Source organism: Enoplosus armatus, chromosome 19 (assembly GCF_043641665.1).
Source record: "Enoplosus armatus isolate fEnoArm2 chromosome 19, fEnoArm2.hap1, whole genome shotgun sequence".
Classification (NCBI taxonomy): Eukaryota; Metazoa; Chordata; class Actinopteri; order Centrarchiformes; family Enoplosidae; genus Enoplosus; species Enoplosus armatus.
Window position 1 is genome coordinate 20,958,392 of NC_092198.1, and position 72,089 is coordinate 21,030,480.

General features: G+C 43.5%; 1 protein-coding gene and 1 non-coding gene across 3 annotated transcripts; one reads left to right on the top strand and one right to left on the bottom strand.

The window, feature by feature from the left end:
- Positions 1 to 5,711: 5,711 nt before the first annotated feature.
- Positions 5,712 to 9,599, top strand: gja1b (gap junction protein alpha 1b). Of its 2 annotated transcripts, XM_070925338.1 has the most exons (2): positions 5,712 to 6,403; positions 8,986 to 9,599. In XM_070925338.1, the coding sequence occupies exons 1-2, from the start codon at positions 5,712 to 5,714 to the stop codon at positions 9,032 to 9,034; spliced, it is 741 nt and encodes a 246-aa protein (XP_070781439.1). In that variant the 3' UTR covers positions 9,035 to 9,599. The 2 variants fall into 2 exon arrangements, with proteins under 2 accessions (XP_070781439.1, XP_070781438.1); XM_070925337.1 differs by lacking the exon at positions 8,986 to 9,599 and having other exon boundaries at positions 5,712 to 7,023.
- A 51,912-nt stretch (positions 9,600 to 61,511) lies between these two features.
- trnar-ccu (transfer RNA arginine (anticodon CCU)) lies at positions 61,512 to 61,584 on the bottom strand. The gene has a single exon. It is a non-coding gene; the product is annotated as a tRNA-Arg (tRNA).
- Positions 61,585 to 72,089: the final 10,505 nt, after the last annotated feature.

Below are 72,089 nucleotides of genomic sequence, written 5' to 3' on the forward strand. Positions count from 1 at the left end.
GTTAAATGTATACGTGCTATGTGTATTACTTCTCATTGCTGTATGGTGTCATAGTTTTTGTTTCTGTGTGTTTGCACTGTAAAAACAAAAAAAAGATCTTGATTAAAAAAAAAAAAAAAAAGTCGAGAGTCTCATACCACTCTGCAGGCTGTACTGAGGTAGAATAGTGACTGCATCTACAGTGTACGTAGTACACGTAATAGAAATACGATACTAAACGTGTGAGTATAATAAACCGAAAATACAGCTGGCTTTTGCTGTTGTCACAGATCCGGTGTGTATAAGTCCAGCCCTGTGTATTTAATTGTTGGGCAAATGGATTTATTGACATAATTTAATTGTATTGTATTTATTCCTGTGTAACATTTTGCATTTATCGAGTTTTCTTTTTTTTTTTGTCCAAATTATAAATTCTCAACCCTCAAGATCATTATGGTTGAACTTTTCAAAAGTCTGATGTATGTAAATAAACCTTGCTTTAAGATAACTGCTGTTTCATCATCATCATTTATTATTATTATTATTATTATTATTATTATTATTATTATTATTATTATCAATATTTTCATTACTACAGCAGAACTTCTAAAGGTTCCTCAAGTAACCCTCAGAACGGGTTCTTCCAAATACCTTTTCTTGAGGGCTTCCTCAAAGCACCTCGAGCGGTTCCTCCGCCACTTTCAAACTGAACCACCAAAAAGTTCCTTGTTTAATGAGACACGGTGAAAACACTTTGCTGAGTGCCCATAACAAAAAATAAAGTAGTATTTGAGAAAGATGCATTGATTTGGTCTCTGTAATCGTTTCTCACTCACACTGGAAGCACAAAGGTGGGGTGTCATCCTAAAAGCATCGCTACTTCGGGTGATGCCCACTTTATTTTGTCCCACCTCGATGTTGTTATTGTCATTGTTCCTATGAATGTTTTCCAAAAGCTGGAAATGCGAGGAACTTGTTTTAGCTGCTCCAGTGCCCGGCCGTGCTCCATTTTGCTTACCCGCGCAGACTGACTCCTGTCGTGACCTCACCTGTGATCTACGACCTGTCTCGAATTCGCAAACTTCAGTGGCGCCCGCTATCGACCGATGTCTATACTCATTAATCGAATGGGTATGGACGTTTGTAGCCCGCACAAGCTTCTCTTTCTCGAAAAATGACGACCATAGGCTTAGCAATATTAGATCTGCAATAAATAGGGCGTCCCCTGATTTTTGGGCCCCTACAAACTATTCAAAATATATTGGAACTTGTATGCGCCGGTTTCTCAAAGTAGAGGCATTGAGGAATAGAATGTGCCTATTTGCATTCATTGTAATCAGTGCAATGTGCAGGTTGGTTGGCTATTATAATTCAATTCAATTCAATTTTATTCATATAGTGCCAAAAAGTCATCTCATGACACTTGTACAAATAGAGCAGGCCTAGACTGTACTCTTTATAATGATATGGATAATTTATTATGAATAATATTAGACTACTACTACTACTATTATTATTATTATTATTATTATTAGAAGAATAATAAGAAGAGAGCCTTTGCAGAGCAAAGGTTTATTTCAGTGACATGAATTCAAGACGTTCCTCGCAGTATAGCATATCCAAATAAATTAGCCTAAAGACCTTCTAGGAACCTTAATTCAAGTGGGTTCTTTGATGAACCAGTTTGTCATACTGACGAATCCCAAAGGTTCTCGCAGGCACCTCTACGAGCATAGAGGAACGTCTGGAGTTCTTGGAGGAGCCCCCCCAGGTTCTCGGTGGCCCTTCGAGGAACTTGGGCACAGGCATCGCTTGTGGGGTCTTTTTGTGGCGGGAGGAACAACTACAGTGAGCGCTGATCTTTTTTTTTTTTCAATTTCCAAGCGATTATCAAACTGCACCTCATGCAGCAATTACACTCTAACCAAAGTATGGTACGTTCATTATCACATACTGCCACGTGAACATGACCTGAACTCTTACTGTCCGATCTGCCTCAAGCAACGGCTTCCTAACAGTGTGTGTGTGTGTGTGTGTGTGAGGCTTGTCAAACCAGTGACCCCTCCCCACCCCCACCCCGTTGAACCCTGAAACATGCGCAGTCTATGTCACACCACGTTCCAATACGTGCGCCTGCACTGCATCGTTCCCGCCACTAGGTGGTGCCGCGCGCTGCTCAGTGCACCCAAGCGCTTTCATGGAAAGTTACAAAAGGCTCAAGAACGGTTGACTGTCAACAGCATTCAGAGTATTTCAACTCCACTACTAATAATACCTTTTATTACTATTATTATTATTTTTTTTTTTTTACAATCATTATAGACTCCATAACCACACCAGACTTCTTCTCATGAGCCGAAGCAGAGGAGCATCAGGAGAAAGAAATAATCACAATAAGCTTTCTAAAATATTACAGAATAATAAAATAACACTGAAGTAGAGACGAGACCATTTTAGCCATTATATATATATATATTATGTTATGAATATATATATATATACTGTTATTATATAGCAGCACTCATTATAATATAATATATAACACTTTCGTCTGGAAAAGTCTTTTTCAGACTCAGTAACTGGTTTGAATGAGTCCAATCAAAGGCAATGTGATTAACGTCAATCAAAGACACTCCTGCGTTTTAACGTTTCACTGTGTCGTCGGCTGAATGTGGTTGTCGTCAGTTATCATCACAGTTATTACTGTGACGGGCGGGTTCAGCTGGTTGAACTATTGTCCGGTTGCATGGTGCGTTAGAGGTCGAGCCTAAGCAGGAAAGTGAAGTAAAAGTGAAGTTTTTAGACTCCTATTGAGCGTTTTGGTGTGTGTGTGTGTGGGGGGGGGGGGTTGACAGTCTGCGGGCCTGTCCCCGCACTCCGTGTCTTTGTGATCTCTCGTTCTGTTCCCTCGTCCCGTATGAAGTCCCGGTCTCTTTGTCCTCCTCCCAGCAGCAACAGCACCAGCAGACTGGGGCTTCGCTCCTGACGTAGAGATCAGGTGACCACCGCCTCTGACTCTTATAAGGGAAGTTTGACAAGTTTCGGCTCAGTCTTCCCCCCCGGTCCTGGTCCCAAACTTGGATTTCAACTTCTCCAGAGAGTGGCTTCTATCAAGTGGCGGAGACAACAACTACAACAACAACAACAACAACAACAACAGAAAGTCCCATTTGGGCCCCCCCCCCCCTCCCTTCTTCCTTCTCTCTAACCTCCAGGTAAGTTAGAGACTCTTTGCCTTTTGATAAAGTTTAAGAAGAAACTTTGCCAGTAACGGTAACGTCGCTCCCCGTTTAGACACCGCACCGCACCGCACCGCACCGCAGTGGCGTTAAACGCTCCCCGCACCGTTTTTGTCCGCTTCGCTCGCGTTTCCTTTTGAATGAAGCCGTCAGAAAGAGCACATCTCCAGGGAGCAATATGTCATGAAGAGAGTTTTTTTTTCTCCATTCATTTATGATCCTGAACGCATCACGTTTATACCGTTTTTAAAATTTAATTAAATTTTTTTTTAAATCCCCATCCTGAAGCTTCCTGTTGCTGGTGGCGCTCGCAGTGGTGGGCCCCACTGGACTTGAACTTAACCAAGGTTCAAAAAGGTCCCTGCTTCTCTCACAGCTCAGAGACCACTTTTGCTCAACAAAAAACAAACAAACAAACAAACAAACGAACAAACAAAAAAAAATGGGATGCTTTTCATTCACGTCCTGTGACTTTTCTCATAGAGAAAAGCACCGGAGAGTTTTCCTCCTCAGTGCGGTTGCAAGGGCTCTGCTCAGGAGGAGGAGGCATTGTGTTGGAGCCCCCATTGTTCTTGTCTGTCGTGGTCATTTTGTGTCTTTCGCCAGACAAACTCGGTCATGTAGAAAAGTGGCGGGATGTTCTCCTGTCTGATAACAATAGTGAGAACAACTTCTTCCCCCCCCAGACTCCCCCAGTCTTAACTCTGACGGGCTGAAGATCGACACTCTGAAGGTGACTCCTGTGTTTTCCAGGTGTGAGATAAGTGAGAGCAACTGTTGGGGCATCATGTTGGATCTGACTGGAGCTTCCTACTTAAAACCACATTAACGTCCTTATGAAGGCCAAGGAACCCCCCCCCCCCACCTCCAAACCCATGCTCTCTGTAGTAACATGTCTCTATCTTTACCTCGTCAGATCCGCTCCGACCTTTAACAGCACTTCTTTGCCGTTTTCATTTCCGACTAGGGTTGGGGCGGGCAGGGGGCGAGACCCACTTTGGAACCTCCATCAGATTCCTGACAAGATTATAGAATTACCGTGGAACGGTTGAGCTGGGAAGATTAAAACTGATTAAAACCGTTTTACATTTTGTGGGTTATCATTAAATTATTGTAAAAACTGCCAGTTCTGCTGAGGACCCACTGGCGACCACTTAAATACCCCCACCCCCCCCTTTCTTTGGTATTTGTGCTGATTATTACAAATGTATTTAACTTACGATCCGTTGCGCAGTGTGTGTTCTGTTAATTCACATTAATGACCACCTAGCCAGAGCAGCTTCGAGACTCTTCGACACTGCGTCCTATAGCAGACCAGTCATGGGGTTCATTTTGATTAAGGGCTGGGGGGGGTTGGCAGTTTCAGGGGATGAGCCCAGACGAGCACCAGCTTGGAACTGTGAAAGTTTGGTTTTGGAAGGCCGGCCCTTGGGAGCTCTGGACTGCACCGTGTCACGTAAACTGTCAACAGGAAATCCGCTGATGCCATGCTTCTGCAGTGGGCTGATGTTCCCAGAAGAAACGTTGTGTGCATCCGCAGGGCGTCTCCATGAGCACCGGGCTTCCTACCACACACACTTATCAGGCACACAGTCAGGCAGCATAGTGCACCCCCCCGAACAGCTTGGCAGCAGCGGCGCTCAGTAGCCTTTCTGCCTTTCTCTGAAGCCCTGTTGCGTTCACTACCCAGCAGAGATCAGCTCTCGTTAAGGGGGGGGGGGGGGGGCTTTGCTCTCTCCTTCACAGACAGGAGCAGCTATAGAGGAGTTGCGGGACCGGGGAAGGAAAAAAAAAAAAAAAAAAACTCTTGGTATTTGAGGCAGATCATTTTGTTACTGCTCAGTAAGAACAGTGAGTGTGCGCACACACACACACACACACACTTTTGAAAGTGCAGGTATTGTCACTCGGCGTGGCATGAAGCCCCGAGGACGAGGTTTAAGAGCAGCAGAAACAGTACCGGTGGAATCCTCTCATGTGACTGAAATATGGGTGTCATTTTTTGGGGGGGGGGTTTCCCAGCAGCACTGAGCAGGTTGATGACCGAGAGAAGTCACGCCGGTTACATGCTTCGATCGCCGGGGTTGGTTTTCTCAAACGCGCCCCATCATTTTTTAATGTTTTACTTCTGAAGAACCCTTAAAGGTTCCATTCACTTAATGAGTCACATTGTGTTTCATACTTTCACCGTCCTTGCCTGGGGGGTTTTAAAGGCCAGTGTTGCGTAAACCGACCAGACTTTTCCATGTTTTCTGTCCTGCGCTCAGTAATTGGATTAACTTGTGTTTTTTTTTTTGCGCCAGGAAACACCTACTTTTGTCTCCTTCAACAATAATGCTGCTGCTTAATCGCATTATGCTGCCAAAATGCCGAACGCCGAGGATGTTGATCCTCCCTAGAAATCGGAACTCCATGTGTGAACACTGTATCTGTGTAAGCCTGAAAACAAGTCTCAACAATGTCCTCTTTTTCACCAGCTAACGCTCCCCAAGAATGGGCGACTGGAGTGCTCTGGGTCGTCTGTTGGACAAGGTCCAGGCCTACTCTACTGCCGGGGGGAAGGTCTGGCTGTCGGTCCTCTTCATCTTCAGGATCCTGGTCCTAGGTACTGCAGTGGAATCCGCCTGGGGAGACGAGCAGTCTGCCTTTAAATGTAACACGCAGCAGCCTGGTTGCGAGAACGTCTGCTATGACAAGTCCTTCCCCATCTCCCATGTTCGCTTCTGGGTCCTCCAGATCATCTTCGTGTCAACGCCCACGCTCCTGTACCTGGCTCACGTCTTCTATCTGAACCGGAAGGAGCAGAAATTCAACAGGAAGGAGGAGGAGCTGAAAGCCGTGCAAAACGACGGAGGCGATGTTGACATCCCGCTGAAGAAAATTGAGATGAAAAAGCTAAAGTATGGCATCGAGGAGCACGGCAAAGTGAAGATGAAGGGGGCCCTGCTCAGAACCTACATTGTCAGCATTTTCTTCAAGTCCATGTTTGAGGTGGGCTTCCTGGTTATCCAGTGGTACATATATGGCTTCAGCCTGGCCGCAGTCTACACCTGTGAAAGGTCCCCATGCCCTCACAGGGTGGACTGTTTCCTGTCCCGTCCCACAGAGAAGACCGTCTTCATCATCTTCATGCTGGTGGTCTCGCTGGTGTCCCTGCTGCTCAACGTCATTGAGCTTTTCTATGTGTTTTTTAAGAGGATCAAGGATCGCGTGAAGAGCAAACAGCCGCCCACACTCTACCCCAGCGGCGGCACCTTGAGCCCCACCCCTAAAGACCTGTCCACCACCAAGTACGCCTACTATAACGGTTGTTCCTCCCCGACTGCCCCGCTCTCACCCATGTCCCCACCGGGCTACAAGCTGGCCACAGGGGAGCGGGGAACCGGCTCGTGCCGTAATTATAATAAGCAGGCCAATGAGCAGAACTGGGCCAACTACTCCACAGAGCAGAACCGGCTCGGCCAGAACGGTGGAGGAAGCACTATTTCAAACTCCCACGCGCAGGCCTTTGACTTCCCCGACGACACCCACGAGCATAAGAAACTGTCCTCATCGGCAGGGCATGAGCTGCAGCCGCTGGCGCTGATGGACGCCAGGCCCTGTAGCCGGGCCAGCAGCCGGATGAGCAGCCGGGCCAGGCCTGACGACCTGGATGTGTAAGCCCCAGGGTCCCCCCCCCCCCCCCCCCCCCCCCACCTATGCCTGGCTGACGGTGATATGTGGCTGCAGCCAGAGAATCAGGCAGGAAACACTCGACCGCATAGGTTCACGCGAGAGGCGGGGCTAACCTCAATCACTGTCTTCAGCATAGAGACTCTTAGTCAATCAAAGAGACATTTAAACTTGTTATGTAACACTGTCAAAAGGTACAAGTTTCAAATGTGTTTTCAATGACTTTCACCGTAACTTTTTAGCGGCGCTAACCCGGCTTTAGGAGAACAGAACAGCCACAGGAATGCTGCGAGAGTCCCAACAGAGGCGCTCCTTAAAACCAGTCAGCGGTCAGTTCAAGAGCAGAGGTCCACGCTGGTCAAAATGACTGGTTTTGGTTTTAACTTGCCAAGGTTACATTAAAGGACCATTCGGTTCTCGTCTCGTTTCCCTCCTCCTGTTGGCGATCTGAAGGCTTGGCGACAGCTTTACAACAGGATGCCTTCCTGGTCGTGTCTTTTTTTCTTTTTTTTTCGACCAGGTGAAAAAAAAACAAAAAAAAGTGCCTTCTCTCTAACTCTGGTTCATATAAAGTGCTTTTCTTCTGTTAATTCAATGAGCACAGTCCCTGTCCAAATAAACTGAGAAACAGGTCTGGTAAGGGGGCAAGAAACAAATGTCCACATGTCCCAAATCCCTTCATTTAGCCAAGTGATCTAAACCACATCATTTGAAAGCTGAATTTGAACACACATCCAGAATGTCCGTTCAGATGGCAGACGATAATTCTTAACACCTGCAGCCACGAACAGTTTTCTACCCGTGTGACCCTTCCAAAATAGACTCGTATGAAAGTGTAACGTAAGGGAACTAAATCTGTTTAGTTAAGGTTAGGAAAATATCTCCTTTATGGTTAACAAAAAAAAAAAAAGTTTTGGTAGGAGAGAGGAAGTAAACTGTCCGGTGTTGAGGTCACTCCCTGTCCTCGTCCCTAATAAGGTATAACTGCAGACTGCTGCCACCGTAGCTCCTGAGAGAGGACAGTCGGTCCCCCGTCCCTGGCTTTAATATAAAGCGTGTCTAGAAGACCAACAGTAATGATGAAATAGGGAAAGAAAACCCAGGTGGTAGTAAAGCCTCACTGAGACACACACACACACACGCACAGTCGTGTTCCCATCACTTCAGAGGATATTGCATTGACTTACGTTCATTTCCTGGAGACTTACCCTAAAATGTAAGGATTTACGTACATGAGGACTTGTGTTTTGTCGAGTCAACACAATGTGGCTGGTGTGCGTCCCCACAACATCAGTAATACACACACACACACACACACGGGCACACGCTTGCGTCGGAGGATAGCTTGGTTTCGTAACAAAAGCTTGATTTATGCGCGAATCAACATCATTAATACACCTTCTTCTGTTCTCACCAGTTCTCAGTTCAGTTCAGCTCATTCACACTCAGTGACAACGGAGACAGGAGTCGCTGTGACGGCGCCGTCTCGTAGACAAAGAAAAGCAAGAGCATGTAAGGTGTCGACCACTCTGCGCATCCTTCGCGTGGGACCTGCATCCTGCAGCAAGGGTTTTGGGGAGAACGCTTAATACCAGTTGTAGTGAATATTTATTGCTTGGCATCTGTAGGACACCTACCACTAAGAGGACAAATTGACTACTATCCAGTATCTCTTACTCGCGGAAAACATCTGACATAAACTCCCCACAAACAGTATATTTATTGACAGCAAAACACTTTTTCTTTCAGTAACTTTGTCGGTCAGCGTGGACTGTTGTTTCCTGATAAACTTTGAATTTATGTGGTGTTATGTTTTCATTTTGAGCTTTTATTTGTCTTCTTTTTTTTGGTGCGGGGGGGGGGGGGGGGTTGGGTGTATGTGAGAGTGGCAGGGCTGAGGGTTCAGGCTTCGTTTATGTGGGTTCCATAAAGAAAAGGCGTCTTGTCACTGATTCGACAGGTGTTCTTGTTTTTCATCCTTTTGTTGGCAGTAGAGAAAGACAGTAGAATGATTATCTGTGTTTTACATATTTGAGTGAATGCTTTTTTTTTTCTTTTTTTTTTCCTGTTCTGTAGGTATTGTTTTGTTTTTCAGACTCTTATGTAATCGTTGCTGCTTGAGAAATAGATATTTAGTACTGTAAATCAAGCTAACTGTGTCACAATAAAAATGTGAGTTTTTAGAAGACTGCTTATAGATCTGGACTAATATTTAGTCAGTTATATTAAAACGTATGCCAATGTAGCTCCACAACTACCAAAATAAATCTCAATTTGGGCTTACTTTCTTTTTATTGTAATTTTTTTTTCTTTTAATTTGTCATTCGTGCATCATTTTGTCGGTACTTACATGTTACATGGATCTTTCAGCTACAATGGCGTTTGCACTGAGATCTTGGTGAGAGTTTTCTGATATACATGTTACTAATTTATTTTATAACACAGAAATCACTTCAGTGCATAATATCAGACATCTGGCCACTGGTTTCATCGACTAGTTCTGTGAGAAGATGTCTTCCATTGACAGAACAGGAGCAATAGTCATTTGTTGCAGTTATTCGGACAATGCTAATCCATGGGGATCCACTGTTGTACAGTGTACATGCATGATAGCAAGACAAAAAAAAACAACAAAAAAAAACAAACTCATTAATTGTGTCTGTGAAAAGCTATTTTAACCAATAAATATTTTTCTGTTTTAACCACTGATTGATTGGTTTCATTGCAGGCCATTCTCTTCGTCATCGCTGTGGTTTGAATGCACCACCGATCGGTTTGAATTTTGACAAAAAAAATGTGTATTAGTTTCAGGAACACTTTCACGTCATTTGTCACTCTGTTGCATTTTTTTTTCAATATTTATGTCTCCTAGTCATTCAGGTTACAGCTGTTTGAATGTCATCAAAGATGCATTTACAGTTACAGGTGTTGTGTCTCGCCTATTGCAAGCACTGCTTTCCTGTTTGTAGTGGACTGTAATGGTTCGGACAGGCAGTGGTCATGTCACTCTGCTATAGTGTTTGCAACACACCCCAGCTGTCAATCCGAAACTCTGGCAGTTGCCTCTTATACTGTCCGTCGGGTGGGTTTAGCTTTAGCGGGCTAACTAGAGCGTCAGATAACGCTAACAGAGATGCTTTTATTCCTTCAGCAAAACATCTGGGGGAAGAATTTGACTTCTTGGTTTCTCCAAGAAGAAGTGTTGATTAACACTGCAGTAAAAATGGACAGAACTGTGGCCTCACCTTTTTTTTTTTGACATCACATGAATTATGAAAAATCTATGACAGCATTATTATGGTCTCTTCCAGTTTATGTTGTGTTCCCGCCTCCCATAAAATACTGACATGGGATTTCTGATCAGTTAAAGAATACAGTATAACGGTTCATTGACGCAGAAAACCCCCTACCACTTTACATGCTCAGTTTAGCAGCGCTTTAGCATATTACTATACTACCCACTAAAGAGAATAAAGCATGTTAGTTCTGGCAGGACACTTAAACTGACGGTCAACTGATCTAAACAATATCCAATCCAGTCTGATGTCTCCACAGGCTGGTGTTTTTAGGCTGGGAGCACCACATTCTAGGCGAGCCAGCTGCCACACGCCACTGCTGACTGCTGTGCTGGTTACCTGCCACTCACTGCTGCCTGCTGTGCTGGTTACCTGCCACACACTGGTTACCTGCCACACACTGCTGACTGCTGTGCTGGTTACCTGCCACACACTGCTGAAGAATTACATGCTTCTCGTGGTTGGAAAAACACTCCAACCAGTAATAAAACCATATCAAGAGCTGCTGGCTTGTGTTAATAACACATTTTCATCAAACTGAAAACAAGATTGAAGTTGGATATATGAGGTTTTCACTGACATCAGCATTACATTGCTTACTCTCACTGCCACAAGTTGTGCTGACTTCTCCCTCCGCCATGCTAGCTTCACTTGCCGCAAATGTTATAATGAATCAAATGTGGTGCACTGTATGCTATTCAAATATGGAAAATACATTAGATACAGTTAAATGGTCCCACTTACATAGTGCTTTTCATACTTCACGGGTAATTCACGCACTCACTCACACCGATGGCAACCAAGCGGCCATGCAAGGTGCTGGCCTCCATCAGGAGCAACTTAGGGTTCAGTGTCTTGCGCAGGGACACTTTGACATACCAGGAGGAACTGGAGCTCAAACCCCGAGCCCGCCCTACCCTGCTCTACCTCCCGTGCTAACCACTGCGCTATCATGCCACCCGCAGTTGAGTGAGATGTGACTTTATGTATATTCCTCTGTGCTCTCGGATACATACGTGGATCACCCTGCACAGCTTTACCTGTACTGCCAAACATAACCATGGCATTCATACATGATCTTTTAACTTTACGATGAGAGTTTTTCAGACTTAACTATTGTAACATTTCTGGAGGATTGCATCATGTGCTTAAAACTGTTCAGTTGTTCAGAAGGCCTTGGCGGCTTATACTGGCAGGGCCTGCTGAACACCACATAAACCAAGTCATAATCCAGATAAAGGAGAGTGATAGGGCTCAGGAGGTATTCAGTGCCGTAGTGTACTGTAGCTTTGATAAAGGCTTCCGAGAGATGCAGTTAAATTTCATAATATGTAAGGACGCGGCTCTTTTTCGCTTCTCCAAGTTTCCTATTTAATCTTTCCACAGCACTAAACCAAACCACATGTGCGCCGAGAGCCGGGCTGCAGCTTGAAGACCACATGTGGCTCAGAGTTAGAGAGGGAGAGGAGTGTGTGTGGGAGGGGGTGGGGGGGCGTCAAACTTTCATTAATGATTTATTCATTATAATTTCAGTTAGCTGACGGTATACAGACCAGCGCTAGAGATGTCAAATGATTCCTTTATTCAATTGATGCGTGGGAAGTGCAGACAGGGCATGTTGTTTGGTTTATTGACAGTATTCAAATACATTTATAAAATACAACATATCAGACTGGCTACAGTCCTTGACTTATTTACATTGTTGTCTGTGGTGTTTTCACCAGAATGAAGACGGACATCCAACTTTTGACCAAAGAAATATTCTAAACTTAAAATACTAAAAACTGGGAAGTGGAATCATAAAATCAGACAATCACCGTCTTTTTAAAAACAGGTCGGAGCCAGTTAGCTCAGCTTAGCATAACGCCTCGAAAGAGGGGGAAACTGCTAGCCTGGCTCTGTACAAAGGTTAAAAAATAATCTGCCTACGTGCACATCGAAAGCTCACTAATTAAGATATCATATGTTGTTGTTGTTTAATTGTCATCACTTTGAGGTTGCCAGGCAAACAGCGGATAACCCCCTTTTAAAACTATTACCTGTATTAAGCAAATGAAAATCCTGGTAGCTCAGTGGTCAAAGGTGCCCACGCTGTAACTCTGGGTTTCATATCCAGCTTTCAGCGGGTGATTGCATGATATCATATAGTTTTACTACATTAAGATGCTAGAAACTAAGACATTTCACATGCTGTACAATAGGGGTGTCCATAGTATGGCGCAGAAGCCATGTGCGGCCCGACACCTTAATTTATATTTATTATTATATTATTATTATATTTGGCTTGTTGACTGTTTAAAAATGCAGTTCCCATTGTGAAGGCTAGGTGTCACTGTCAACATATGGGAATACCAGTCACAGGAAGTACTTTGCGCCAGTGCCGCCCTGCCAGGTGACGCCAAAGATACTCTGTAACAGAAGATGACGCATTACAAGCTGCGCCAATGGTTTGAAATGGTATATACTTCCTGTCTCCTAAGTGGGCGTGGTCGCCTCCCCGCCGCCGTTTCATCCGTCTAATAATATTCTTCTTTATAATAGTAACGATAATAGTGTTATTAAGCAAAGAAACACACGTTTGATTTCAGTTTTTATTTTTAACCGGCAGCGAGAAGTGAAATCTGTGATGCCAGGTCTCGAACAAAGTAAATTTTCTCCGGATTTGTCAGGTCTGAAAAATGGCATTTTAGTGTTCGGAAGATATGTGGCTTGTGAAGAATTGGTCCAATATTTACTTCTGCCAACATATCTGAAAATGGCTCATCATCAGTGATCACCAGCACTTTCAAGATTTACATTAACTCGTTCTCAAAGCCTTTACCTTCTTTTTACCTCTTTCTTCACTTTCTTCAACTAAGGCAAGCAGCCTAGCTCGCTGCTACAGAGAACATGCCCACAATATAATTTCCCATTTTCTGTCTTACATTTCCAAAAGGGATTGTTATTTTACTGGGTAAGACCAAGTGCGTGTTATGGTTGCTGGGCTTATTTTTAGCGTGTAAATGAACATTGAGGGTGGCAGCTGTTTTGCCGCTCTCAGACATCCAAAGACGTCACTGACTGACTTATAACCACACGCCACAGAGCTTGGGTGGAACTATGGCTTACTTGGCAAAAATGCATAGGTAGTGTGTGTGTGTGTGTGTGTGTGTGTGTGTGTTTGTGAGCGTGCCCTCTAAAAATGGCCCTCGACTAGCTCTTTGAGTTGTGACGTCATGTTCAAACCAGAACCAGCTGGCAGCAAAAAGAACGGCCCCGTTTTATTTCATTTCATTTATGTATTTTCATTCATCGGCATCACTGTAAATGTGCCAGTGTTAACCAAAAGGCTCATTTTCAACTGTTGTCCCTCGGGCCAGATGTTAAATTACCCATTAAAACAACGATTAAACACACCTTTGATTTTTACACAAGGCAGTAATCCATCTGAGATAGATGTTATGTGGTTTATTCCTTTAAAATTCCCAGAATGCCATTCAGAGAAACCGAGAGAGGGGGAGATGTGGTTGATAGCACAGTGGACAGCTAGTAAGTGGACCTCGAGTTGAAGATTCCTGTCAAATCCTTATTCTTGAGTCTTTTCTGGTTGAACTGTGTTTGTAATGCTCTTTGCATTACAGTTGACACACTCCAGGTCTGGACTAGGTATGAAACAGCGGCAGCAGTCTGGTATGATCGGGTCAAACGCAGGCTGAAGAGTGTAATCCTGTGTCAAACATGGGGTCTGTGTGTGTGTGTGTGTGTGTGAACGTTGCCTCACACTCTTTCCTGCCTACATATCGCTGTGTGTTGTGGCTTGGAGAATGATTGTTCGGACTGTTTGCACGGCGGCCAGCCTGAGCTCCTTATCACCTCCAACCGCTGGAAGGTTGCATTTCTGCATGTCTGACAAATGCATAGCCACAATAGCCACCGCATGTACCATTTGAATACGCGGCGACCATACAATGGCCACCTTGTGTGCAGCTGTGAAGGAGCGTTTGCCATGTTAGCATTGCTCATGAGCGAAAACTGTTACATGGTGGCATTTCAGAGCAGTTTCCCACCTACGATGAACTGCGTGTTATTTTGCTCTGCTCACAACTCGTTGAGGAAAAGTAAGCAGAAGGAGGTAAAACAGCATGACTGTCATTTTTGGAAAATTATCTCCTCTATTAAATGTCTTTATCAACACCCCAGCTCTCCTCAGCTAATGAAATTCAATTTGTAATTCAGTGCATATTGTTGACAGGCAACAGCTCAAACTTTAGTCTAGTGTGTGCTGATCAGTGGTGACGCTTCCAGCATCTCAGTCCACATAAAAAACAAACAAAACAATAAACTTTATTTCTACAACACAATTCAAGGGCTCATAACATTCATAATAAAATAAAATGAGTTCAATTTGCCATGTGTGATGGTCCCTAGAACAAAACTGGATATTTTCAAACGTCAGTGTTACCACAGAAAAGGTAGGTTGGTCTCCAGTAAGTGATGTTGCCTTTTTTGAGCAGTTTTGAGCAAGGCACCTACGAACAAGGAGCAAACATGCATTTGCAACAATGTCTGTAATCAATACAGCACTGAAAGCGTGTGGCATTTTACTGAAAAAAAAAAAAGAAGAGAGAAGCATTGAAAGTGCCCGCACATATTTTGGCCTGAATCACGACCACAATGAACGTGAAGCATTTTAACAGCATTCTATTTTGGATTTCAACAGATCTTTCTCAAAGTGACCTCTCTGTGCGAGAACTGCGGGCTCACAAACTCCCTGAGAAAATGCAAAAACCTGAGCCTGAAGTTCCCTGCAGGACTCGCGCCTCTGATCCAGCAGTCTTTTTCGGTGACTGGGCGCAGGCTCGCTTTGTGCTGCAGCGGGGCGGCTCGTAGCTGTCGGTTCATTTTCCGATGTCTGGCTTTGACCCGTATTTTGTCTCGTTTGAGGCAACTACAGAAAAATCTCACACAGGTCACAGGACAGGGATCTGGTAAAAACGAGTATAACCAGGGCCGTCTGGCCTCGCAAGTAGGTCGCCCTTTCCACTCCAATCCAAAGGCCCAGCCAAGCTCTTGGACTGAAACTGCAGCCTCATTGTTCAAGTTCAAGTCCTTTGTTGTCATATGCACAAGCAGTCGTTGGCATTGAAGTCCTTAGTTCTCAGGCTCCTGCCAACAATCATACAGTATGTATGAAAAAGAAAAGTACCATTGTTGAATCAGAGGTTCCTCTTCTGCAGTGCTGAAGTCAGCAGCTGGTGTTGCACTAAAGGGGTCTCAGATCGGTATGCAAGCTTCATGTGGAAGCTCTTATCATTAAACTTGTAGGCGAGTTCATTCCAAAGAGATTCTAATCTCGCCCCACTAATCAAACACCCTGGACAGCACAGGTCCCAGATCCCGTTTCCTCGCACAGTGTTGTTGTTTTGATGCAACGTCATGTAGCTTACCGTGGACGTCTGTCCTTGCAGCTCGGGGCTCAGCGAGTTTGGATGCCAGCCCCTCTCGCCGTGTGTCCGCTGCCCTTTGGGGGGAAAACGCGCTTTGCGTTTGCAGCCCCCCCCCCCGAATTACATAGTTTTCCGTGGTTACAACAACCGCAAGACAAATGCAAAAACTGAACTAAAACACGGAACAAATTAAAAAACAAAACAAGAACATAAAGCCTCCTCTGGATGTCATAAAGAACACCAAAAAAATGAATAAAGGATCAAAATGCAAAACTGCCATCTCCACACTTCGGAGACAGGTCTGGCTCAACCCATTATTATTATGGGATAGGAGGGGGGAAAAAACGCTCTGGCTTGTTTGTATTCCTTTAAACCAATCACAATCGTCTTGGGTGACGCTAAGCCCAGGATACAGCGATGGTGCCCTAGCAAAAAACGGTAACACGCAGATAGCGGAAGGGGAGGAGAATTCCGACTGACATAGTCGGCCAATGGCAGACTACATCCGGTGAGTCAGACTAGTAGCCGGTATAGAGGCTCAGTGGCAATTGAATGCCCTAGAGACCTAAGAACAAACCATTTTACTGGTACTATCTGTGCCATGACTACGGAGTTTTCAGGTGGGCTGTTTGATTGCACAAGATTTAAAGGTGTACCTAATAAACTGGTAACTCGGAATCTTCTCTCTGTTCTTGGTTTGTTTTTCTTCCTGTAGGTGTTTCGTGGTGTTGATTCAGCTATGGCTGTTTCATTTTGTCAGACCACCCAGATGTTGTATTTTACCCCATTTTACCCCACCAAAAATGTTGGAATCGGGGGCAGCGCTGAAACTAGAGGTGAAACTAACTACCCAGGGCCCCCAACATGGGTTTTCATCTACAATTTTACATTTTTTAGTGAAAAAAAAAAGGTGAATAAACAGTATTGCAGTAGGATTGGAGCAAAATAGCCAGTGATTCGATAATTGTGAAAATCATTTCCTTCAAGTCAGGCTACTAAGTGAGGAGCATGGTAGGAAGCAATCTGAGGAAACTGTACGTGAACGCAACTTGGGCTGTATTAGAAAGGTTTAATATTGGTATATAGATTAAAAGTGCGGCACTGGCCTCATGAGTTTTCATCAGAGGCACATCTGTCACCGTCTTATGATGTTACTGAGAATTTAAAGGCTACTGAAAGTCTCAAGGCATAATTTCCACGGTTAGGGTTAGGGTTCACAGTTCAGAGAGAGAAAGACACTGCATATTCACAGGGCCCGGGTCTTTTATACTGCACGGCTGATTTGAGTACTGCCATGTAAATGTCGGAGATAGGAATACATCTGATGAGGCAGCACATGTGAACACGTCGCCTTACTCCCCGCCTGAAAGCTGCATTAATTATACAGAGGCTACGTATGTGAAAGCACAATAACAAACTGTGCAAACTAAGTGACTCATCGCTCATCGTGTGTGTTAGAAAATGTGCTCCATACATTGGTTTGCAACCTATGAAACATACATGAAAACCCAAGACAGTAGAAGCTGTGCAAACGACTAGAAGCTTCACAAATCTGAGCAGTGCCTTTAAATGTGGCCACTTGAACCGGAGCGTCCCACCAACACAGCCAGTGCGTTTGCGCTGGGAGTGAAAACGCTGAGCCATCTGGAAAGTGTGACTCATGATATCTCAACTCGTACTCTCAAAACAAACAAAAACCTGCGTTTGGGAGTTTTAATTCGCAAAGCTGTTCTCCGCCTTTATCATCCTTTACCTCGTCCTCTCCAGGATCACCCATCTCTCGCCGTGACTCCTTCACAGCCTCCTCACTCTGCCTCTTCATACATCCATCCCCTGTTCCCAGTCTGCCTCTCCTCACGCAGCCCCAGTAAGCCCACTTCAGGAATGTAAACCCGCCTAATAGACCATTTAAAGCTCCATTTAAAGGACATGTAAGATTAGCTTTGCTCTGTGCTCCTTTGACTGCGAATTCCGAACTCGAGGCGAGGTCAGGTTTGGGTTAAAAAAAAAAATGACACTGTGCAAATGTTCGCGCTGTGGTTTTAATTGAATCTGCTGTGGTGCTCGGCACCTGATTTACCGAGACAGCAGCTCATTACTCAGTCAGCTCCTGGACTGCTCCTGGTGCTGAACCTCCAGGATGTGTACATGGCGAGTGAGGGAGGGCTCAGAGGGCACAGTTCAGCTGGGTGGGCCTACAAAGCACGTTTTTCTGACATGACAAATAATTTGGAAGCCGATCCTGGTCCAATATTCAACTTTTATTCACAGTTTATTGCAATTTATGTACACGTTTAGTCGCAGCATGTTGTGATTTTACGGCGCAAACACCACGAGCCTCGCCGACCATGCTTTGCATTACAGTAATCTGATATTGTGCTCATTAATTAAACAGCCCCATTGCTTAATTTTTGTTTCCAATAATCAGTTTTGGTTATACACAGGTCTACGTTCCTTCCTTGTGGCTTTTCGCGAGTTCTTTATTGTAATGTGCACAACGATTACGGTGAAGCAATCTTTGGCAATGGAATTCTTAGCTCTCAAAAATAAGATATAATACTGTGGCCGACAGGTGTACAGTAATGGCACAATATATAAACTGCTCGGCCAAAACACAGCATCACGCGTGCCCTCCATTGTCACCAGTCAGAACACTGATATTGGATCATTTTCATAACATGTCGATGCCAATGTCAAATGATTTATTCAAACAATGGTTAGGCAACTACACTTGCTTACAGTTGAGAAGAGCTCTTAGGTATGACCTCAACAGCCGTGCCACTAAGCATACTGGACACAAAACATGTGCTGCCTGAATATGAATGAATGAATGGACTGTAGAATGTAATTTCCAGAGATGCTGGGCCGCATTATACACACCTAAAAAGACAGCGATATGTGTGCATTGTGTCATTGCGTACTTGCTGATTTTTAAAGTCAAAGTCAAGAACAACTCCAATGACAGTCGGCTCCTGACGCCACTATGTTGTCGCGTAGCGGCGCTATAACGGCGAAGACCCGCTGGAAAGTGAACCAATTGAACCCCGTCCACCACTGCTTGTTGCTGTGGGCGTTTCGGTGCTCGCAAGCTGCAAATAAAGCAACTCCTCCCACCCCCCCACCCCTCAGACAATTTACATGACTTTGTGCCAAGCATCACTCCATCTTGCTTTGTTATCTGTGTACACGCAGAAGAGAACTTGCTGGAACTACAGCAACGATCTTCTCCTCTGCAGACATTCATTATTTGGGATATTAAAAGCATGTAAATATTTTCCAGGTTTCCAGTGGCCCTCATTGAGTGAGTTCATCATTTGTGTTCTTTCCATTCCCTGTTATTTTCTTCAGGTGACTTTCCGTCTACCCTCGACACGCGGGATCAGGACTTCAGTCAGTCCCCATCACCTGCACCTTAAGGCTGTCCAACTGACAGTTGCTGGTCGTACAGCCTTAATGAAACACATGCTGTTTGTTAGTACACAGTGCAACATCTACAAGGTGTGTGTACGCACATGTGTGTATGTGCTGTGTCGGAAAATGGCTTAAAGTGCATTAGGAGGCTAAACCAAACGATTATGACATTTAAGTCCAAACACAAGACCGTTTGTAAAAGAGGGGAAAAGAGGCAGATGGAAACAGGCACGGCTGTAGTTCGATGAGGTTCAACCCCCGGTTTCAGGGTCACCAAACCAGCTCATGCACATACAAAACAACTGCCCTGTTGTTTGTGTGGACAACTGTCCCACAAGGACTGTGTTCCTTTACAATATCCTGCAAACAAAATAACTTGACCCCTCACCTGTCATTGGCTTACTCACGACTGGTAAAGTCTTAGCGGTACGATCTCATCGTGGGTTTACTGGCTCTTTTGACAAAGTGACCATGATTTATGAGCGGGGGCTTGTGAGTTTCTAGTCCCTCCTTTGGTTCTGCTATGGCTGCAGAGCCGGCCCCGTTGTTTTTGTGTTTAATGTTCTAATCTCTCAGGCCTGCAGAACTGCCCGTGGTGTGCAACGTTGCTTTGTTTTTTCCACAACTCAAGTGAGCATCAGCGCAGCATTTGGACAGCATGTGGAGGGAGCTCTGCAACGGAACAAATGAATACAGATGCATGTATGTGGTCATCATTATAGTGTACGTTGTTGATGCAGCATTGTGAGCCTCAGCTTGTCACAGTATTGTACGCGGTTGCGAATTTACAAACACTTGTCCTCAGACAAACTGTCTTTAGCCACACCAGAAGGGCGACTCCAGGGGGATGGATGGGATGGATTGAAATGTGGTTCACACATTCTTGATGAATTGTAATAACTTTGGTGATCCTCCGACTTTTCATCTAGCGCCATCATAGGATAAACATTTTATGTTGTTATGACGGGACAGTAGAGAGACATGAAAGGCAGGGGAGAGAGAGAGAGAGAGAGAGAGAGAGAGAGAGAGAGAGAGAGGATCCTTTATTAATCCCTCAGCGGGGACATTTGCATTGTCCCAGCAGCATACAGGATAGTGCAATAGAGACGTAAGTAGAAAATCAAGATATGATAAACAAAAACAATAAAGAAAAGTTATAAAAAAAGCTATTAAAACTAAAAATACAAAAAACTCCATAAAAGATGGCTGATGCCACCACAGAGTCAAAGAAGGTCTTCAAGAGTGCCCCCTGCACCCCGAAACACCTGCAGCAAAGATCCTGGGCCGGACTCGAACCTGGACCGGACCCGAACCCGAGCCGCTACTGTAAGGACTCAGCCTGATATGTGGTTACGGGCTCTAATCTGTGAGCAGAATGGTTACTTTTAATCATTAATCCATGTTTGTATAATCTATTTAACTCCTGTGGGCTCTAGGCTGCTAGCATAACATACCTGAGGTGCCTGAGGTGGATGGGGACATGAGAGATGAACCATGACCTAGACTGTGCATTTCTCCGCCTGGATGTGACGCACCTTCACTAGGAGTTTCCAAAGATGGTTCGTGTTTTTCCGCCCTCACGTGCAAAGGACTTGTCAGCATCGACTTGTGTAACCGGACTTTTGAGTGTTTTGTTCAACATTGTTGCTAAGAGGGTCTCTCGCACATAAGACGGATGTCTTACCTTATTGCAAATTAGAAACAGAGTTGTTGAGATAAAAAGTGCAAGATAACGTTATGTAGGCTATATAAACAGGAAATGTATTTTCTTAATGTCTCCAGCGCAGACAGTAGAACCGATTTCATAATTCAGCCCTGGGGCCCGTTTGATACCAGGTTTCGGTACCCATCCCTAGGCCTCCCTGTGGAGGTTCTCCAGACATGTCCAACTGTGAGGCGATGTTGGCAGACCCAGAGCACCCTGAAGGGATTGTATATTCCAGTGCTGGAAGTGCTGGAAGGAAAGACGGAAGGAAGGTCTGGGTGACCTAGATTGACCCAGCCTCAAGATTAGTTGTAGAAAATTGACTAATGTGTACAACATACCCTTGTATCTGGAATTCATTAATCTCACTTACTCAGTACCCTGTTCATTTTTTGCAGTGGTTTAGGACTTGTTAAATCCACATGTGCACTTATTCCTATTTTGGGTCGGGTTAGCACTGTGTACTTCTTATTCAGTAGTGTTCAGTGACATAGCAAGGTTTAAGATAGATACTCCTTACATCTCCGGTCTTCCTCCTTGTCCTCCGTTCCTCCACCCTCCTTCTGGCCTTCTGGCCTCTGTGTTTGAAACAACAAAGACTTTGACACATACTTAAACTGCATGCCAAACGCTGGATGCTTTTATGGAGGTTCTAAAACAAACACCCTCCCAGCCCAGAAGTACGTATTCCATTTGCTTTGTTGTTTCCTATTAATACAGCAATTACGGTTCATTATTAATGTTCCTCATTATGAAGCAGCCTGTTAGTGTGCACATGGTGTGCACACAAGAAGCCAATGAGCTCACACTGTTAAAGAGGGTGATATAATTCATGAGCTCCTCATGGCTCCATGATTTCTGAGTGTCCAACTGTTTATGCGTTTGACTGTAGCCTTACCTTTCTGCAATGCTGGAAGAAGTATCCACATCCTTTACTTAAGCTTACGCTGTAAAAGTACTCTACAATACTACATGTAAAAGTCCTAGGGACCAACTTGGGTCACACCAGCTGCGACGCCTGTCAACATGTTGATGTCCAGACCACACCCACATACTAGTCTTGCCAGACCAATCTCCTCACTTTGGAGAAAGGTCTGGCTTTCCCATCATCGTTCCGGGATGCTCTGGCTTATTTGTTTTTCTTTCAAACCAATCATAATCATCTTGGGGCGGCGCTGAGCCCAGGATGCAGCGACGGTGCAAGATAGTGTCTTGGGGAGAACTTGCTTTGGTGGAACATTTGCGCGTGGGGGGGGCGAGCCCTGGCATTAAAATGGCTAAAGCCCTGCTAAAGAAAACGTCACATAAAATAGTAAACTACGTATGTAGACGTATGTGATTTTATAACTTTTACTGTTAAATAAGACAAACATAACTTGATCATCGGTGTCCTAGAAAGTCTAAGCTCACGGGACCTTTTAAAACCACAGACTTTGAAAACAGTAACGCTCAGTTAGCGGAAGGGGAGGAGAGTGGCGCCTGAAATAGTCACCAGACTTGTCCCATACATCTGGTGAGTCAGACTACCCACATACTAACATACTGGGATACAGTGATTATGTAGTTTGTTACTGTCCACCACATCCTTTCATCTCTGCGCTTCCAATATTGGAAACTTCACATTCAAAACGTCTCATATAAATCGCGGTCATTTTTTAGTCGTAATGGCTGACTAATGCAAGCGAGTCATCAGTTATTCCTGAAGTCAGTTCGTTTGAGCTTTTTTTTTGCATTTTGCTGTTCTAAACATCGGAGTTGAGTTCCACCAGCTGTTCATGAAATGCATTGCTTCGAAAAGTCCTAAAACTGATCTGAGTAGTTTAGATTAGTTTCAAACGGTACTAATATTTACGGTACCAAATAGGGTTACACAGTTGAAGCGTAACCTTAAGTGAAAATCTTTTACATCAGGATATGAACCTGACCTGCCTATATCTTAGTATAGGTGGTGCTGCTTTTGCTTTGTGCTTGTTGATACAGTACATGAGACTTTCCTCAAAAAGCAAAGCAACACCAACACTTAGCTTAGCAGCAGCCATTCGACTTGTGACGTCTGCGCGACGTTGGTGTTAAGAGGTACATGTGGAATGACCGCTCAACAAAGTGCACAACTGCCGTTTGTTTCCCTGAAGTCGACAGCAGTCAACTTCTGACATCTTTTTAAAGGATGAGCACATTCTTTCTCTCGCCTCAACAACATAGCCTTTGAATCCTAAGCAAAGCTTCACCATAGAGGTGGCAAATCAGAAAAAAATGGCCATATGAGGGCTGTTGAATCAGGATACAGACAGCAGACATATCCTGTCAGAAAGCAATGACAAAAGTATTTTGTTGTTAGTTGGTTAGGCCTTCATGGCGATCTACGTGTTTTACTTTTTTTTTGTGTGTTTTCGAAATCAACTGGTTGCGTTTTTTTGCCTTCACAAAGAAAACGAAAAGGCCTGAGAGCTTCTGAGGTCAGGTGGCAGGGACATGTCCCACGACGGGAAGTCCGTTTCTGCCCTGATTTGTTTACACCAGCCAGGCCTGGCTTTGAACTCGGTTATGATTGTGTTCGGCTCTGTGGCACTTTGTGAAGATTTCAGCTCCAGTGCGGAAACCCAGAGACTTTGACTGCTCACCAGTGCTGATGGAGATGAAAGTGTGAGAGCAGCAAAGAGACGCTTCAACCATCATCATGTCTTTGTGTAAACAATTATGAGACCTTGGAATAAACCTTAACTAATGGGAGAATGTCCGGACATCACTTGTATTTCTCTCACACACCAGTGATTTTTAAATTAACACCACATGTGAGTGTTTCCTTTGTTTTTTTTGTTTTTTACAAAAAACAAAAGTGAAAGTTTTCATGCTCCTTTTCGTACCTTCTGCTATTGGAGACTGAGGCCTTTCCCAGAGACTCTGACAGTATTTGTACCATTGTGCTGGCCTTGTATTACTCATGTTGTGGGGACATAAATATGTGTGTGTCCACACACAGACACACTTCTGATTAGTTTACACTTCTAAACTTTCTGTCATTCTTGTAATCTCTCCTCCAAATCTAACCTGACAGTGTACATGAAATTATTTTGTTTTGTTTGAGTTTTTTGTTCTAGACGGCTACCCATTGTTCAGACAACTGGATGGCAGCTGTTCTGGAGCTTCTAGCCGGCGAGGATGTCCAACAGCCCTGCTAGAGAGCATGCTGGAAAACTCTAAATCCCTCTCTGGGTGTAAAGAACAGACAGAGAGACCTCCAACCTTGTCTTGTGTTTTGAAGCTGAGGTTTATTAAGTCTCTGGTGAAATATTTATGTGGCTTTAAATCAGCAGAGTTGCTGCTGTTTCAATAAAGCAAACTTCCCTGCTCCTCATGAAATACGGAGCTGCACTCAGCAAGAGGCTCAAACATCTATCAGAGACAGAGCGGCGGGCAGTAGGAGGCCTGGAGGCTTCCTGCATATTGCCTCCCCAGTTACCATCTCCAACATTCAGTGGTATCAGCTGTGGTGCTGTTTTCGTCCGGTCCATTTTCTTGCGCCTGATTGGTATTTTTCATGGCTTCTAATAAACACCCATTTGTGCCAAGCTGGGTATAGTGGTTTTGCTGAGGTTGTGTTTATGCAGATCAGGCAGCACAGTGCAATTTTGGTATGACATGACTTCTGTCTGCTCAGACACACAGCACACCGCAAACACAAGCACAAAGCCCATTTCTTTGTGGTTTCAGTTGGCCGCGGCACACACGCTGACCGTTACAAGATCCCATAAACCCTTTTTTTAAAAATGCATGTTGGAGTTTAAGCTGAACGCCATCCACGACTGCCCGGAGAATTCGCACAATGCCATCACGCAGCAGCAGGCATGACGCGTGCATTTCACTCGCAGTCTCTAATTTGGAACTTGGAACCTTAATGAATTATTTAAAATATCCAATGCAGCACCGGGAGGGAGTCTAGACACTGGTGGTGGTGAAGGGGGTGATCTGGATCTGGATGTGGTGAGAAGTAGACTTCTGATGAGCTAGACTGGGCGCTGATGTGATAAGCTGGAGGTGAATGGTGTGGAGGCGGGTCGCAGCAATGCTGCGACACAACAGCAGTGGAGAACAGATTTAACTTTTGACGGCTGCTCTAAGATTGGTTTATAGAGATCAGGCAAGATCTGGTTGGATGAGAGAGAGTAACTCCCAGTCAGCTGTGTGTGTATATATATACATATATATATATATATATATATATATAGAGAGAGAGAGAGAATAAGAAAATGAGGCATAAAGATAGTCTTACTGACTGAACTTGAGGTGAGCTTCATTTAACAGCTACCAGCCATAAAGACATTCTGTCAGCACACACATAGAACTGCTATTAGTTATACTTTGCATGTGTAACATGGCCTGCCATGAGCAACTGTAACCCGCACCTCGGGTTGCAAAAACTTCCAAATCCACAGAAGAAAAAAAAAGCTCAGAGGACATGACCTCAGAGTTCTCAATGGAACCTACGGCCCTGGAAACAATTAATGCAGCAGCACTGGCACGGGGAAAGAACAAGATATGTTTCCATTTAACGCAGCTGTTAGCTTCTCATATGTAAAGAATAATCTGTGATCAGCAGCATGCCTATCAGAAAAATAATGCCCAGTGCAGAGGCTTATTTAAATATACGAATAGTTTATTCTGAATTTGGAACAATAAAATGTAAGTCTCATTTTCAGGCCCGTGGGGGATGACGCCTATCCCAGCTGGCATTGGGCCAGAGGTGGGGTTCACCTTGGACAGGTTGCCACACATGCTGACACATGTAGATAGACATTTAGGGTCTCCAGTTAACCAAACTGGCATGCCTTTGGAATGTGGGATGACGTCTGGCGCAGCCCGAAAGAACTACATGGAGCCAACGCCCTGTGGGCCCGCCACCTGCAGGGACAGACTGCTCTGGCTGGTGCCCACCACTGCGCATAGCACTGGGTCTGGAACCAAACTCCTGAAGAGGGGCTTGGGTTATACGTTGCATATTACATCACTATACATTTAAATTGGAGCATTAGGTGATGATCGACAGGTGGGTTGGGTGGGGGGCGTTGCACTGGACCGCTGTGGTGAAGAGGGAGCCATAGGTCACCTATAGTGGATACAAGCGGCCAAAATGAGTTTCTGAGGGAGCTCGGAGTAGAGCCGCTGGCATCTGATCAGGATCCTCCTGGGCGCCTTCCTTTGGAGGTTTTCTGTGCACGTCCAAAGAGTAGGAGACCCAGGGATAGACCCAGAACACGCTGGGGAACAGGGACACCGCGACCTGGTCCCCGGATAAGTGGCAGAAATGACAGTCACTATTAATTTTTTTGCAACTTTGCGGATTCGAGCACCAGAAAGGTTTCCTCACTGTGTTCATGACAAACGTAAATCCGGAATGGCTTCGAAGTTGCAAATTGTACAGTGTACAAACTGCAGTTGCTATGTTACAGCCATATAGTTCACTCTCCAGCCAATCAGAATGAAGTACTGTTCATACAGTGTAAGCCGTCATATGAAAACGTTTAGCAAACAATAAGTCTTGTATATTTTACAAATGCGCAGCTACATATATAATTATATTTACTTATATATACTAAATGAATGAATGTTTGTTCACTGTATGTGAGGTGTTGATTCACTTTGGTGGAGAGCAGGCAACTGGTAACACTTGTGTGCTGATCAACTGAATGTTCCCTGAATTGTTGGTGAGATCATCCATGTGTCTGGGATCAATGACCGTCAGCTGGCTCCGAGCCTTTTCATAAGTTATGAAGTCAGTCCCGTGGAATGAATTATCATTAATTAGAGAGGAGACATGAAAAGACACACAAAGACACGAGACACACGGAACCTGCTGCAATCAGTCTCCCGTCCCACAATTGCAGCCCCTCTCGAGGGCGGTCTTTAGGCAATGTTGCTCGCGTTTGAACTTTGCAAGACGGGAAAACATGGTCGTGCTCCCATGATACATTTTTATGGGAAAATGAAACAAAAGGAGACAAGAGATGTGGACAAAGGGTGGTAAGTTGTGTTCATCATGGGGAAAATGATTACAGTTTTTAAGCTGTTACACAACTAATATCAAATATCCCAAGGAAAACAACATTTATCATTGAGTGGAAAACTCGCTGAGGGACTGTTTCCCCGCACATTCTAATCTTCTAATCTTTTTGTGACAGACATAAAGGAGAGTGTTCCCTGCACCTGCATAGACAGGGTGGGTCCTCAACTTCAATGCACAGCAGGAGTGATTAGAGAGCGGCTGATGAACTGAATGAGGTGCCAGGGGGTGCGCTCCAGTATCGGACCCCTAGTCCGCACGCAATGATCACATATAGGCGTCCAACACAGCAGCACGCGAAGCCATGGTAACGCCCCCCCACCCCCCCACCCCCCCTTAACTCAAACACTGGCTGTCACACTGTGAGTGGCTTCTGTCTGCAGAGGAAATGAACTGCCAGCCGAACACTTTACGTGAGAGGGGGGTAGGAACACTTCACCAGCCCTCCGTAAGTGCTGTTATCCTGTTATCCCCTCGAGTAAATCGGAACATTTGTGTCCTGGAACACGACGGAGAGAATGAATGTTGATGGAACCCCCCCCCCCGATGCTAATGTGTTTAATCTTTCTCAAGGATTTATTCCAGTCACTTCAGTAACACCACTAGTGTCCTACAGACCTACCCATCTATGAGAAGAGACACAGATGCAACCTTGTTGAGGCGAATTTCTAAAGTTCTTTGAAAATGACGCATGTGATCCTCTGATTTCTAGGGGGAGTTTCACATCCATCCAAGACTTGAAGCGCTTGCTTATTAGGAAACGCTGAAAGAACTAGAGTCTACATAAGCTAAGTCTAGACGCCACATCGTCCCACGCAATTACAAACCGTTCTGGATTCTGCCCCCCCCCCCCCTGCCCCTTTTCTCGAGGAAAGAAATGAGTATGATGTATTTGTTTTTCGTTTATACTCTGACACTCCTGACAAGTGCATTGGAATGCGCCAACAAAGATGGTGGTGACCAACCACTGTTCCCCAGGCTGGAGGTGCTAAATGTATTGCGTCGAAAGATTCAACGTTCTTTCAGTGATTGTGGCCATTTTCCAAAAAAAACGTCATAAAAAGCATCCCGAGTACAACGCACAGCAGAGTACGCAACTGAAACCTCCTTCTTCACTCTAGCCCACAGCGCTTTATAATGTGAGGGGACTCTGGAAAGTTCCTTTCATCCTTTATTGCGATGATCGCCAGTAGTAGAGTGGAGTAGGAACACCCCGCTCACATCACAAAATAACCTGCTGAATTGACACTGCATTGTGCGGCAGCAAAAGTTGAACCAGGTTCCCACTGAAATGAACGAGGGGGCTGCAACTTTTTTTTCCTTGCAGCACTGATGTCTGAACACGGCCTTACACACAGTGGCCACATTACGAGACACCATGCTGGAGGGTCAGCTGTGAGTTTGCTACTTTTTTTTTTTTAACGTGAACATGCTTAAAACAGCTCTGTTATCCGTGATGGCTGCGTAGTCCTTTTGAAATGGGCACCTTTAAACCTTGAAAGCTCTCTCCGCTTTAACAATAGCAGCAGCTAGACACAGTAGCAGCGCTATCACTAGTAGTCGCGAGAGGCCGAAAAAATGGGCGCAGGATAATAATAAGGACGGAATTCACTATAGAAAACGTGTGTGATTTGAAAAGGTTGAGAGGTGAAGTCATTAGAAAGTCTGAAAGTCTTGAAAAGCGATTGTTTGGAGCTGAGGCAATTTATTTGGTTTTCTAGTTATCATGTTCCTGGGTCTTAAATGCCTTGTGAAATTCTTTGGGGTTTCCAGGCAGTGCAGTCAGCATGAAGCAGAAACAAAGAAATTATCCCTTTTATAGCTAAGTGTTTTTGGCTGTTGTCCCCCCCCCCCCCCCCCCCCGAAACACACACACACACACACACACACACACATTTTATGTGCCTCTCCCTTTCTCTCTCTCTCTCTCGTTCAAAGGACTCTCTCCCACTGCAGCGCGAGCCTTCAGACAAAGTTTTAAGCGTCCAGCCTCAGCAGTTTATCTAAACTACTGATTATGAGGCCAAAACTGAGGCAGGCATTAAAATGATTACCCCACATATTTGCTCTAATCTAATCTAACCTAAACGTCACGCAGTAATCTAATTACTTGCTTGAAGTTTAACCTACTGCTCTTAAGGCGCTTTCGGACATTTTGAACGGGCGGTAGGCCGCGACGGCACCGCTGCGGGCTCCCAGCGCCCTCCGCACCCATGCTTGACCTCCTGTACCATGCAAGAAGGGGAAATGGTTCAGTTAATCACGATTAATATGGCAAGTTTTTGCTAATATAAATGTTGTTTATTGGTCCTGACTAGATCATCAGACTTTTCTCTTCATTGATGTGTCTGTCATTATATTATTATCATTACCCTTGCATTAATGTGTAAGCAGCATTTAACTGTTGTAGTTGGTTGGAGCTAATTTATAACTATGTATATAACTCACTAAACTACTACTACTGTCGGTAATACTATGGAATTATCATTTTGGATGAAATAACGAATTCTGACCATTGCATGTAATTAGCAATATCTAATTAAAGGGCTCCTTTAAAAAAAATGTGTCTGTGAGCACCTGCCCCCTTTGTATTTAGCCTTTTAAAAAACTGGTCCAGGTCTGGGTCCAGCAACCAATCAACCAAGGGTTAGCTAGCATGTAACTGGCAACCAAGCAGAGGTAATTAGGGCTTCTGTGTCTTGATTCCTCTCTTCCAACCTTTCTGATTCACACTCCAATCTGCAGAAGCCCTGTGTTTGTACAGAGTTGATGTGATTGGCCAGTTACATGCTAGCTAACCCTGATTGGTTGTTTGATTCAGACCTGGTCCAGTTTTTTAAAAGACTAAATACAAAGGGGACGTGTGCTTACAGACACATTTTTTTAAAGTAGCCCTTCAATTAGATATTGTTGGTGACATGCAATAGACAAAATAAGTTATTTCTACTGAAATTATAATTCAATAATATTGCCTATTGTAGCTTTAATATAACCAATAACTAATTAACTAATTGATAAGCTAGCTCCTAGAATGACTATGAAGTTGCTGAATATGTAGGGGCCACTAATGGCCCCAGCCCTCCATATTGCCACAGCTCTTCTTAAAAGAAACATCATCATGTCATTGGCCTCACCCAAAACCCCAAACAACACACAGGATTAGCAGACTCCCAGGACCCCTGTGAACCTGTGTCGGTGTATTTGTTTTTTTTCACCTTCTTTGCGTTCTCACAGTGTGTTTGTGTCTGTTTGCAGGTCCTGTAAAAAGCCTGTAAAAGCACATAATAATATACTCAGTGAGAAATCTGTTGATGTGTGTTCTATAAACAACCACACACACACACACACACACACACACACACACACACACACACACTGTAATGCAGTTTTAAGTGCATGTGAGGATGCGCTTTATGCATTTATTCCAGATAATTGTCGACTTCTGCTCTGAAGCACCGTACCTGGTGTATAACCATTTCATGCATGCTTGATAATACATTCTAACCTAGTTCCAGGTTCCCCTCACAGGCCCGAAGACATGCAGGTTCGGTCTGGCCTACCCAGGGTGCACCCAGCCTCTCACGCAATGCATGCTGGGACAGGCTCCAGCCTTCACTCACCCTGAATAGTATATGTGGTTTACAAAATAGATGGACAGATGTGTAAAAATCGTTTTGTTTATTTCTTATATGCATAAACTAAATGCTTCAATCTATATTGTGACATTTTAAGTATTCGTGCATTTCAATCCTACCTATAAAGGACTTGTACATTTGTATAAACAGTTCATAAATATATTAGCAATTGTTAACAACAAATAAAACAATGCCTCACTATTTGTACAACTGCATAAACATGTAAACTTTCTTCTGTTGTTTATGAGAGAAATGAGCTGTTGAACAGAACATACCTCGACATTAAGTGTATATAAAGTTTAGCTGAATTGAACAAGATTGAATTAAAGCTGCAGTAGGCAATATTATTGAGTTATAATTTCGGTTGAAATAACACATTTTGACCATTGCATGCCATGAACAATATCTAATTGAGGGGCTCCTTTAAAAAAAACATGTAAATGGTAATTGATCTCACTTATATAGCGCCTTTCAACCTTCACGGTTCCCAAAGCGCTTTACAGCTAAGTCTCATTCACCCATTCACACACCAATGGTGACCAAGCTGCCATGCAAGGTGCTGGTCTCCATCGGGAGCAACTTAGGGTTCAGTGTCTTGCTCAAGGACACTTCAACATGACGGGGGCAGCCGGGGATCGAACCCCCAACCCACTCTAACCAGCTTTACCTCCCGTGCGACAGTGCTAACCACTGCGCCACCATGCCGCCACCATGTGTCTGTGAGCACCCGTCCCCTTTGTATTTAGTCTTTTAAAAAGCTGGACCAGGTCTGAATCAAACAACCAATCAGGGTTAGCTAGCAACGTAACTGGCCAATCACATCGACTCTGTACAAACAAGGGCTTCTACAGGAGGTTCCACCTTGATTAAATATTGTTAGTGACATGCAATGGTCAAAATGAGTTATTTCAACCGAAATTATTATTCAGTAATATTGCCTACTGTGCCAGTGTGTTATAAAGTATTTAGCAGCTTTTTATACAATCTGTTGGTTTGAATGTGCTTTTAAATGTGTTATAAACTACCTGCTGGGTCTTCATGTAATGTGGTACCCCCCACATAACAACCACCTATTGTCATGTGACCAGAGTTCCATACTTAGGCCATGTGTTGACAACTGAGTCAACTCCATTTGTTGATGAAGACTGTGAGATGCGGTTGAAAGCTCGGGAAAAGCTAGGGAGCGGACCTTTGCGGCCTTTACTGCAATGTCACTTTTTGTTAAAGCAGCTGGCGGTCATGGAGTTGGACTTGGACAACGACAGTAGCTGAGTGAGAAGATGGCTTATATCCCGTATATTAACCAAACTAAGAAAACCGGCCAACAAACAAACAAACACGTAACATTTAACACTGCTGCCTGTCCCTGTTGAAGACGACCGGTTTTATTTATTCTACACACATGACTAATAAGAAAGCAGCTCAGAGATTCTCACCCCCCTCTATTCAGTTCTTTGACAAATGAGATATCTGTGTGATGATTTGATCAAATGTGAGACGTTCTTCGATCCGTTACTTTACTTCAACCTTTGCATGGACATCGAAAATGGAACCACACCCGAAAACAGGCCGCCAGCCCTCCTGTTCCTCCTTATGGTGAAAGGAAAGCTCCAAGGCTGACAGAGGAGAGAAGATACCTCGCTCCAAACCTCAGCCTGTGATTACAGTTTCTGATGATTATAGTTTTCAATAGAGCTACTGCAGGGCTTCATCTCAGCCACCTCACCACACAATGACTGCAGGGGCGTTGTCCAGAGCATAACCAGGATCTTGTCCCGAGCGCTGGAGGACGGGCTCTCTCGTCACCTTTGCTCTGGAGAAGACGGGCACGAGGCTGAAAACGACTTTCCGTTGTGACGGCGGTTGCTGTACCCTCCAGCAGACCGAATCATGAACGCTGCACACTCAGGGAAGACGCCTCCGTCTGGTATTAGTCGCTCAACCGCTGCATTCTAAAACTCAGTTGAATTTGGAGCTTGCTTCAGCGCTTCCTGGCCTACAGTGCTTTAATAAAAGGGCAGTTTTGAAACAAATTAGGACAAAGACAGAAAAAAAAGAAGAGAAACTATTCATGCTTGTTTAGCCTTTTTTATACCAGAGGGGGGGAGAAAAAAAAAGACATGAGACCACATCAGACAAGAAAACAATGCCCACAGCTTGTAATTATGTTTGAAATGTGGTAACTAGAATATCGAGATTTCCAATTATTTTCAAAGAAGACAAGAACGCAAGCAGCCTTCAGGAGATATAAGTCTCTGCTTCACATGGTTCCACTTTACAGGCTTGAAGAGAAACAAACAAATTGCACCTCATTTGGTTGGGCTGGGTATTTTTAACTGCTTTTGGCTGGCAAAGCCGCAGCACAATCAATTGCATGCTCGAGAACAGCACTGACTCTGCAGAAAAAAGCTATGCCATATGTACAACCTCTCTCTCTCTCTCTCACACACACACACACACACACACACCGTGTACAGTATCCAGTCGTTTTACATGAGAAAGTTGCAGCTCTCTCTGTTTGTGGCCTGGCTTGACTCTCCCTAACAAGACTGAGTCAGCAAGTCACAATGGCAGTAAAATGACTGGCTGGACTGGATGGAGGCTGCGTCTGGGGAGTAATACTGACCACTACAACTCACTGACACAACTTACAGGCGAGATTAATGTGCAAGACGACAGGCCCGCCCGCACAAATACAGTGCAGCTGAAGCCCACACCCCTCAAAAGGCAGCTGAAACATCCAGTGCGCGCTGAGAGACATCTAAAGTCTTCCCACCTTTTGATTCCTTCCACTCTGAGAGTGTGTGGGCTTTCAGGGAGGTGCCATTCTCTCTCTCTCTCTCTCCCTGTGTGTGTGTGTTGGTAAAATAAGGTATCTTTGAAAGTACAGAACAGACTGGCATTTGTTCTTGTTGGTCCTCTCAAGCACGGCCAAGAGTCTCTGTCTGATCTCTGTGGACGTGCGGTTTCCATGTTACCGCGTGCTGCTCTAAGAAAGGATAACTGTACCACCATATCACCAACTCAGCACTTTAACATGCAAAATGATGGAGTGTCCCTTTAAGTTCAGAGACCGTTTCGGTGATTTGTCTAACCGTAAAGCTTACTTCGTTGTGTGCGCACGCATAAACAAAAAAAAAGACCGATAATTAAACCTTAAGATCTTAATTTCACATGTTGATGTGGAAACATTGTGCTCTGAGTCTCTGGAGGATCTGAGAAAATAACCCTGATCATGTCAAAAACAATGCTTAACAGATTGGGGGTGTGGGCATTCACCAGGCCTTGAGTGTCTGATGAAAGATTCTATAAATTTTCTTTATTTCTTCTTGCAAGTTCCCCAATTACTGGGGCCCCGCTTGATGGAAAATGTAAATATGAAAAGCGCAAATTCACTTGAATCCATGTGACAAAAAATGAAGAGAGAAATGGCCGATGAGTGTGTCGTCCACAGATCTGTCCCTGTGCTGAGCCAAGCTGATATTATTGTTTCAGAGCGTTGCCATTCCAGAGGGGCAGTTTTTGTAGTAAATTTTACACTTTATGGCTCTTACACAATAAATGGCTCAGTTATGCATACAGCCAGTCTCTCTCTCTCTCTCTCCCTCTCTCTCCCTCTCTCACACACACACACACACACACACACGGTGGTGGGGGGAATGAGAGAGAGACACATTCATCTGGGAGAAACTCTTAATCAGTGATATATTATCTGCTTAATAACACGTCTTACTTGTAAATACTCGTCTTTTTTTGACCAAAGAAAGCACTGAGGCGTATCTGATATGACAGAAAGAGCCCTGACAGCCAACGCAACGGGCCGCGCAAGTCGTTTGTTTCACAGACAAGAACAAAAAACGCTTCAACCCTCTCGGTGTAGTTTCATGTGGTTCACAGGATTTTAGTAGTTTAGTAGATAGTTGCAGTCTGCCTGTGCGTCACAGTTGCGCTGATTTTGCAACCCCCAAATCCCCAAACGTCTTCTTCTGCTTTTGGAAAAGTGGAGATCTCTTGTCAGGAGGTTATTTCAAACAGTTTGAACTATCAGCTGGTGGTGGTGGTTTAGTTAAACTACCAATACAACAATAAAATACATTTTATATACTGTATATATAATCCATTACAAGAAAAAGGCCTGCATTCACCAGTAAACACCACTCCTAATGGGGGCAGCGATGCTGGGCCTTGGGTCCGGTCAGGTGCAAGTCCTCGACTTGTCATGTTGGACCTCAGTCTGCTCTTGTTCAGAGGAAATATTTGCTCCCATGTGTATGCAGGGCCAATCGTACAGTGGCAACATAGACAAAAAGGGCACCTCATTTGAACACGTCGAACTCCTGAACACAAACTGAACTGAAAGAAATGATTCCTTCATTTCTCCTGCACCCCTTTTTGCTTTCTCGGTACAGCCACCATGTTTAGTTGCATGTGGCTAACATTTCAATGTAGTCATTTGATTTTGATTTTGAATTATTATGCAAATATTTGATTCTTGCTTTCCAGCGTATATGATTGGTTTGTCATCGCCGACGCGGTGATTTGTAAGCAGCATTGTAACGTTCAAACCAATCTATGATGACGATGATGTTGGGCAGTTCAATCCGTGACTATGCATCATATTTATGCGTGGAAATGCCACCTTTAGTTGAAACCTAGTCCGACCCACCTGATGTATAGGAGACGATTTCAGTCGGAATTCTCCTCCCCTTTCAATATCTGCATGTTACCGCTTGCTCTAAGGCACCGTCGCTGCGTCCTGGGCTTCAGCGCCCTCTATCCCCCCTATATATGACGATTGAGCCTGACCTTTCTCCAAAGTGTGGAGATGCGAGACTATGCTATGTGAGACTAGTTGAAACCCAAAGCTTCATTTGATCATCGCTTGTAAAATCTTATTTTCAAAGTAGCTATGGCTGTTAAAGAAGCAGAAAGTGGGAGCGTAATGACATGTAAAGTAGCAGGGAATAGAAATGCTAGAAAAGTAAAATAAAAAAAAAGTAACCTCAAAATTGCACTTTTGTACAATAATTGAGTAAATGTACTGAATAGCTTCTTGTTGTTTTCCTGGCGGAGACAGTTTCCAAAATATACGTCACATCTCTCTGATTAGAGGCATGCGGACTCGACATGCGTGTTCCGCTTCCGCCCGCTATTTTGGACTCGAGTCAAGCTCAATCACAAACATTTTTCTGTGAAAGAACCTAAAAAGATTTGGATTTGATTGAAAAACACCACTGACTTGTAACTTCCACTGGGCTACGTAACGTTCCCAAGGCCACGGATTCAAAGTATCAAAGATTGTGCAGGTCTTGGTGTCATTCAGATGGACCGTGCAGAGGAAGCGGATTATTATTTCGGGAGGGGATTGAACAGTTTCTCAGGATGTTCTCAGACTCTCTGTCGTCTGAACCATTAGAATACATTGTAAAAGACATATGAATGCACAGTGACTCATGGCATGGGATGTGTGGTCCATCCATAGTTCAACTTGCGGTGTGTGATTGCGTGTGTTCTAGTTTTACAATAACTGTTACTTACCCATGACAAAAAGATTGGCACCACAGATGTAATCACTCACATTACATGCAAAACCGGTATTGCATTATTTGATTAAATGCGTTATTAAGTTGTGACATTATGAGTTTTGTTACATCATGCAGACTCATTACGTCGAACTGCTGCACAGGATGCAGCATTAGAAAATACTACCAGGGGCAGGGAAAGTCTGGTCTGAGGGACAAGTTATGAAAGCCCGAGAGCAAGAACTGAAACACTAGATCAAGTGCCGCAGAGGTCTACATGAGTATCACAGCAGGGAAAAGCCGTGGGGAATGTGCTGTGGTGAGTTTGGTCTGGATCATCCCTGTACAGTCCAGGGGAAGAGAGGCTGTGGAGATTCTTGAGGGTGAAAGAGGAATGAGTAGGTAGGACGTTTCAATCAGAAGTGGCTGTAGGAGCGTTCTGGGCTCTGATCGCCAAGAGCAGAACCAACAGATTTCAGGACTGCCGAGGCTTCTCCAGAGAAACACAGCTCTGACGTGACCCCCCCCCCCCTGCGCGAGTGTGAGGTGAAAATGTATACAATCACGTGTGCAATGAAATCCGCATCTGCCATGCAGAGCGACGTGCTGCGAGCTCTGCTACCAGCGTGACCTCCGCTCACCTCGGGAATGTCTGAAACACGGAGAGGGCCAATGAAATTCCTCCATTCAGCAGCACTCAGCTGAATACACAAACAGGGCAGAGGAGGCCATGGGACGCACGTTTACATAGTAAATAAACTGCGCCCATCACATTCATCCCTGCCTGTTATCGCATTTCTGAAACAACGTCGCAAGGTTTAACAAACAGCATTTGGTGAAGTCAAATTTATTTCACAGTTTTACCAAAGCACTTTGCAAGATGTAAACAAAAAGGCAACAGTACAGCAAACTGTCGAAACACACTTTTTACCTAATAAATTAGATAAAGCACTGATTTTTTTAAATTCCTTAATAGTCTCAGTACGAGCAGCGTCACACACCCTGATTGCACTGTATCATGCACTCTCTAATCAAAGGAGGAGCAATCGCACAACTCACACATGTAACAGTCATGCACAGACACAAGTCAACAGCCGCAGTAGATGTTTACTGCTATACTTTGTTTTCGTGTGTGAGACTGGGAGTTAATTGCTGGGAAGGCGGTAATGCGCGCCCGGGGCTGGCTGCTCGGGCTGCAGGACATTTTGGAACAAACACAGTCCCTTCTAATCCCTCGGCGCTCTGGCTGCATTAACAAGCCTTATGTAATGATACTGTGAGGTGCTGACTGTGAGACTAAGGCCTTATCCTGCCAGAACTGATATTAGAAGTAGACCTCTTGCCTCCAGAATATGTGTTTGTGTATACAAGGTAGTGAACGGCGCGCAGACAGTTGAGTAAAGTCAGGCCAAGATTGCACAATTTGTCCCTTCTATTCCTGCGTCCTTTGTCTTTTCCCTGGAAATACTTCCAGACACTGGCTGCTCAGGATAAATGTGAAGTCATACTGAAGTATGTAGGTGGAATTAAATCCCTTTAACAGTCAGGTATGATAGAAATAGTAAAAATGTATTACTTTGATTAAACACGCATGCAGAGGTTTAAATGCCAATTGTCCGTCCTTCTGATTGTCATACCAAATGTGAATTTTATATCGCAAGTCGGGATAAACCAACAAGTCCTTATACCTAGCTGAAAAAAAACCAAAACAGGTTTCCACGCATGACCACTAGAGGGGGTGTGTCGAGAAAATGTAAATAAAAGTGGTTTAATGGTACCGTTCATCAGAATGTGCTTCAGCGGTTTGGTTTGTTATAATACAAAATCTAAATCACAGTTGCACAGAAGTCTTCTGCTTTGTTGTTGGCTTTTAAGTGGGATGAAGAGATGAGACGGGAAAAAAAAAATCCCTTTTAAATCACACCTATCTAACAATACATGCCAAAATAATTGCAAAAAAAAATAATATCAAAATCCAATCACGTTTTCTTCCTGTAAAACAAAATGCGACGCGTGCTCACATGAGCGTGAACCGACCGATTTCAGCCAATAATATCATGAACATCCACTCCGTCAATCAATCTTTAAAACGTTTAACTGGCACCGAGCTAACATTCATTAGTTAGCTAGCTAGCAACGGCACGGTACGTCGGTTATGACACACCCACTTTTCAACGTTCAAATCAAACCGCTCGGAGCACTACTGTTGAGCCCTAATAAAATGAGGAGAAATAAATACGAGCAGTGGCGATCCTTTTCTCAGCGATAACTTCGCCGTAATGAGGAAAAGGCTGTGACTTCCCCAGGTATGTGGGTGGAGACCAAACCAATCGGTTTTAGGATCTCAGATTGAGACTAGCTAGCCGATCACAGATCAACAGTTTGACAGCTTATTGAAATAAAGTGAATGAGGCAATATAAACAACTTCTTTAACATTTTAACAATTTAAAAAAAAGGAACAGATTTTAAATATATTATGCAATATTACACTTTTTAGCCAATCCTCCATCATGAATGTATGATCTTTTTAACATTACAGATTTTAACATTAAAGACCATGAACTTAATATGTTTTGAACCTACAACACAGGCCATAAAGTGCTGTATTTATTATATTTCAACTTGTCACACTACGTCCCCGCCTGCCGATCCTGTTTAACTTGGAAATGCGTCACGGTATGGACGTGAGGTACTCTCAAAATGCCGTTTCATCTCCACTTTAAATATATAGAATTCAAGGTCTCCACACACACACACACGGGACATCCATTGCACACACCTAAACATCATCCCTCTGACGTCTGCAGAGGTCTCGATTTCTTTTCATTGGCTTCGGCTAGTTATGAGCCAAGAAGAAGCATTGTTTCCCTCTGTTTCTGACACTGTATGTCCATGCAGCATACGTGTCTGGGAATCATCTCTGCTACACACCTATGGTCCCTCTGTATTCATCAGATGTCAAGAATAACACACTTAAAGCAAGAATCCTAAAGTAGTGTAAGCCCTGCTGCATTACCACAACACTGAGGGAGCCCTTCCTGTTGTTCGCCGGACGCACTTGGCCGAGGTCTTTTGAGTGCACGTGTATGTTTCCTCTGTTGACATGATTGCATCCACATCCCCCGCCCACATTCGAACAGCTCCCTGCCTTCGCTGCACGGACTTATTTCGTCCTGCTGACTAATCAAGAGTGAGCAAACCGAGGGGTGGTGAGGGGTGATGACTTTGTGATGGAAAGTTACTGCACATTGTAAGGGGAAATCATCCGGGCCCCACGAGTGTAAAAACCTCTTCACCCTGGCCATATTTCGCTCTTGCGTACATGTTGTAGTTCAGGGTGTAAACGCCATGTTTCAGTTTTGCATCTCGCAGCGCCCTAAAGTGCCCAGACTTCCTCCCAGCTCACTGCTGATATCTTCACACTCAATCAGGTCTTGTGTTGTTTTCAAAATATCATTAGTGAGCATGGGAGAGCTGTTTGGTGCTACAAAAATCCTGTAGTGTCTCCCTTTAAGGAAGTCTTTAGACGTTAAAAATGCACAGAGGTGAAACTACTAAAGAAAACGTACAGTGCTTAAAGACCCATGCGAATTGTCAGCACCTTAGACTGGAACAAGGAGGCAGCAAGTCTGGGTTCTAGTTAACTGTAGTCCAGCTTTTGATTGTGGTTGAGGACCGTCGGTGGAATGTCTTGATAATCAGTGCAGGCATTTAGACCGATACTGTCATCAGAGTGTAGGAGGATATCATAGCCATGTCACACTAACATGTAGACATGAACCATTCCTGTTACAGGAATGAGCGGGCCACAGGGAGTTGACGGGTCATTAGGAGGAACTACTCCTCGGCAGCCTCATTGGGTGTTGTTGTACAAAGCTTTTAAGTGGAGAGGTGGTTGTAGTAGCATAACCAGAGGTAGCAGTAGTAGTGAAGTAAAAATCCTACATTTATTGTCAATTTTACAATTGCTAGTAACAACAGCAGCAGCAGCAGCAGTCAACGTGACCAAACCGTGGATCTCTTTTCATTGTTTTTACACAAAACACGTTCAATGACCACGTCTTTCTCACTCCAACAACCGCACACAACCAAACCTCTGTGTATTTTCACTCCATTTTGCACGTGTTTACATACTGTCGTCAAAACTGTTCCATTTAAGTTCAAAAACCAAACACGCCTAAAAAGAAATCTAAATGCAAGTAAAAATACATTATGAAAGTGGGGGCAGGTGAGGGGAGGGGGCAGGTGAATCCAGAAGGTTTTGTCATTGCATGTGACGGTCACAGGCTGGTTTACTGGAGTCACTTTTCCCTTCCACCTTACTCTCCAATCCCTCAACCCCACAGAGGACATCTCATCCTCATGGAGGTGGGTAGTTTATGACCAGATGTCCCCCCCTGTGACGCAGTGAATGCTGGATGTATGGACACACCTGCAGCAGATTGCCAGGATGCTTCAGACATCAGAAGGACTCTTTCCAAGGTGGATTTACACGAGAGGATGGAAGGTGTGATGTGGATCGGACTTTCTTCATTTGTAGCTCTCCCATACACGCATGATGAATATGTAGAGTTTTGTATTACATCAGTGGAACTACTTTATTTCATTTTGTGCACTTTCATTTTGAACTGAAACAAGCGGAATCATGGTTTATGCTACATAAATAAATAAAATATGTTGAAGACTGTTGTGCTGAGCTGCATGTCGAGGAACGAGAACTGTAGACATGAACCAACGGAGAGTCTTGAAACAGTGAACTCGTACAGAGAAATGTGACTTAGCAATTATAAAGAAAGTTGTAATCAGTTTATGTTCTCCAAAATATGGAGAAAAACACACACACACACAAACACACACACACACACACACACACACACACACGCACACACACAGTGGTTATTTTTGCTCTCTGGAGCACTAAACAGCTGAGTCGTGACTCGAAAAATTTATGATGAGAAAAAAAAGCTGTCGTAAAAAACATTGGTCACTTTCATTTCACTCCAAGGCACCAAAACAAATGTTTTAATTGCATCTCCATCTCTTGTTATAGACAAACCAACAAGCCAGATACGAAAACAATATGGTGCCTGGGTACAGCAACACTATAAAAAGCCCTTCACTGGTGCAGCTCTGACTACCTACATTCAAAAATGTGTCAGTGTGAACAAGTGTCAAGATTTCAACAGCTCATTATTTCCTTAAACTTAAATTGCGTTTTCTGAAACGTTGGAATCAAGTCGAGATCACCAAACTGCGCCGACACGACCGGTTTGAACTTGTTTTGCCGTCAGTGCGGTCTCTTTGCTGTGGTCAGTTGTGCCTTGAGTGCCTCTCATGGAGGAATCCTATTCCGCTTAAGCCACGTAAGAACATTTGCGCTGGTTTAATCCAAGTTGCAGAGGCAGGGTGAGGTGCAGGCTGGACGTGGCTAACGTTAGCCAACCCACGTGCACACAGTTGACGTCAGCAGAGCGCAAACTTGATTAACATTAACATCGGCTAATGGGGATTGATAGCAGCAGGTCGGGACTTATTGTTAATACTGCACCTATTCGATGCAGTTGGAAAAGGTTGTGATGGGTGCAGACCATAGACTCAGTCATGTCAGGTCGTTCTTATCGCGCTGACGTTTGTTCAAGTGTTCTGATAAGTTTGGTTTTAAGTCGTTATTTGACTCTTTAAAAATGGGTCGAAATGTCACGATTGACAGCGGTGATTGACTGTGGCGTGCTTGCTATTGGGTCGGGCAGGTGTATGGGCGGGACCTCGATACTGCAGCAGGCTCCAAATGACGTCACCGGGGCAAGACGGCAGATACATTTTGGCTTCATTTTTGCACAGTGGGAGGGAGCTGATTTTTAGTGCAAGACTAAATGAATGACGCATCTGAATTCAATCACCTGTCACCCCCTTCATTTATATTTGCGCTTTTATCAACACATGTGACAGTGTGAAGTGAGAATAATTTCTAATAAGTCATTTTCTTGACTTTTTCATGTAGGCTCTACTTTACAGTCGCTGTACATTATTGACTTTTCCCTCCAACTCAAAGTACCAGAGTTCGATCTAAGCAACAGTTTTTACAGCGCAGACTTCTGCAGTTGTGCAGTTTTTTGTTGGTCTAAAAAAAGTGTTATATATAGTTATATACAATACTGACTATCAGACTATTAAAACGTGTTGTTCTGAGAAAAAATGTTCTCAGACAAAATAAGACATGACCCCGCTGTCCCCCAGTGGTAGCTATCCACGGTTTCTGCGAGTCTGAACATGAAAATGATTCTCAATATTGAAATTGATTCTGGCCAAGATACATTTATGTCGAAACAGTAAAAGTATAAAAAATAGTGGCGAGCGTTATGTGTGTGTCTCTAGGGTGTTTAGTGCATTTAGTTCTCATTATTGCAGCTGGTGGCCAGTGCTGCTCGCTCTTCAGAGGCCTACACACATACGCGCACACACACACACACACACACACACACACATAAAATAAACATTTTGTACATAGAGTGTATCCCCAGAAGACATACACAGGTCATCCATGTCAGCCTTAAGCAGGGAGGCAGGAAATGACCGCCATTCCACGTGTGCTGTGTGTTTACACTGATGTTACAGCCACACACACACACACACACACACACACACAGCCATTCATCTGTCCTACAACACACCGACTATCATTACAAGGTTGCTGTTCAACAATGCATGGCCGATCAACTTCATGAAGACATTTAGGAGAATGGAAAAGCTGTTGGTGACTTATACTAAAGGAAAGACATTGTCATATATGGTGAATATTAACTTTGCAGAAGAAGCTGAGCAGCGGATTTTGGCGATGATGCAGCATGTTAAGAGTCCAACAGGTGACGAATGATGGTGCCAAAGAAACAAGTGTTATTATGACCCCTACAACTCTTGGACCTAATGAACCAAATTTCACAAAAAAAAAAGAGAATTTGGTTCAATTGGCTGCAATAAGTTCTGATCAGCACAAGGACAGAAAGAAAGAATTCATAAAAACGGATGTCAGAGATTAGCCCACTGTGTGACTGTACGGCAGTTTCTGGAAAGTGCAGTCACCTCGTTTAAATAACTGTAGTGTGTGTCAGGCTTCAACAACACTGGATCCTACATTTCCATCCCCATCATGCAGTCTTTCCATTAGCCCCACCCCGCGCGGTAAACGCCCACGTCTTTCAAACTCCACACCTTTTGTGACACAGGTTTTTCCGTCATCATGTCTCAGACTTGACTCACAGGAGGAGTGGGACTGGCCCATGACTAGAAAAAGGCTGTAACACCAGGCCTCGTGGTCCCTACATGGCACTGCGCGTCATGTAAAAAGAGCTGAAGGATAATTATCAGCAATTCCGACGAAAAGACCCAAACCAAAACAATGAACCTATCAAGTATTGTCTGTGTATCGACTGTGGATCTCTGGACAAAGCAGCTCAGTGTCAGGCGGATCACCCTGAGCGTGCTCAATGGATGCACGGTTCTGTGTTTACGCAGCTTTGACAGCTTGAGACAGAAGAAACCACACTGGCCGTGGGTCATCGCCATGAAAAAAAAAAAAAAAATCTCGTCACCCGCTGCAACCAATGTGGCTCTCATAGGTAGAAGCTGGCTCGCTTGGACTGAAATAATGAGACTTCTGTGACTGCGAGTACTTTCAGTATGAGAATCACATGAACCAGACCGAAAAAGCCCTTTAACTGTGTACACGCAGTCGGTAAACTCTGTAACGCGTGTTATTAGATTAAAATAAACACTCATGTGCTAACAGCACTCAAAACCCCTCCTGACAGAGGCCTCTTCGGGGGGGGGGACCAGATACAGACAATTACACGCAGAGACAAGTTTGCACTTTGTTAACGTTGACTAGATTACTGTCTTTAACCCTTATACTTAACTTTAACCCTGATCCGCTTAACCTAAAAGTAATACCTCAAGGTTTGGCTTTGTTACCACTTAAGTCTCATTTGGCATCTGCACACCTTAATGTATATATAATGTATATTATCCCACATTTATTATATATCATACTCTACCGCACACACGCTATTACTTTATTATATTTTATATTCAATGCTACTTTGCCGCGCTACACTATATGTTACTACATTTCACCGTATATTATGTTAATATGTTATACTATTTGGGCGGCAAGCTGGTCAGTCCCCCCCCCCCGTCATGTGTCCTTGAGCAAGACATTGAACCCTAAGTTGCTCCCGATGGAGACCAGCACCTATAAGTGAGATCATTTACCATTTACTTATTCATGACATTACATAGTACATTTTATTTCTATACTAACACAGAGAAACACTACGTATTTTTACTTAATCATATTAAATATTTGTTGGGAAAACCTGTTCCCTTAGCGCAGCTTTTTTGTTGCACAATCTGTTCTTCTATCTTCCTGCAACCTTGACATATTATCATCACAACTGCTTTTTTGTTTCCAGGCGTTTCGCCTTATCTGTTCCACTGAAATGTATCCGCTCCAGCCTCGTGCGAGGTGTGTGCCTCCGCTTATGAATACTGCTGCGTGATTCGTTGAACGCTCTTGACTGAACTCTGCGTCCGTTCTCCACGAGCTCATCGCCGCTCCCAGAAAACCAACTCTGGAGGAGTCACCGCAATATCGTTCTGATACACGCTGTTATAGTCATAGTACTCTCCCACATTCTATATTTTGTTGCTACTAATCACACCACCGTCACTTGACTTGATACAGAATTTCAGTGTTAGTTTAAGTACGACACTGGTCTAGCCTACTGTGTACAGTTTCTATTTTTTATCTGTGTTCTTCTTTATTTTATATGCTTCCAATCATTCATCTTTTACTTCCTCTTCACCTGAATTTCAATTCGACAGGCTCATAACAGTTAAAGCTACAGTAGTCAATGTTATTGATTTATAATTTCAGGTGAAATAACTCATTTTAATCATTGCATGTCACTAATAATATTTGATTGAAGTGTTCCTTTAAAAAAAATGTGTGTCTGCGAGCATCCGCCCCCTTTGTATTTTGTCTTTTAAAAAACTGGACCAGGTCCGAATCAAACAACCAATCAGGGTTAGCTAGCATGTAGCTGGCCAATCATATCGTCTCTGTACAATCAAGGGCTTCTACAGATTGGAGTGTGAAACGGAAGAGAGGAATCAAGACACAGAACCCCCTGATTATCCCTGATAGGTTGTTTGAGTCAGACTGGGTCCAGTTTTTTAAAAGAGTAAATATAAATGGGCGGGTGCTCACAGACACACATTTCTTTAAAGGAACCCTTCAATTAAATATTGTTACTGACATGCAATGGTCAAAACGAACCATGGAACCACCATAACACATCTGCATCAATCTTCATCAGTAATGGCAAGTTTGAGCCTGAAGTTTGATCCATGACTTCTGATAGAGACCCTGTGACAGGGTCGAAAGCTCTGGACCAGGTGAGTGAGTGGGCATGTGAGCAGTTAGGTAAGGGAAGGAGGGGAAACCATGCCTGTGTCCTTCGAAGGGCATTTGGCGAAACTGGGGAAGAAGTAAAGGGACACAAACACACAACTGTAATGCAGTCAGACACACACACCCTCAGACGTAAGGCCGGACCAACAGCTCCACAACATGATCGTTCGGGAACGGTTAATCATCCCTTGGGCTGAGCATGAAGCTTTTTGCGACATTACAACATTTCATGGAGGGGGGCAGTTATCAGTGAAACCGCAGTGTTGTCACATAGCTGCGAACACGTCACGAGCTAACATAACAGATGACATGTTGTTTTTGTCAATTTTAATTTTTAAAGACAATATCTAATTATTGCCTGGACATCGGGTCACATCTCAGGCTGCCAAAAATGATTTTAGAGGGTCTGCATGAACGCGCTGAACTGACCTGATCTGTTTGCTTTGCGTTTCTCTGGAATGCTTTTGCTTTTCTCAAAACACTGTGAGTGTCAGCAAATGCAGCTGAATAAACAAATTAATAATTGAGTAAACTATGCTCAATCACTTTAACGCCGCCCTGGTCGAGATGAAAATAGCTCGGCATCGCGTGCACTGTAACTGGCTGTCTCCGGATTGTTTCGGCCCCCGATTCTTCAGAGACACGATCTCATTACCAGGACAACAACATGTCGGGACGTTTACATCTAATTAGCTTCCAAAAAAACTACACGACTGTCCACTGAGAGTCCATCCAAGGCCAGGGACACGTCAGACCTGCTATTTGAACTATGGATGAAGGTGACGGAGCCTTGCTCCCGACCCTCATTAACTAGGTGTAATGCAATATAATGAAGTTGTACATTTTCAGTACATCAACTTATTTGACACTATTTATGGTTCCCCCTAGTGGAGGACAGCGGAGTTGTCGCTGACGGTCCTCGTCTTTATTGAGGACGGTATGAATGTTAGTGGCGGTAGGGGAGGAGGTGTTGATTTACTTTGTGAATCTATATGATTTCAGCCTTCCCTTTATCATATTAAAGAAAAAAAAAAGAAATCAAATAGTTACATCAGTGTGCCACGGCTCATAGAGGCGAGGTGTTGTCAAATGCAGAAGACAACAATCAAACAGCAACACGCATGTACAGTGGTCAGAAAGCTAACCGACAGCGAAGTCAGATAAAGTGAAAGAAATGGCTGATGAAGTTAAGAGCATGACGTGACGCGTGTTCAGCCTCTCGCATTTCCGGGCAGTCCACAAGCTGATCCGGAGATACACTTTATCGTCCGTTCTCTCACAGTTAGCCGGACCGTGACCAAAACACAGAGGGCTTCGTCGACACATTGTGGTCGTTAAAAAAAAAACATGCCTCACGCAGCTGATTCCCTCTCTCTTTTGTGTTGGCGAGCAGAGGACTTTGACCTTGTACTTACTAGTGGTTAGCTTTGCGTTTTGATATTTGCTCTGCTTGGCTCAGAGTCGCGTGGCAGGGGACGCCGTCAGATGTAAATCACGTTAAGGTTTTAATTATTTGAAACGTCATTACAGAGTCAAGCCCCTCAGAGGCCACAACAGCTGGAGCCTGTGCTCTGAATGGATTTGTGTGTGTGTGTGTGTGTGTGTGTGTGTGTGTGTGTGTAACAATCATGGCGTGGATGCAGGCTCCTCAGTGTTATTCCAAGCCAGGTGACGGCGGAGCATGAGAGCAGCTCATTGCCAGCGGCAGATCATTGTTCCATGTGTTTGGAGTGCACACCTACATATTATTGTTGTAGCAAGAGGTTCAGGGGGTGGGGTCAGGCCTATGTGGAGCCCATTCTCTGGCTCCTGAGAGGGGTCCTGACCTCTAGGTGTGGTGGTAGCTGCAGTAGATGAGGGTGGAGAGAGTTCACTTTCTTCAGGTCATAAACAGCAGCTTTTTTGGGGGGGGGGGGGGGGGGGGGGGGGGGGCAGGGCGGGGTCTGCTGTATTATCCCTGCACTCCCTCTACACTAAATGATTCATATGGTGGGGAAAATATGGAGCTTGGGCTGGCTTTCCGACAGACATCTCTGCTGTAAGTAGAGATATGTGCACTTTGTTTCATAGTAAGTGAATCCAGTGTCTGTCTGTAACCACTTTAAAAGAGCAGTTCCAAACCCGGAGGTCATGACCCCTCGAAGAGGTTTCGTGGTAAATCTCACAAGATAAGGAATGGGAAAGGTAAGCAGAGAAAAATCTATTTCTGCAACACACTTCTTCAATATATATAATATATATATTGATATAAATGAGTTGGACCTAGTAATAGAAGCACATGTCAATACAACACAGTACAGTTGAACAGAACCACAAACAGTAGCACAAACTTTTTTTTTTGCCAAAAACTGAACAATATGACCTTCACAACGGAGGATTTATTTCAGGACGGTTGTATTAGTTTTAGCTTAGGTGGTTAGCTGGGGCGGCATGATGGCGCAGTGGTTGGGACTGTTGCACGGGAGGCGGCCATTACCATTACCGCTTACTTAATAAACTGGCAGTTGTGTCGTATGTAGTAATATGTTGCAGTCTGAGAAAATAACCCTGATGGTGTCATCGTGGTTATCTCAGTTTGGGGCTTGGAGTCAGGAAGCCTGGGTTACAGTTAAGTGGGAGCTTGGCCCATACAAGTGACCAGAGGTCACAGGATCTCTCGGCCTTTTGCTGTGCAGATGATTCTTTCAATCCCCAGTCTTCAACTTGCGACACACTAAATTGTTGTGGTACCCATTTAAAGCGCGATCAGCCCCCCATCATTTGTAGCAGGCATCATAAAATTGTACTAAATTTAAAAAAGTTCACCCTAAATTGTTGTGGTACTCCTCTAAAGTGGGATCAGTAGTTTCCCACCCCCCCCATCATTTCTAGCAGTCATCATAAAATTGTACTTTAAAAAAGAAAATCACTAATTGCTGAGATGAGGTGAGCAGTCAGACAGACTGAAACAAGCCAAACAGTTTAACACGAATATCTACAGCAACTACAGTAAGTACAGGAGGTCGAGCTCGAAGCAGGAAATGGGTCTGTAAACTGTGTAACTGGATGTTTACAACAGAGAGTTTGAGTAATATTTTTGCCGCTCTTCTTTTTTTTTCTCTTTGTGTCATTATTCCGACAAGATAAAAATGATGAAAAAAAACCCACTACAGAAATAAGATGCCATATAGATCATGAAACTGTATTTATCCTTCAAGAAAAGTTCAGTCCAAAGGCACTGGAGTTAACTGGCAACTCTAAATGGCCCTGTAGGTGTGAGTGATTTGTTGGCCATGTGGGTGCTTTCGACTCGGCCACTACCATGGCCTCTGGCTTCCCTCGCTCGCTTCCTGTCCTTGTCCTAGCTCTTCCCGATGGTGATGCGACAAAGACATGCAAAGAGGGCCCAGGCTGGATATTATGGGACTAATTATAACTTTGACGGCGCAGCTGCATGGGACCAAATGTTTACAGAGGCTCTCTAATTTTTTTTCCCCCCTGGATGAGCAACGACTTGGGATATAACATAAGAAAGAGGAGTCGTTCACAACTGAGATTAAACACAATTTATTTCTTCTATGAATGAACGTGAATATTGTTAGAGCTGCCATTGGTTCTGTTTTTCCTGATTCCACGGGTAGTTTTCCAACCTACAGTATTACGATCATGCAATAATATTAGTATTACAGTGCAGCTGTTTAGTTCAGTTCAGTAAAAAAAAACAAAAAAACGTCCTTGTCCTTATTCTTGATAATGGTGGACCAATTTCTGATCAAGAAGGAGGACTGAGGTGGCGAAGCATAACCTTATGTCAGCCCTGCGATAGACCAGATCCACAGTGTACCCCTGTTATGTTTTACAACTGCATGGGTCAGAGTGGAATGAGTACCATGCTCACATCACTCATTATAAAACGTACGTGTTCTTTATTCGCACGTTTTGGGCAGCATGATTTCCTTTAAATGGAAAGTTTGTGCTTTTTGAACTGCTGGATCTCCTTCAGCCTTGGAATGAATGTCACTGAGCCACCGGAACAAGTAGCAGAAGTCATAGCCTTGACACTGAGACCCAGTGTTCTTTGGAAGCTGACCAATAAAGCAACTGCAATGCATTGTGATGTGTAGTCATGGAATAGTCGTGTTGTACATGTTGTACAAACTCAGGATGTCAGTCCTGTCTCTCTTAACTGCAAATGATCAAGTAAGACTGCAGCGACAAATGCATCTACTGTAATCCTAAAAGTAACTTATTTTGCCATATTACTGTAAATAAAACGACCTTCAGTATGCGGTCGTTTCCAAGCTCCAAACTGTTCTAAATTGCTCACAGACTTGAGGTGAAAAACCCGAACCTCAGCTTTGTCACAGCGTCTGATTCGGTCGTCCCAGCTCTTAAATACCGTCTGCAGAAGATGATAGTAATCATCTCAATGATCTGAGTGCCACTTAGGACGGAAGAACAGAGATTTGGCCACAACATAAGCGAGTGTGGATATCAAATGAGAAATATCATTATTTACAGTGCGATCTCAGCAGCCAGCCCGGCTCTAAATGAGGGTTTGATGTTTGTGCCGAGATAATTACTGCTCTCAGGCTGGATGATCATACGGCACATAGCTGATCACACTGTCTCCTGCACACTGAAAAATAAAGACCGTCTGGCCTGGACACATAACTGCATACGCATACATTGATGGAAGAATGTGTGTGTGTGTGTGTGTGTGCTCACAAAGTAAGCATGCCAACGTGTGTGTGTGTTGACATTCTTCGGGTTGCCTGGTCACATTCAGTACTCCTTTATGCCTTGCTTATGAGAACAGTAAATGCCGTCATGGGTTGCTTCTTCATGTAATTGCCTTCCCAACTCCCTTTGCACACAAAGACACACACACACACACACACACACACACACACACACACACACACACACAAATCCAAATGATCAAATCGTGCCCTCCTTGCTCCGTCAGCGTACCCCGCCATTGCTGAGTACAAATAACAATGTAGACAGGCTTCATTACCAGGGAACAGAGAGCAGAGGAAACCACACTGAGGACAGATGTTTCCAACCATCACTGGTTGTAATTTGAACTCTAAACTCTATGGGGGAGCCTATTGTCTGAGGCTAATCCACTCAGGAAATCCATAAAAATCCCAAATCCAACAATCGCAGTTCTCATAAAAAATAAAAAAATAAATCAACATCTGCGGGGGTTCTATGAGTGACAGACTTGACAAACCTTGAACCCTATTCATGTATTCATGCCTTTTTAGGCAAGTCAGTTGTGCATTGTTGTCTTAGAGTTTGCTAGAGAAAAGAATCTCTAGCAAACTGTAACCAGTAGCATGTTTCCATTAGCTGTCCAACACCTTCTTGATAATGAAAAGTGCCCTGAGATACTCAATTTGACAGCCAGAGAAGCAACACCATCGACATCTCTACCATGCTGCATCTCTATATTTCATTTTCTTTTCTTTTCTTCTTTATTCTCCACCCTCTTTCTTTCGTGTACGTCCTACAGCCGAGCGTGGCGCGGCATGGACGAGAGCCGGCACCTATGTGTCTGAGGCCCAGAACTCTGAACTTTGGGGTTTGATGGAACATGAGATCTACAGGTGGATTGTGTAGTCCCAGCAGTTAAGAGGAGCTGAGCCTGAAGGTGAAGCTCTTGATGTACCAGTGGATCTTACATTCCAAGCCTAACCTGTGGTTATGAGCTTCGGAGGGAGGCCCGGAAAAGAGGGAAATCACAGATTCAAGCTGCCAAAATGAGTTTCCATGAGGGGGAAAGTGCAATAATAAATAAAGCTGACATGTGAAAGCATCACTTTAAAAAGTAACTCAATTCAATTTTATTTTCTCTATATAGCGCCGAATCATAACAGAAGTTATCTCAGGGCACTTTTCATTGAGCAGGTCCAGGCTGCAGTGAAATCTATCAATGTAAATACCGTCAATAAATAAAACACTTCTTACGAGACCAACGCACACACACGCAAAACAAGAACAGTTTGTATCCCCGTTGAACAAAAGTAGTTGTTGTTAGTGTTCCAGGGACATCAGAGGAGTTGGGTCCTGCTGGCTTCCCTCCAGACAGTAATACAGAGCTGCTCCTCTGACCTCCTGTGTAACATTCCTGAAGGACATCCTGAAGACGAACAATGGCAGAGAACAAAGCTGGTCAGCGGTTCCCAAGCTCCCCTCCATCCCCCACGCCCCAACAGCACCGGCAATAATATCAGGGTGGACATGACACTGTGCTAACACTGGACTCGACTTGATAGCGGCGCCCTCTGACGGGTTTCTGTTTCAAACGCATCTGCTCAGACACATTGGTCACATCTGTTTCGGTCAAACTACAAAGAAGCCTGGAGGTGACATTCTTGACCCGTGTCCGCTGAGACTTCCCAGTTTGAGTCCAACTCTGTTTGCTGCGGACAGCGTCAACCCTCCCCGATGAAACACGGCGATATGAGATGAAGCGGTGGACATTTAAGATATGTTAGTCGTAAGTTGTTAATAATCCTTTTAGGCTAACTGAACCTTTTAGGTTTACTGTATCTTGGGCCTCATCATTTCTATCAGTCATGATAACTCTGTACTCACCAACACCACGTTGCTGAGGTTTGCGCGGTGACATCACTGATGGGTCAACAAAGACGATCAGACAGTTTGGAAGCAGACCGCCGCATCGTGATGACAGGCGTCTCCACTACAGCCTCCCAGCAGGGGGGCACAGCTGCACCGAGAGGGTAAATTATATATACTTGTGGCCATAACTTCCTTACCTCTGTGTCCCTCTATCATTTTTGCTCTGCTCCCTTTTTTTCCCTCAAGGCTGAGAAGACTAGAAGACGACTTGGATAGACAATGAAATACAGCCAATTTGTCGGGATAATGGAATTGTTAAATCTTTCTATTCTGATTTACTGAAATGTAGAACTACAACCTCAATCCAAAAAAAGTACATTCACTGGATATATAAATGACACTGTTCACTGTTCCCTTTCTGCTGCAGGTCATTAAACAGGCTACACAAAACCACACACACACACACACACACACACACACACACACACACACTCTCTGGGATCGTGTCTATCAGGACACCAAACTAAAAGTAGACAGGCCGAGAGACGTGGTTAGCGTTTGCATGCATTTGCGTGCATACATGTGTGACCGCATGGCTCCTCCTGTAAGATCTAGAAACATTTTCTAAACTTGATTAGGGATGTCTGCACACCACAGTTCACTGCAAGCTCACAGCACAGCCATCTGCTTCTGTTTGTCACACACACAACACAGATTTTTATCTCCACTTGAAACAGTCCAACTCTCAGCGTTGTCATCGCCACAGAGGAGGGTTAGTGTTCGATTTACACAGGATGCGAAAGGATTGTTTTAGGTGCTAGTGGCGCGGCTTTGTATCCTACTGACTTTGGCCTCACTTATTACTCCGGCACGCTGATGTTAGCGTTTAGCGCAAAGTACAGCATGGCCTTATGGAGCTGCTAGCCTGGCTGTAGACTTTTAGTCATGTTCTCCGGCATGTTGGAGGGGGCGCATGTTAACTGAAGGGCTATTGTGTTGACTTGCATTGCAGGTGATCCCTTTTTTCAGGGTATAGCAAAGTATTACGTTTTTTTTGCTTTATCTTTTTGCAGCCGAACTCCTGAGACGATCCACCTACATTAAAACAAACATACTATTTCTGATGGTAAGATGCTTGTGACGAAGGATTTTTTTACACTGTTGAATGGCCAGGCTGCTTCGAAGGTTGGGAGGCACATTTAATTGTTTCATGGTTTGAGTTGCATAGCCTACTCTGTGGTGAATTGTACCTGAATTATTTTCTTAACAGGGTGTTGCTGTTGAAAATGAACCCAATGATCAGTTATAGATACATATGTTACATATGTGTAACTTTTCATAGAATGAGCTGTCTGTCAAGTAGGACATCTTTGAACAGATACAGCAACCGGCTATCATGTGACTAGGTCTGCCTCCCAGACCCGCACTGGGAGCTGGTTTTCACAGGAGAGGAGCTTTTGGAGAGGAACGACAAGTAACCCTGCATTCTGGGAGGGCAGTGCTCTAGTGGGGTAATAGGATACTAAAGAAAAAGTTAAAAAACATAATACATTGCTATACCCTGAAAAAAGGTAAATGGTACTATGAGTTCTTCTAGATTTTACAGGGAGTCAGTACATTTCTATTATTGGAGAAATATAATCTCTTTTCCAGGTTCCTGACAGCCTTCTGGAACAACTGGAGAGCCTTATGGGATTTATTGGGGGAGCCTGATAATAACAAATTGCAAGAAGTAACAAATGCATGGACTAGCATCTGCATTTGTTTGAGATAGGCTGTGCCTAATTTTAGCAATGTTACATAGGTGAAAAAAGGCAGTCCTTGAAGTTAAAAGATCAAAGATAACTCTGAGATTTCTTACAGTGGCGCTGGAGGCCAGGGCAATGCCATCTAGAGTAAAAATATCTTTAGATAATGTTTTTTTGGAGGTGTTCGGGGCCAAGTAAATTAACTTCAGTTTTGTCTGAGTTTACCTTCAGATAATTGCAGGTCATCCAGGTTTTTATGTCCTTAAGGCATGCTTGAAGTTTAGCAAACAGATTGGTTTCATCTGGCTTTTTCGATAGAAATAATTGGGGGTCATCTGCATAGCAATGATGTTGCCTAAAGGAAGCATATATAAGGTGAATAGTAATGGTCCAAGCACAGAACCTTGTGGAACTCCATGACTAACTTTGGTGTGCATGGAGGATTCATCTTTAACGTGTACAAACTGAGATCGATCTGATAAATAGGACTTAAACCAGCTTAGTGCGGTTCCTGTAATGCCAATTAAATGTCTCCGTAATAGGATATGAAGTACAGAGACAAATCCTTTGTCTGATGTATTTAGAAGGTCATTTGTAAGTGTAACAGGTCAAGAAACATGAGCAGTCAGACGATCAGAAAGATTGGAATTAAGTAATTTATTTGGACGAGAAAATAAAAGTGAATGGTCAAATGATCACCCAAACTGCCCATTGTAAACATCCATCCCAGTTTACAGACCCACTTCCTGCTTCAACTTTGACCTGCTGTACTTATAATAGGTGCGCACACACAGTCTTCCTGTGCAATGAGGGATTGTTAGCAATTTCAAAAGTGGTTGTTTTTGACTGATTTTGTTTCTAGAGCTGTTAGACCTGACTGTGTTCCCAGATCTCAGCAATTACTTTGGCAAGTATTAACAAAACTAAGAGCATGAGACCCAGGTTATTATTTTAGTTGTAAGTTATGTTAGTAATGAAACCTATCCTTTAGTACATGGAAAGTACAATAATGGGAATGGGAACACCCAGCTACTTCAAAAATGCACTTTGGTATAGTACATGAGTGACTTAAAGTGGCAACTTTTCAGCCCTCTCAAGTCCTGCTCTCTCCATCAGTGAATGCCCTCCGAGGTTCATTCTTGTTTTACCTCTGTTTTTATCTCTCTCCCTCTTTGCCTTCCTTGCAGGTTAGCTGGGGATAGCTACCAACAGCTACCTGGGGAAAAATAAGCGCTATCCTCTTCATATAACTTTTTTGAAACAATTATACAACGCACTTCCTTTGCGCTATAAATTGAGCCTTAATTTTCCCGGGAGATCGTACCTGGTGGCAGACAGACCTGCGCAGTGAAAGCAAGGCTTATAGGGAACCAATCTAAACGCAGATGGTGCCATTATTCTTTAGCCATTACATTGTGCAATCAACATTTATTTCATAATGATAAGTTAAAGCAAAAAAACGTGTCTATTGCCACTTTAAGGACTTCCCACCTCTGACATTAACACCATTCAAACATTACAAAAAACATGTTTCCTATTTTGCAGATGAGCATCTGTTGCTGCTCAGTCACTCACAGAGAAGATCTGGATTTAATGGACTCTCCTTTCTATTTATTTGACTTGACACATCTGCTCAAACAGCCATGTTCAACAAAGATCAGAGATAGTTTATTGACAAAGAGAGCCATCTGCCCCGCCTGAGATCTGTGTTATCTCCCTCCCAGCAGCTTTCAGAGGGGCCTCTGACATGACAATAATAACAGTAAGGTGATTCCTTTCTTTTTGACTTGAATAACAGTGCAGTCACCACTGAGCTCTTGCTCCATGCTGCTGCACCCCACTGAACCAGCAGGTGCTGAGATGTAGAGGAAAATAACATCAGAGACTTATGTTATTCACAGCTAAACTAAAATCGACGCACCCTCCCCCCTTGCCGTTACCTGCTGCAGCCGCCCCAAGGAAGGAAGCGCAGGAGGAAACACACACGGAAAGAGGGCTGCGATCCATGTGGGGCAAAAGGCTAACCCCAAGAGGCCGACAATATGTCGGATTTAGTAGAAGAAAGGCACATAAAGTAGAAACAAAAAGAGATGGTGAAGGAGGCATTGTTGGAGGCTTCTGACTCGCTGTTTGGACATTTTAAGAATAAAAAATGAAATCATGGCGGCTGTCAAGGATATTCAGTTTTCCAGAAACACTGGAAGGTGGGAGAGTTTCTCTCCTCAATTGTGTGTTTGCAGTGAAACCAGCATCAGCGGGATCAGCAGCTTAATGTTCACAAAATGGGGAACCATTTAATTCAATATCAATGTCCTAAATTTTGCATAATATGATGTAATCTTTGTCAGTTCTCATTGTTTCACGTTGTTCTATTGGTAAAATTAAAAGTCATCCCCTGGCAGGCATGAGTCACTCAGCGTCACTTCCATGAAATAACCAAGCCCTTTTACATCGTCATATAACCTTTAAATAAACCTTCTGTCCACTGCTGCACAACAGAATGGCTACACCCGTGCTTTATGTGTGTCTGGTACTCTTCTGCTATGTGGCAGCAGACAATACTGGGAAGCAGATAAATGAGCTGAGGAGAGGCAGGAAGGATAAGAGAGTTAATTTTCTTTAGAGAGAGAGAGAGAAAGAGAGACAGGCACCAACATAGCCAGCTTCCCTTCAGTGTTTTCACAAGGGGACTCTGATCCGGGGTCATCCCACATCTCTGCCGTAACTTTATCACACACACACACACACACACTCACACAGTGAGAGGCCCTCCAAGTATCCCACTGACCATAGATCAGTTATGAAATGACTCCTCAGGTGGGAGCGCAGTTCCCATTTCACTGGACGGGAGCATCGTTCTTCATATTGTGTGTGTTCCTGTACTATACTGTGTCCTCGGCTGTCTTCAGCTGGCAGGGTTCCAGTCCTCAGTATGCTCTCACACAATGGCCGGTGGTCCAGCCAGTGGAAAAGCTAACAGAGAACCTGAGACAGACTGACTAGAAACATCCTCCCCTTCCGTGCCTCTTCTCTCTCTTTTGCCATGCTGTGTACTCTGCTCTGTGAGTCACTGAAGCCAGTCCTCGGACTTAGAAATCAAGATTCTATAACGAAGTAACATTTTCCTCATTTATTTCCCATCACATAACGTTACTGTGGAACTTTCACATGAAAGTGCTGGTTTAAGGAAGCAGATGGTAACCTCTTGTCTCTGTCTGCTTCAAAGATGGTGACAGATGTGAACTAAACCATCGCCATGAGCAACTCCGTCCACTGAGGAAGGCCCTGAGATGTGGCTGAAAGCTTTTGATGAGAATGGCTTGTCAAACTGCTATTTCAGAGGCCAACAATAAACACTCAAGCGCAATGACCAGATGTACCATTACAAATGCTGTTAAAACATCACATGTCCTTATTCTTTTACTTGTTATGCATTGTTAATAAATGCACTCTGGGTGTTTCCACAATTAGAGGGATGGCCTTTTCAGTTTTGGTCTCCCCGTCAGAGAGGTTTTGAACAGATTTACTTATTAGACGTTGAAGTCTTCTTGAATAAATGATTTTCCTGACTACGTTCTAAACTAAACAACAAAATAGGTTGTTTGTCATCACCAAGGTAGCAGGATAAAATCATTGGTCAGTGTCTTCCAAAGCCATTACAAAAAAAATTATGAACAGGACTGATTTGCGAAAGGTGCTTTAATGACAGAATGACATTCACAATAATGTAACGTCTGCCATCAACTGACTTCAAGTAGGTGGGATTATCTGGCACTGTCCTCAGATGGATCAGATCATATCTTGAAGGCAGAGGCTATGTTGTTGCCAATGTGACCATAAATCTGTGCGGATCCCTATGACATGTGGAGTCCCCCAGGGTTCGATTCTTGGGCTGCTATTATTCAACCTGTACATGCTCCTTCTAGGTCAAATCGTACATGACAATGACTTTGCTTATCACAGAAATGCAGACGACACACAGATTTACTTAGCTCTCTCACCAAGTGACTCTGGTCCCTTAGACTCACTCTGTCAATGCTTAGAGCAAGTAAATAGCTGGATGCAATTAAATTCCCCTCAAGTAAATAAAGACAAGACAGAAATTGTTGTATTTGGCAACAATAAGGAACAAATTAAAGTTACTGCTCAACTTAATTCCAGAGCAATAAAGACAAAAACCCAAGTCACCAAGAAATTCTGGTGTTTTAATAGACTCAGATTTGAGCTTCAGCAGCCACATCAAGGCAATAGCTAAATCAGCGTTTTATCATCTCAAACGAAAAGACAACAAGAATTAGAGGTCTAATGTCCAGACAAGATTTAGAGGAATTCATTCATGCCTTCATTTCCAGCAGGGTGGGCTATTAAGATTGTCACACAACTTCAGCTCATTCAGAATGCTGCTGCCAGGCTTCTAACGAGAACCCCAAGAGAACTGAACGCATTACTCCTGGTCTTAAATCTTTACACTGGCTTCCAGTTATTTACAGAATAGATTTTAAAGTGCTGGCGCTAGTTTATAAATCACTCAATAATCTCGGGCCAGAATACATTTCTGATCTCCTTGTAGAATATAAACCCAGAAGGGCCCTTAGATCTCTAGGAAGATATTTGAGCTACGCTACTAGCATAGTAGCATAGCACCAACTTCCTGATGATCTCAAATTTCAAAACTAAATGAAAGACTCTGTTGTTTTATTTCCTTTGTTGCTTCTGGGGAAACTTTACAACTTATTGCTTATTTCATTTTATGTATTTTATTTCAATCTGCATTGATTTTATTCTGATTTTGACTGCTTATTGTTTTGAATGTCAATCTAATGTTTTTCTTTGCCTTTGTGAAGCACTTTGAATTATGTTGAATGTGTTTGAAATGTGCTAGATAAATAAAGCTGCCTTGCATTGTTTAACATGCATTCCTGTCACAGTTCTCTAGGTGATGCAAAATGCACTCTGTAGGAAACAAATGAGTGGTCACTACTAGCTAAGCTACTGTCTGACAACACCAGGACAGTTAAATATGGGAATGGAGCAAGTGTCCATTCCGTTATTTATCTTCATTACTATTCTTCAGGTATGGTCATTTCACTGTAGGCCATGGGTGCTCACAACTAGGTGCTCGCAATTGAATCAGCGCCTGTCACTGAATGTGTAAGTCATCAAAATTAAGCTTGCAGGCACAAACCTGCCAAACTTGCAGAGAGAGTTTTTGTAGGCACGAACCTAATTACACAATCTTACAAATTAAACTATAAGTACAGTGAATTTACAAGCACACCTTCATGACACGTTTAGTATTCCACTAGGTTTACGACTATCAGTTATTGCTACTTTCTACAGGGACAGCTGAAGACTTGTGTCTACATATTTCCATGGGAGGAAGTTAGAATTTCTACATTTCAGACACTTTAACACACAACCAGCCTGTCTTCCTAAAAAAAAGAGAGGTGGAAAATGGGAGAGCAGTTTTTTTTTTAATCTTGTTATCATAAGTATTATTATTCGTAGTTGTGTCGCTCCTTATTTAAGATCATCCTGAACACACAGATGTCCATCTCCACACGCATCAGAAAGCCTTGCCTTGGGGCTACTCTCTCAGCAGCCTGCCTCACACCTTTGTGGTTGTAGGAGACGTGTTTTGACTGAGTCCAGAAGAATGTGCTGATGGCCCGTGGCTCCAGGGCTCCACCATAATAACAGCCACATTCCCCCTGGCTACTGACCAGCGAGGATGGAATGCAATTAGCACCTATTAGAGAGAGCCCGGAGGAGGCCTGTCAGGCCTACTGGCATACCCAAGCTACCAGCTCAGACCTGACCTGGGCACAAACACACCCAGCTTGGCAATTACTGTATGACCAAGATTACTTCAGCACTGCACCACCACTAAGAATACTAAAAATTAAGATAAAGACAATAATCCAATGGTAGATAAAGACGTGTTCATATTACAGTGGCAAAAGAAGGGTCTTGCACTGCACGTTCCTCATTGGTCAGTGCTGTATATTGTAGCAAACGTGGGAGCTGCATCTGCATGCTGATATTACGCCTACCAATTGTTTTTTTTTTGTCTGGTCCCATTATGAGGCCAATTTGTTATTGCACAGAATTTGTTTGTCCATCTTTCAGTTCAAGCAGTGGTCAACAGGGATTGGCTGCGCCCACAAAGGTCAATGCAGCTCGGGTTAAAGTTTAATCAGAATCAGAAATACTTCATTGATCCCCGGGGGGAAATTACCCAACAGTTATAACAAATCATAACTCTCGGTGCAGCCCTGCTCCACTTGGCATAGCGTGCCGTGCAGGGCCGTCACAACATATACACAATAATGGAGGAGGTTTTTCATGACATGAGCTGAATTGCATCTGTCTGTCACTACAATGTTTCTTTGCAAAATACAAGCTTTTGCAGGAAATTACCCCCCCCTCCTCTGTGCACACACACACACACATACACACACACTACCGCTGCCTCCCACCCTTCCCTCCCTCATCCGTCCCCCACTTACCCTGCAATTAACTCCCTCAGTCATCTGACATGGAAGTATCTAAGTGTCTCCATGACCTCTGTATTTATAGAGGCCTGAACAACCCCCTCTCTCTCTTACACACACACACATTCACAGCAAAAACATGCTATAAATTAAAACAATCAGTGATCGGGTCAAACTGGCATTAATTAAAGTACCCAGCTCATTGGCATTGGATTATAACCATGTGAACAGATTTTTACTTTGTAACTTTGTAATTGGTACGTGTCATTTGATGGTTTAATTTGTCCCAGATTTATTCTCAAGCCACAGTAAAGAAGTCGTTTGGGCGTAATTAGCATCATGCTGAGCCTGCCATGTCTCTAACTGTGCAGAGTTTTCCCCTCCTGAAAAGAACATGTGTTCAAATACGATCTGTGAATGTTTAGCGGACATTTCCCACTAAACATTGCAGACTTAGAAACAATTTATAATGTCAGACAAAAACTACATGGCCATGGAACATGGCAATAACATAACAGGGAAATTAACTTTTTCTACGTTTCTGTTTTCTCTTTCTTGATTGAAATGTACTTTGGTAGATACATATTTTTCTTCAAACATTTTTCTTTCCAGATAAGAGAGAAGTATTCCCAGCAATAAGACATTTAAGCAAAGGAGTTTTTAACTTCAGCTGTAGAGTGAGAAAGACAACGTTTGCAGGTGATACACAGATCACTGATGACAAGTCTGTTCAGTTCATCTCAGTTCACACACCCTGGTGTGTTTTGTAGAACGTATTCATCATTCCCTGAACAAATTCCTGTCCTATGAGTTGATGAATGAATTAAGCTGAACACTAAGCTTTCAGTTAATCAGCTCAGATAATATTATCTTCAGGAGAATATAGCATTTCTAACTGATCAGACACACAAAGTATGATATTCATAGTATACCAACACGTTGTTTTACCTGCCACTGCCCCAAAGGTCATTAATACTTTGATTGAATATAGTGAATATATGATATATGAATATATGTGTATATAAGATATGAACGTTGAATGTCCACTAAAAGAAACTGGTTCTTACTCTCTTATCCAATGACTCTACCCTGATAGGACTGTCAATTTAACCTCACAACAGTATGCTGTATTGCAGAAGACTTGAAATTAGCAAATGAGAATCAGAATTACATTATTGATCCCCGGGGGAAATTACACAAAACACTGGTAACAGAGGACAGTTTCAATGTATGGACCTCTGGGATGCAGGCCAAACACACTTCCACTGAACCATTTTGCAGTCAATCACCCCAGATGGGACTCAAACCCACAATCCCTGGCTTAGGAGGCCAGTGCCTTATCCATTAGGCCACTGGGGCTTCATAAAGTAGCTCCTTGACCGGGAACAGGACCTAGGCTGCGGTAGTGAGAGCGCCAAATGCTAACCACTAGACCACCAGGGATGGTTAAACTCATCAGGCAAATGTTTACTACGGTAAATCAAGTGAGAAGTAGGGTAATTTTCTCATAGACTTCTATACAATCTGACTTCTTTTTGCAACCTACCATTAGAAAGAATACAGGTTTAAGACATTTCCGCATTGGCTTCACTTTTCAGACCTTCTGGTGCTTGGCCTAAACAGTCTGGGAAGTCTGAGAAAACCATAGTGTTGTGACAGAATGAAATAGATATTTCAACAGTGATTTGAAGCAGTTTTGGAAGGCACAGACAAATGTTGCCATCCGGCTGATAGGAACGTCAGATCAGAAAACATACAGGGCAGTCCAAACTGGAAGTGGGACACATCTGTGCAGTGCTTTCCTCTATCTGATCCAAACTATCCGCCACGTCCCTTTACTTGTGTGTAGTTTCCTCTGATTGCTTGCCTGCTGGTATTGACTCTCATACTACATTTATTGTCTGCTTTGACAGAATGAAATGATCCAATGCGTATATTTGTTCAGTGTAGACAGAGAAGCGTGTGCCTCTACCTGGAATGTGTATTTTATTTCAAACACACATACACACATGCACACAGCTTATTTTAACTGAAGAGCACAATTATCATTCATGTGACACAATCCCAAATCAATTAATGGACAGACTTAATTGGACAAATGAATAAATATTAGCATGTGAACGTTAAGAGTCATCCAGATGGATCTACATTATGAAGACACCCTTCAAACCGTTGAAGTAAATCAACACTTCAAATGACATAACATAGTCGACATGTTTCCATCTGACCTCTTGAATTCAAGCTTTGACGCAGCAAGAACGAGAGCTATCTGGCCAAAATAGGTCATTATATGAAGGAGGGGGGCATACAGAGCTGCTTTTAAAATAGGAGCAGCACTTACTAAAAACACATTGCTCACAGATATGTAATGACAGTAGATGTTCACGCCGCATGTATTTAGGTTAGCGAATAATTCATCACTTCATGCAGTTCAGCTCTCTCCGTGCTGGCTTCCGTCTAAGCTCTTGCGCACTGTGCATCTGGACACTGAATCTTTTCATCAGAGCAGTCACAAAATTTGACAGCAATGACTCTTCACGGTCTTTTTGTGACGTTGAAAATATCCGACGGTGACCGGTGAACATGCAAACGTTGCAGAGATACAATTGCAATTTACATTTGTACTCTTCTTTTGCGTATCGCCCTGACCATAAGACTTTAAAAAGTTGAGCATGTCCTGCATGGGTGCCGTCCTTCAAGTGTGACCCCCCCCAAACTGAGGTAAACTGAGAGAGATAAAGAAGAAAAAGCGGAACTGGTTTAAATTGATTGATTGGGATGCAGAGAAATGGGATGCACAGGCGCGGTCCTGTTCCTTAGTTTGTATTTACGGTACATCATTTGTGTTCATCCTCATAGCAGCTTAAGTTTTTTAAAACATATTTGTGAAATTACCACTATAAAGTATTGGTAATAAATATCATTACTATATATCTTATGATATTCCACCGACTAAGACCATAGCAGATGTCTGAAGAGAATCTGAAGTGATTCCTAGAGAGAGGTCCTGGTGGCCTTCACAAACAGGTGGGCTGTTTATAGGACCTCACCTAATATTTAGCTCACTGAACAAACTGGTCAAGAGCCTGGAGTGAGTTGAGTCACAAATGGTTATGATTGGTGGGCAGGTGGATGGAATAAGAGTAAAACCACTGACCGGCAACTGGCTCAACTCCAGAGGATTCAAAGACTCAAAGATTTATTTGTCACATACACAAGTAACAAGTGTGGGGAAATGCATGCTCCAAAATTTGAATGTGAAAAATGAGAATTAGAGAAAAGAAATAATAAAGGATAACAAGACTAAGAGTCTGCAGTCATGCTGGAGCCTCTGTGAGGCTGTCCTCAGGCACAGCAGTCCTTCCAGCTAAATGCTCACGGTGACAGTGCTGATATGATGAAGCTCTGGCCAAAGTTCAAAAAGTTTCTGCTGTTTCCTCCTGTTCTATTTTTCTCCATCACTTCCGCTTTGCCACGCTGTCTAAATCTCTACATGCGTGACCAATGGTCCTTCTGCCTCCTCCAGTCAATCAGTCCCTGGATACTGGATATCACTGTAATTCTGTCATACTGATGTTTAGCTTGGTTACACATTGGACAAATGAGAATTTTGACCTGATGATGGTGTTAAATGAAAAGTCAGGGGATCGCCAAAGTTATTACAAGGAAAAGCACTATATATTATAATATATATTAAAAGTAAATTCATAGGATCATCACAGTCAGTAGGATGCATCGGCTGGGGGCCACGAAAGTACAAAAAGTCACGCCGCTAGCACACTATTATCTATTCGCCAGCTTATGCTGTGGAATGTAAAGAATATTTGAACATTTGGGGAAATACGCTTATTGGCTTTCTGTTTGAGAGTGAGATGAGAAGATCGATACCACTCAGCTGGAGTCAGGGCGAGGTGACCTACACATAAACACTGGGAAAAAAAACAACTAGACGGACAAACATGAAATTGATATCGATCTTCTCACCAAACTCTTAGTAAATAAGTGAATAATAAGTGAATAAGCATATTTCCCAAAATGTTGAACTAATCATGAAAAACAGCCCCAGATGTATATGGACAGTTATTAGTTATATCAACTTCTTTTTTTTACATTATAAGCGGGTTATTACACTTTGAGGTTGCAGTCATATCATGAGTTTCTACATTAAGGGTAAGGTGAGACCAACTTCATTGGATTGAGCTGGATAAAACTACTGATAGGAAAGAAGGCATTATTACCAGGAGGCACTAGAATCAAAATAACACAGACTAACCAAGTAATCAGTGAATTGTTATTATTCCTGACAGAATTATCATTAATTAGCTCTGACCGATGACACTTCTCAGCGACAGTTGTCATTTCACGTGACAAAATTGACATTGTCAATGCTGCTTGCCAACAGCGTACTGACAAAATGAGCAATCACTGCTCATCTGATCACTGGGACTCGTGTATTCTTATATTCTATCTTGACTCCTTCTTGACTCATCAAGTGGCTTATTACAGAGTGTCTGCCTGCCCTTTGAAAATAATCTCTTCTAAGATGATTTTAGCTGATAGTGGCCCATCAAAGCCACATGACAACACAGGTTTCCATGACACACATACACACACACAGCCTGTATGAGCTCAGTTCCCCTGCTTTGCAGTCATGTCTGAAGGCAGAGACAGTAGTAAATGTGACACGCTGCTCAGAGTTGTTAAAGAAATTAGTTAATCTCCAGGCAGGGGTCACTCAGTCACCTGTAAAGAAGTTAGATGACGCTGAAAACAAAGAGGCCGCCAACAGCAGGGATTAGTGTGTATGGGCTTTCATGGTATGGAAGGTTGATGCTAACAAGTGTGTGTGCATGTGTGTGTGGGAATGCGAAAATGTAAACTAGCCATTGTAAACTAAAATAGGAGGGACTGAAGCTAAACAGTCGGGAGGGAGAAGGAACAGAACTTTATTTATTCATTCAGGAATGTAAACCCAACACATACCTGTTTCAGATTGACACCGTGACATGGATTGAACCTGTGCTGGCAATTGATCTGAATGTGAGAGACTGGGTCGGACACAGGTCAGTCTTGGTGAACACATGTTTCTATTAGGGATGGCCATTTTAAGAAAGAGCGCGCTTACCGAAGAAAACACAAGAATAAGAGCTGTGTAACAAAGCTGTTCAGCTGTGTAAGGGAATGATATGCACAGAGTGTAATGACATCCCACCTGGACCAGCAGACTGACATTGCTGATTTTGATTCTTTGAGTCATAAACATATGACTTCAGACCTGTAACTACAAGTACAGAACTTACAAGCTGAGGTTTAAAGACCGCAGGGGTTCTTATGGCCCACATTTCAAATGTTTTGCATCCAGATAAAATCCAGATGAAATTTAAGACATTTTTGTCTACACTTAGCTCCATATATGTGTCTCTGTTAGCCAGATCACAAATTTGATTACAATCGTCTTTGTTTTCCACAGGATGCCCGGGGGACATGGTCGTAAGTCCACAAAAGTATTGTAGACTGTAAATGTAGACTGTATGGGGAAACTCCCATGACCCCTGAGGGATCAAAGGGTCGACAATTGGTTGGAGCCTCCTTTCCAGCACCCTGGTGTAAGCTTTCCCAGGGAGGCTGAGCAGTGTGATACCCCAATAATTGGAACACACCTTTCCCTGACCTCCATGCAACAGCAAAAAAAGCTTTCGGCATTTCAGGGCGAATCTCATCCATACCTTGTTGTTGAGGAGCCTCTTAACTACCCCAGAGACCTCTGTCAAAGATATGGCTGAGGCTTCCCCAGAGTCCTCAAACGCTGCCTCCTCCACAGAGGACGTGTTGGTCGAGTTCCGGAGTTCGTCAAAGTGCTCTTTCCACCACTCAACAATATCCTCAGTTAGGGTCATCTGTTCTCCTCCCCTTCTGAACACAGCCTGAACTAAGCCCTGCTTTTCATTCCTGTGTCATTGGTTTGCCAGAATTTCCTTGAGGCCAACCAAAAGCTCTTCTCTCATAGACTCATCCTCATTCATTTTAGCTTCGGTGACCACTCAAGCTACAGCCCTTGTGGCCTCAATGGTACCTGTCAGCTGCTTCAAAAGACAACCAACCCGAAAGGCCTCCTCTTTCAGCTTGACAGCCTCCTCCACTTTCTGTCTTAGTTTGCCACCAAGACAGGCACAGATGGCTGCCTTTGAACATGGTCCCATCGGATTCCATGTCCCCGACCTCCCCTGGGATGCATGAGAAATTCTCCCAGAGGTGGGACTTAAAGTCTTCATGGACAGGGGCCTCAGCCAGAAGTTCCCAGTTTACCACAACACATTTGGGTTAACCAGGTCTGTCCAGTAGTCTCCTCCGTCATCTGATCCAGTTGAAACCTCTGCTCCTCTCTACACCCAAGTGTCCAAGATGTATGACCGCAGATGTGATGATACAACCACAAAGTCGATCACCGACCTTTGGCCTCAGGTGTGGCCTCTTGTACCAAGTAAACTTATGATTCACCCTATGCTCAAACATGGTATTTGTTCCATGCAATCAATGACTAGCACAGAAGTCCAATAACAAAACACCACTTAGGTTCAGATTGTGCAGGGCATTCCTCCCAGTCACCCCCCTCCAGGTTTCTCCATCATTGTCCACGTGAGCAAAGAAGTCCGCCAGCAAAACTATAGAGTCCCTAGGCAGTATCCTTTCCAAGAGCCTACCCAGAGACTCCAAGAAGGCCGGATACTCTGACCTGTTGTTTGGTGCATACGCACAAACAACAGTCAGAGCCTTCCTCTCAGTACTCTGTATAAAGTGCAGGTTAGAAGAATTAACTGCTAACCAGCAGGCTAATTCTTTCACAGTACACCCTTTTTTTGTTTCATTAGGTGATTGAGCCAGGTTGAGGCAGTGGTGTGTATCATAACAAAGAGCAATTGGGTACTGGTGTGTGCAGCCGATAACTAACTGATGAAAATATCATTATCGAAATGCATTAGTCACAGACTACTGAATACTTCATTCATCATGACCTAGTGGCTTCTCAATGACTTATGAATGTTTATATTTCATTATAAAGTGTTCCCAGTTCAACAACATGGAATTAAACGTATACCCTCCCGGAGCACGTCTTGATGATTTCCTGATGTCAAAACATCATGTGACACAATGGAAATAATCAGACATCCACATCCAAACCAATATTGATCAACAGCCTTAGGTTTGAAGGTCTAGCCTAATTACAGCCGTACATTTGAGCAACTTTTTGTGACCATAAAATGCTCTGTGAATTCCACTCCAAAGAAACAGGAAACAGAAAGGACAAAGGTCACTCGCTTGGATTGTCATGACTGCACTAACACAGGTTTTACTCATTAATACATTTTTACACATTGCTTAAATATTTCTGTATCACTAAAACCTTTGGCTCATTAAATATAAACTACACAGTGATAAAAGTGCTGGAAGTATAGCAAGAAAAAAAAAATCACAAGTAAAAAATGGATACTGATGTATGTGTGCTACTTTTATGAACTACTGTTCAAGCATATGTCCTCGGGGTCTACACTGTAAATCTCAACAGGCTTTTTTCAAATGTATGTTTGAATTAAAACAGCCAGATGGGTTTCTGTAGGAGACTGTAAAGAGAAAAAGACGTGTCATAAAAGCTCCAACATTTGTCAATAAAAGAAAGTGAGGGAAAGGCCTCCAGATGGAAGCTGGGACGGCGGTCTGACTGGAGTTTAATGAGAGATATTTCTGTGGGATTTCTGCACTAATTACCTTCCCCAACATGTCAGCCCAGACTGCCAGCCTCTCTCCCCTACTGTTTCATCAAAAGCTCTAAAAGCCCCCAAGAATGTAAGATTGGGCATCACACTACTCATCAGCAGGCCCGCAGAAAAAAGCATGAGAACATTTTCCATATGACTGAGACAACGGCTGAGGAGTTACCACAGCAGCTTCAAATGCAACAAATGTTCGACTTCTTTGGCGATTTATACCTGTGTGTTTGTGTTTGCTTAGTGGCTGCAGAGGTCAGAGGGTAAATGCGTACGACAGGGTTAGCGATTCACTTGCTAATTCCAATTTTTCCATTTCATATAGGCGTTTATGGGAGACCCACTGAAGTTGGCAAAGTTAAGAATGGAACTAATCTCTGGACGGGACAGAACATTGCAACTCAACCCTGTCTGTGAGGGTGGACATCAATGGTTAAGGTGAACACCATACACCGACATGCAACGTCCCAGCTCAGCCCCGTTCTATTCCTGCCAGGGACCTTTGTTGGCTGTCGTATTCCCCTTTCTCTCCCCACATTTCCTGTTTAGCTCTACACTATAACACAAAAGTAAAACAAAAACTGCATCTTCAAGTGAATGCTTTCTCAAAAAGCTTGTGCGACATTGCTCAGAGAGTTATCATTATTTCAAATGGAGACTATGTCAACAGGTTTTTAGGTTTAACTAAACTGAACTTTGACTTTGACCCCCAAATACGCTGACCTCACATGCCCAATGGCTTTTTACAGTTTTTACAGAAGGTGGAAGTTATGATGGGGCCAGTGTCACTGCAGAGAAGAATGGAGAAGTTAATTTGTGCCTTTGGACATGGATATAAAACATTTCAAAAATCAAGTTTAAGAGTGAGAGTGTGTGTGTGTGTTTTACGCGTTAACGCACAGCGCGACACAAACTAAAACAGCACATACATGCACATCCAGCTAGCATAATGCATAACTTTAACATGCACTACATTCAACCCGCAAAGGTATAAAGTATAAAGTGTCCTGAGATTTGGATGTGCTCAGTGTGTCACTCAGTCTGTTGCAGTGCTTTGGCAGATCGTCTGTTTCACACAGTTCAGCGAGATGAAAAAAAAAGGAATCCAAACATGTCATCAAACTTCCCATTTGTGTAAAATCAAGCAACAACCTCCGGGTCTGAAAAGTGAAGCCAATGCGGAAGTGCCTTAAACCTGCATTCTTTCTGATGGCCAGCAGGCCGCCGCCTGCAAAAATGAGTCCGATTGTATAGAAGTCTATGAGAAAATGACCCTACTTCACATTTGATTTATTACCACAGTAAACATTTTCCTCATGAGTTTATGAGTTTTCTTCAATTGTAAATGATGGTCCCATTTAGAGTAAAACAGACAATAAAGCAGGTTATGCTTTAGGGCGTGTCTACCTTATGATTGACAGGTCGCTACCACAGCGACCTATCAATCAGGATAGCGGCAATCGGTTGAACTAAAAGACCCTCTAGGAATTTTCTGTTCATTTTTTTGAAGTACATTTACAAGCTAACTTTGTTAGCAGCTAACTTTGTTCGCCGTGCGAAGTAGCCAGGAGCCAGGTGCATTGCCGGTATAGGTAGGCGTGGTTCTCAGAACCCCACCTCCACCCTCTCGCCCAAATAAGGTCACTTCTGGTTCCAAAAAACCAAGATGGTGACGACCAAGATGCCAAACTCCAGGCTTCAAAACGGTAGTCCACAAACCAGTGGGTGACGTCACGGTGGCTACGTCCACTTCTTTTGTATAGGCCTGCTCTACGTGTAAAATGGATGCAGAGAGCAGCGAGGGCCTGACCAGCTCTGATGATAAAATAGTCCATTACAGAGGCTTGCTCTGGATACGGGGCACACTCATCTGGGACCTGGAACCTTAACCTTGTCATGTGACTTTCATTTTTACTGGACGGACAGGAAATTTGCTTTGAAGTATGCTGGATTAATAAAGACAAACTGCATTGCGAGGCCCTTAAGAGGCACGAGGCCCTGCCGCAGCCACACCACTCACTCAGACGGCTGTGAGTGCGTAGCATCCTAGTTAGCTGCTTTGTAGGATGGGCTGCTTTACATAATGTTTTTTATTGTGGTGTGCAAAGCGTAAATGTACAACAATGGAAACAACTTTGATTAAACAGTAAAAACACTGCGTGTTTTGGTTGGCTACCTTTAAAAACACGCTGCTTCATGTTTTCAGATAAATTTAAGTGAGGCAAATGCAAAATTGGAAACGAATATTTGCACCACGGTGAAGCTGCAGTCTGAGGGCTGCCTCATGAAATGTTGTTAGGCAGTTTTTTTCCACTGGCACGGTTTAGCCCGCTTTTATCGCGCCAATCCATGCCAAGCCATGATGACACGTGTTTCCACTGCAGCCTCACAGCAGGGGATAGCCGCGCTGAGTCGAGCTGTTGTGGTCCTGCTCGGTAGCAGGGCCGACCGCAGCCAACCCCATGGCTGTCTCCTCCCTCAAACCAAAGCTGTGTCTTTTGCACTAAATTGACCGCCTCAACACATGCGGCTCTGCCAGTGAGCAGAGAGAAAGCTCAGTTTATCAAAGTCTTTTTGCGTTGAGCTCTCTGAATCTCTGTGGTTTGGACTGTAGTTGAGATTTGTACTTGAGGATATCAGCCTTATTTGACTGCTTACTGATCGCTCAGCCGTATTTGAGCTTCTGATGATGCAAACCAAACATATCTTGCTGCTGCCTCACATCAGAAATCCACCTATGAACAAGGGGGAGGTTTCTAATTGTGAAGCAGCTATAGGTCACAGAATTAGAGGCACTTTGCTATATGGTGATTGGATGAAGAGCTGCAGGTGACACGCTCCCATTGCAGTCTGTGTGAAACAGGATGACGTGGCACCAAGGTTATAACACTGCCTTTGACCATGCCATGCTGTGTAACCATTCGCATCATGCCAGCACGCCTCAAAATGGTAGCAGGTGCTCACGACTTAGCTCAGTCGTAGCTCAATATCCCCAACACTCTCAAAAAAATCCCATTAGCGGGTAAAAAACTTATTTTAGCCTCTTTCCAAGCCAGTTAATTTTTCTTTTTTCTTTCAGAGGATTTGGATAAAAATGTTTAGATCAAAAGGTGGCTCCCCTCACCAATCAGCTCCCCGGAACAATGGAGTCCTTGTTCTCATAAGATCCTGATGATCCTGACAAAAACGCTATATTCACATTGTAGAGGAAGAACACTAGAGTAGTGTATTTTCACTGTTTGCTTTCCATGATAGTAGATATAGAATAGCTCTTTAGCCATGGCCTATTCATCAACAACAAATTCAATTTAGAGTTACATATTAATCGTTAAAATTCAGCGACTGGTTCGAATCTGCTGATTTCCAATTTGATCATACAGCCCAGGCAATGAGACATCGGTCTTCTTTTGGATCTATGTATATGCATTATGAATGATGAACATGCTCGAACAAAATAAAGCTCCTGACATGGCTTTTTTGTCAGCCAGTCAAAGGGCATGCTGTGGGCAGTTCCTCTGCCGTGTGATCATGACTGGAGCGTTTTCCTCTAACGGTTCATACGGAGATGAAAGAGCATAATGTTGAGGTTCAAAGGAATCAGGACAAGATAAGGCCAGATCAAGGCCTGTGCAGGCCTGATGAAAATGAGGACGGCTGCCTTTGGTGGATTCTTGGATTTGATGCTGGAAAGAAACTAGAACCTGATTACACCTATTGGAGAATGATGCCTTTTTTTCAATATCTAAAGAACTGTACTGTCTGATTACAATGCACACTGGGTCATCAAGATAGTGGTGTCTTCAACAAGCGCCAGGCACAAGCCTGACAGATGTGCCGATGATATCAGTCTACCACTGTGATCTTCTACTCTCATGAGACTTTAAAGACTTGGACACAGTGTACTGCTCCTTTCACTACATGGCTCCCTTTTCATGCACGACGTTCCATTTAAAAATGTTTACATTTACATAACATTTCTAACATATTTAACACATGAAGTATCTAACATGTTAAGGAATATGCTAACATGTTTGCCAACATCATAAGGTGATAATATGCCTTACTTTACTTATTATACAATACTACTGTTTTTATAGCTTT

Excerpts from the sequence above, each read along its gene's own strand:
- gja1b (XM_070925337.1), top strand. The coding sequence starts at position 5,712 with ATGGGCGACTGGAGTGCTCTGGGTCGTCTGTTGGACAAGGTCCAGGCC.